General features: G+C 40.3%; 3 protein-coding genes and 1 non-coding gene across 4 annotated transcripts; 2 read left to right on the plus strand and 2 right to left on the minus strand.

The window, feature by feature from the left end:
• Positions 1-20,440: 20,440 nt before the first annotated feature.
• LOC141695699 (uncharacterized) lies at positions 20,441-22,213 on the minus strand. Its single transcript, XM_074499926.1, has one exon. The coding sequence runs from the start codon at positions 22,211-22,213 to the stop codon at positions 20,441-20,443; it is 1,773 nt and encodes a 590-aa protein (XP_074356027.1).
• An 8,956-nt stretch (positions 22,214-31,169) lies between these two features.
• LOC141695700 (uncharacterized) lies at positions 31,170-31,727 on the plus strand. The gene has a single exon (XM_074499927.1). It carries the CDS (start codon positions 31,170-31,172, stop codon positions 31,725-31,727), a length of 558 nt encoding a protein of 185 aa, XP_074356028.1.
• A 6,377-nt stretch (positions 31,728-38,104) lies between these two features.
• On the minus strand, positions 38,105-38,211 carry LOC141699093 (small nucleolar RNA R71). Its single transcript, XR_012565580.1, has one exon. It is a non-coding gene; the product is annotated as a small nucleolar RNA R71 (small nucleolar RNA).
• A 4,635-nt stretch (positions 38,212-42,846) lies between these two features.
• Positions 42,847-43,218, plus strand: LOC141695702 (uncharacterized). The gene has a single exon (XM_074499928.1). The coding sequence runs from the start codon at positions 42,847-42,849 to the stop codon at positions 43,216-43,218; it is 372 nt and encodes a 123-aa protein (XP_074356029.1).
• The last annotated feature ends 28,871 nt before the right edge of the window (positions 43,219-72,089 follow it).

Below are 72,089 nucleotides of genomic sequence, written 5' to 3' on the forward strand. Positions count from 1 at the left end.
CTTTACTTAGAAATAAGTCTAGTGTTGTAGCATAATTATGTCTCTGTATTTAAAATGTAATTCTTGGAAGTTGAGAGAAACTATGAGTCATGTTGACTACTAGATGATATGCAGATAGGAAGGCCAATTGTAAATACTTCATGCCTTGTAATTTTGTATAAGTGAAGTGGTATCAACGGATGACTTAAAGACCTTCAACGGATGAGAAGCTAAGCTTCAACGGATGTCTCTAAAGCTTCAACGGATAAAGTCATCAACGGATAACATCCTTCAACGGATGAGTGCATCAACGGATGAAAGCTTCAACGGATAACATCCTTCAACGGATGAGTGCATCAACGGATGAAAGCTTCAATGGATGTTCTGATGATTAGCCGTTGATAAGGGGTAGTTGTACCTACAGACAGAGGCACATGGGTTGATAGAGACAACTGAGATGTGGTAGCCGAATTTCAGGAACAACAGAAAAAGCAGTCGTTCTTCTCTAGTACAAAGATGCAATAGTCAACAAAGTACTGGAGTGAACAGGAAAAGAAGCAAGTGAAGATCTTATTTTATTACTGTATTTTATATTGTTCTTCACTTGTACACTTGGTAATATATAAACCAAGTAGAAGCTAGTAATTAGATGTGAGATTTTCCAGAGCTGTTTAGAAAAATATTGAGAGAAAATTCATCTAGTTTGTACTAGGATGCAGCTGTGATCAATATTGTTTAATCACAGATTTTCTAAAATACCATCTCTGGTGGAACAACAAATCCACCAGAAAAGTTTTTAAGGTCTGTTGTGTTCTTTACATTTGTGCTTGAATATATATCTGTCTGTATTAGCTTAAAGCAATTCACACACTTGTTCTTCTTGAACACACAACTTTCATAAACTGCTCAAAACTTGAAAAAGTTTTGAGATTTACATTCAACCCCCCTTCTGTAAATCTCATTGTTAGTTCACTAGGAATAACAAAGGTGTTTTAATTATTAATGAGAATAATAAAGGGTTAATAATAATATTTTATGGGAAAATTTTCAGCTAAAAATTTTGCCTATAAATATACTATTATAAACCCTATTTTTGCCTCAACCAAAAAGATTTACAAAACCCTAATTCTCTCCACCTCCTCCTCCTCCTTCATTACATCATTTTCTTGGTGGATATCGGTGGAGTGCTTCACACTTGAGGAGCAGCTGCTAAGGATCTCCGCTCGTTGTTCTTGGATCGCCATTAAAGACCTCCATCTTTCCATTAACGTAAAGGTTCTTAAGGTAAACATACTGAACTACGAATTAAATATTATTTTTCGCATGGATCCTGCAGAGGGTTTCGGTTTTTTTAAGATTTAAATTTACATTTTTGTTGCGTTTATGTGCTAAAAACCCTTCAATGGCATCAGAGCTACTTGCGAAAAGTTTTTAATTCATTTATGTGTTTAACTGTTTTCGATATATGAGCATGTACGTGATTCGCCATGATTTGATGTTGATATAATATGCTTATATATGTATGGTTTTGAATATATGATATTCATGTGAGTTGTATAATCATAAGATGATTATGTAATCTGTATATATACTGATATATACATGATTTATGTTTGTTCTAATTATGAGAATCATATCAGATATGGATTCTGAATTGGCTGCTGCAGATTTGCTGAAATCTGGGTCTGGTGTCCGATTTACGCAAACAACTACCCTATTCCATAGGTAAACGAGCGTCTGAACAAAATTGATAGTTAAAGCTATCAATGACTCGTCTGTAAGGCGTTTGACATCGTTTACTGCCAGTAAACAGTGATTCTTGTTATTCTGATTTGATTCTGATTTTTGTCATATTTTTTTTATGATTAGATCATGGATAATATGATATGTTAAGTTCAGATTATGTGTTTTAACATGCTTTTATATGTTGTATGAGCATGGTGGATGGTTATGGCCTTTCGACCTTAGTGTAATGGTTTTGGTTTTGGTTTTAAATATGACTTGCATTTCGTCAATCTTTGTAATCATAAATCTCGAATGTAACTAGAGTTATTCTTGTAAGTTTATTAGATTAGTTTTACTTTCAATCATGTAATGTAATTGAAGACTTAAGAAAGCTATCCAATGGAGGTGATACAAAGAAGAAGACGAGGCATACAAGAAGTCTAAACAAAGAAGAAGACTTATGTAATAAATAGTTGTATTTATTTCCATCACCATATTAGATTGACCTTGATCTTTAGCATGAGCTTGATAAAGATCACATGGGATGGGGCCATAACCAAACACATTTACTTTATTGCACTTTACATTTACTTGTTTATTTAATTTTATATATGAGATATATGCCTATGTTTACCATGCGATGATAGATTTAGGTGAACTTAAATCAATATAAGGCGTGCTCTAGAAAATCTAGAATATGAATCGTTTCTTGCCTTAACAATAATATTATAAATACAATCATGAGATTCTTGTGTTTATGAAACACGTAATTGAATATGAATTTTCAATATTGAGAGAAAGGATGATTCGGTCAACAACAGATTTCTATCTATAAGAAAGGGTTATTAAGTGACGCCTCTTGACAATGCTACACCCGATCTGGGAATCATCTGATTATCGATTATTGATTTGAAATATTTAATTTAAAAGGAAGAATCTCTTTATAATATGATTATGATTGTAACGTAATATAATCCCTCTAAAATTAAATAATATCAAGTAGTAATTGGCCAATGACACAACGGGCTTGTGTCGGTCAAAGCCTTCCAACATGGTAAAAAGTAGTTCTTATTTTTGAATCATTGTCGTTTCGTGCTACAGCCGAGGGCTTTGATTTTGAAATAAGAAATACTTGTCTATTACATAGAGATGTGTACATTGAATTAGAATCTAAAGGTCGGTACGTGCCACAGCCGTGGGCCGTTGGAGACTGATTCAATTGTACGAAATGTTGGGTTAGACTTGACTTAGAATATTGAGTTTGTCGTACCACAGTTGTGACTCAATTATTCAAGAGACTAAAGTTATATTAGGGAATAACATAAGATGTAATTGACAAGAGTTGCCTGCCTATTGAACATCACATGACGTTTCGTGCCACAGCCGAGGTTGTGTAATGGAATGTACGATCTCTATTCCCACTAGCATTATGAATGCTTAATTTTCACTTAGGGGGTTCAATAAATTAGATAAACTAGTGGGAGACACTTATGAATAAAGACCCGATTCATATAGTGTTTTGAAATGAAATTGAATATTTGCTAAGTGTTGTTATATGTTTATCATTTACAGATTTACTATATTCGTCATGTCTTCTACACTATCACTCCGGAGCATACTAGATGCTCACAAGTTGACTGGTCCTAATTTAGCTGTTTGTTGTCACTGTAACAAGTTGGGGCACTGGAAGAGGAACTACAAGGTTTACCTTGCAGAATTGAAGAAGAAGAAGGGTAGTAAGACTACCGCTTCTGATTCAGGCATGTTCATGATCGAAGTTAATATGTCACTAGGTCAAATTTCTACTTGGGTATTAGATACCGCCTGTGGTTCTCATATTTGCAATCCGTTGCAAGGACTAAAGGGAAGTAGGATTTTTGAAAAAGATGAGGTGATTCTACGTATGGGTAATGGAGCAAGGGTTGCGGCCATATCTGTAGGATCATTTAGTTTACATATGCCTACGGGCAAGACTATTATTTTGAATAATTGTTATTACGTTCCCTCTATTGTGAGGAATATTGTTTCTATTCCTATGTTGGATTTGGATGGTTTTTCATTTATTATTAAGAATAATGAATGTTCTATCCTTAGAGATAATGTTCTTTATGGACGTGGTATTTTAAATAATGGTCTGTATATATGTGATGTGGAGCATGATTTACTTCAGATTGAACAAACTAATAAAAGAAAACGAGATGATGAAAATCTGACCTATTTATGGCACTGTAGGTCATATTAGTGAAAATAGACTGCGGATATTGCATAAGGAAGGGTTACTTGACCCCTTTGATTTTGAATCATATCCTACATGCGAGTCTTGTCTATTGGGTAAAATGACCAAATCTCCATTTAGTGGACATGGAGAGAGGGCTGCAGATTTGCTAGGATTGGTCCACACAGATGTATGTGGACCAATATCTACGCAAGCCATGGGTGGATTTTTGTACTTCATTACTTTCATAGATGATAGATCTAGATTCGGATATGTGTATTTGATGAAACACAAGTCTGAAGCCTTTGAAAAGTTCAAAGAATATAAACATGAAGTGGATAAACAAACCAAACACAGTATTATAACTCTTCGATCAGATCGAGGTGGTGAATACTTGAATGGAGAGTTTCTAGATTATCTCAAAGAAAATGATATAGTCTCCTAGTGGACTCCTCTATATACTCCACAGTTAAATGGGGTATCTGAAAGGAGAAATCGAACTTTGTTAGACATGGTTCAAACCATGATGAGCTATGCGAATCTTCCAGTATTCCTATGGGGTTATGCATTGGAAACCTAAGCATATTTACTTAATAAGGTGCCTTCCAAATCTGTTCCTCAAACTCCTTATGAGATATGAAAAGAAAGGAAACCGAGTCTTAAACACGTTAAGATTTAGGGATGTCCAGCTTATGTCAAAAAGGTTGACCCAGATAAGCTGGAATCTCGATCCGTAAAATGTAATTTTGTGGGATATCTTAAAGAGACTTTGGGATATTACTTTTACACCGATCATCGGGTGTTTGTCTCCAGACATTCTACCTTCTTGGAAAAGGAGTTTATCCTTGAAGGAAATAGTTGGAGCAAAATTGAACTTGATGAAGTTCAAGAAGCACAAACTACTACGGATCAAATGGAAACACCTGGTCAGACTGAACAACTTTCTGTGGAACAGCCCATTCGTAGGACAAGGAGAGTGTCTCGCCAACCTGAGAGGTATTATGGCCTTGTCATTGAGAATGGCAATGTGTTGTCAATCATTGATGATGACGACCCTGTGACCTATGATGAGGCTATGAGTAGTGTTGACTCAGAGAAATGGCATAGTGCCATGAAATTCGAAATGGAATCTATGTATACCAAGTATGGACTCTGGTTGAGGCGCGACTGGAGGTGTTAAGCCTATTGGGTGCAAGTGGGTATATAAAGGAAAGATTGGAGTAGATGGCCAGGTGGAGACCTATAAGGCCAGGCTCATGGCAAAAGGATTGAAATAAAGGCAAGGGATTGACTTTGATGAAACTTTTTCACCTGTAGCCCTGTTAAAATCATTACGGATTTTGCTTGCGATTGTTGCTTACTACGACTATGAGATCTGGCAAATGGACGTGAAAACGGCCTTCCTCAATGGGAAACTTGAGGAGGAAGTGTATATGACAGAGCCATAGGGTTTTCTTTCCAAGGGAAATGAACACCTAGTGTGTAAACTGCTGCGAACCATATATGGTTTATGGCAAGCTTCTCGTAAATGGAACATCCGTTTTGATGAGACAATCAAAGAGTTTGGTTTTATCAAAAATATAGATAAACCATGTGTCTACAAGAAGGTTAGTGGGAGCGTGGTAACATTTCTTGTATTGTATGTAGATGACATACTTCTTATAGGAAATGATATACCGATGCTACAATCAGTCAAAGTATGGTTATCAAAGAACTTCACCATGAAGGACTTGGGAGAAGCATCCTACATTCTCGGTATGAAGATCTATAGAGATAGATCTAGAAGAATGATAGGTCTTACCCAGGGTACATACATCCAGAAAGTGCTTAAAAGGTTTAGCATGGAAAACTCCAAAAGAGGTCTCATACCGATGAGCCATGGAGTGTCCCTTTCCGAAAAAATGTCTCCTAAGACACCTAAGAAAAGAGAGCGTATGAGTAAGATTCCCTATGCATCAACAATAGGATCTATCATGTACGCGATGTTGTGTACAAGGCCTGATGTTGCTTATTCAATTAGTGTAACGAGAAGATATCAGTCCAATCAAGGTGAAGACCACTGGAAAGCAGTGAAAAACATCCTTAAGTACTTGCGAAGGACTCAGGACATTTTTCTTGTTTTTGGTGGTGAATCTGAGTTGAAAATAGAGGGTTATACTGACTCTAGTTTTCAATCAGAAAGTGATAGTAAATCCATGTCAGGGTACGTGTTTACTCTGAATAGTGGTGCGATTAGTTGGAAGAGTTCCAAACAGTCTACAACGGCTAACTCCACAGCAGAAGCAGAATATATAGCTGCAAGTGAGGCTGCAAAAGAAGCCGTTTGGATGAGGAAATTTGTTTCTGAGTAGGAAGTTGTTCCTAGCGTTGAAAAGCCTATTGTGTTGTATTGTGATAACAACGCAGCAATAGCACAAGCCAAGGAACCTAGGTCTCATAAAAATTCCAAACATGTCCTGCGGCGCTTTCATCTGATTAGGGAGATTGTTGAAAGAGGAGATGTCAACGTCGAGAGAGTTGACACACATAACAACATAGCAGACCCACTCACAAAGCCACTTTCTCAAAGTCACTTTGATCGTCATAAAGATAAGATGGATATTAGATACCAGAGTGATTGGCTTCAGTACAAGTGGGAGATTGAAAGAGATATGTCCTAAGTCCAATTATGTATGAGGATTTAAGAATAACTTTTATGTAATCTGTTTTGATTTCATTAATATTAATAAAAGACTTGTTTTATTTTTATTGCGGGCTCTATCTATTTAAATGTTTAAATAAGATATGCCATAGTTTAGAGTAAAGCTTTTTATGGATTGTGATGAGATCATAATAATGAGACCTAAAAGATGATAACTCTAAACTTAAATAGTTCCTGGTCGTAGGATTACTAACTGGTAATTAATAATCCGCAAAGATCGGTACATACTATGCTTGCTTCATTTTGAAGGATGTCTGTTCTCATAGATATTTGTGTGGTGACACTATAGCTAGTATGTAGGTGCTTATTATAGAATAAGTTCACTGAACATGACTCACACAGCTGAACAACTGATGGAGTTCACTCACGTGTCAGCAGTTGTTCACATAGTGATAGTTGTACAGATATCCTTAGACTTGAGGTCATCATAGTCATCTTGTGTACACTGAACTATGCTTTGGTTTAGTTCTTAGTCTCAAGGGACAATTATAAGGGCTCTACTGGGTATAGTAATTTGTACACGAAGATAGTGTATGATCAATAAAGGATCTACCCCTTCCAGTGAAGGAAGAAAATGTTTAATGCTGATCCACTTATGTTAGTTCAGGAATCTCTGGCCAGAGTGAATGAAATTAGAAAGGAGTTTCTAATTTACATTAAATAGAACTAAGCATAGTGAATGGGAAAGCAAGTGATTAAATAAGATAGGCTTGACACAAGTTCCATGCCTTGTATTTAATCGTGACATTGCAGGGTAGAAGGAATTAATTGTACGGTAACTATACACTGAATAGGTCCTTGGTATTCTAAGCAGTGAATACCTATTATCCGGATAGTCGCGATATGCTGAGAAGTATCCCTCACGATGTAGAATAAATATGATTAATTAATTAATCATATTTAATGAATTAGAGAATTTATATATATAATGATAAAATAGTTTTATTATTATTTATTTCTACTACCGGCTTAATATTGAACCTACAGGGTCACACCATAAAAGAGAATGATTTAATAGTGGAAGAATTAATTAATAATGGCTGATAATTATTTATTTATGAAATAAATAATTAATTGGCAAATTTAATAATTGATTAAATGAGATTTAATTGATTATAAATTAATTAAGAAAAGTTCTTAATGTTATTAATTAATAATTTAATTTTTGGAAATTAAATCAAGTGAGAGAATTATTTCTAAAGAGTTTAGAAAAAGGATTAATAATTAAAAGGTGTTTTAATTATTAATGAGAATAATAAAGGGTTTATAATAATAATATTTTATGGAAAAATTTTCAGCTAAAATTTTTGCCTATAAATATACTATTATAAAACCTAATTCTCTCCACCTCCTCCTCCTTCATTACATCGTTTTTCTTGGTGGATACCGGTGGAGTGCTTCACACTTGAGAAGCAGCTGTTAAGGATCTCCGCTCGTTGTTCTTGGATCGCCATTAAAGACCTCCATCTTTCCATTAACGTAAAACTTCTTAAGGTAAACATACTGAACTACGAATTAAATATTATTTTTCGCATGGATCCTGCGGAGGGTTTCGGTTTTTTTTAAGATTTAAATTTACGTTTTCGTTGCGTTTATGTGCTAAAAACCCTTCAATTGTTTCATGGTGGAAGCTATTTGCAAGAACTTTTATGGAACTGCACGTAGCAGTTTCTTAACCACGTAGGCTTCTTTCACATCCTCTTCAAGTACACGTATGTTTGTCACCAACCCATTGAGTTTCAAACAAAAATCATCCAGTGCCTTTGTATCTTTCATACTCAAAGCCTCAAATTCTGATTTTAAGGTTGGTACTTTGGCCGCCTTAACCCTGTCTGCACCCTGACTCATGATTCGCAGCGCTTTCCAGGCATCTTTTGCCTTCTTCTTCTCTGAAAGAGAGAGTAACATGTCCTCTAGGACACTCTGATAGATCATTGCAAGAGCCACCTTGTCTACCCGGTCTTCTACGGTTGTTGTCTTTGGATTGGCTTGTTCAATCGCCTCCTAGACTGCATGTGCCTGCATTAGCACTCTCATTTTCATTGCCCACACGGTGTATTCGGTTCAACATGGGATAACTCAGACCCATTGATCCTCCCTTGTTCTTTCCCATATCCATTGCTTGTGTCTTTGACATGTGTGCTTTAGTCGTTCCAGAAAGAATCCCTCGCTCTGATACCAAATGTTATATCTGTATATGAACTCAAGACTTGTAAAGACAATGCAAATTAGTGATATGTTTTGCAACTACTCTTCTGAATAATCAAACTGAAAGGAAATACGAGGTTTTAAAGAGAATAACTCCCACACGTTGTGGCTACAAATCAGGAGACTAATTAACCACACAATCTTCTCTAATGCTAATCTACTTTTATTTGAAGATACTCCTAAAATCACTGTAATAACCAAATCAATTATTAAAATATGACTGAAATAAATAGGTAAAACAAATATTCAAGATTAATCACAACAAGAAGAATTTCTGTTCTCCACGACTCGGCAAATGAAGCTGCTAGATATACGGCGGACTACGACCTATATCATATGCATGATTACGTGCTAGCTCCTGGCGTTTTTGGTAATCTTAAGCATTTTTTGGACTTGGACTCAGGGAGAAAATTGTCATTTGAAGTTCAGCCAAACTTCGGGCTCGGAGATGTTATAGATGCATCACCACCGGCTCCCCTGATGCAGCAGAATATATGGCTATTTCTGATGAAGAAGACATGGATATGTTTGATGAAGAACTGGAGGAAATTGGTGAGATGAAAGTTGTCCAGGGAGAATTTTTTCAGCTTGAACCCCCAGTACCAGCACTACCAGCCCAGCGTGTGGAGAAGTAACCCCCTGCCGTAATCCCGTATGTTGCTCCTATCCTTAACGAACCTGTGGTGGATAAGGGGAAAAAGAGAGGTTATGAGGATTTTGCTTTTGATGAAAGGGGGCTTCTTAGCCAATTAGCTATACGGATCCTTGAAGATGGTGGTTTGAAGAGCTTTAGAAAATCATTTCGCAGAACTTTTGTTAACCTAGAAGAAGAAGTGTTCGACTGAGTTTGTGTCAAGGACTTTCTACATCATGCAGTTATAGGCTCTCTTGATGAATTTCTCAGCTCAATTGCTATCCCTCTCCGATAGATCAAGCCGCATTGAGGAAGTTCGAGGTAGAAGGAACATGTGCTGGTGATGTGAAAGGAACATGAAGAAAAGGTATTGGTGGTGATTGCTAAAACTACATAATCTAATTATTAGTTTTTTGCTTTTGTTCCCTGTCCTTTAGGTATAGGTAGTCCCTATTATTGGGTTAAATATCAAAGTGGTCACTCAACTGAAGGTCATATATCAGTTTAATCATCAAACTTAACGGGATATCATTTGGATCACTAAAGTAATAATAAATATCAAACAGATACCTCAAAATATGTGCTCGAGAATTAAAATTTATTTTGTGAAGTTCTAAACATTTTTTTTAAATCTTATTAGAACCAAATGACAAGTTATGAATTAATAGTATTTTAGAAGATTTTTTGAGATTTTTAAAAATTTATCTACTAATTATTTTTATTTAAATAAAGAAAATGACTAAAAAATTAAAAATAAATAGTAGATAAATTTTAAAAAATCTTATTATATTATAGAAAATACTAAAATTCATACATTTTCATTTGGTTATAATAGGATTGAAGAAAAATATATAGAACTTTATAAAATAAATTTTAATTTTTGAGCACATATTTTGAGTTATCTGTATGATATTTATTAGGATTTTAGTGATTCAAATGATACCCCGTTAACTTTGATGATTAAACTGATATATGGCGTTCAGTTGAGTGACCACTTTGATATTTAACCCCCCTATTATTAGTAAGTTCTCAGTTTTGCTTAGTAATCTGCTCCTTTAAACATGTGGATGCGGTTTGATACAGTTGAGCGGTTCGTATGCACACTCCTAGTATTAAGTAAACTTGATGAAATGTGTTCATCATATCTTAAAAGTCTTGTAGTCCTGCATAAACCGGTTTATTAGTAATATTTTCGTTTGTTAAAAAAATCATCTTTCCCTATGAGCTTATATTATTCATGTTTCAAATTTATATTGAGTAAATAGTGCTTTTATTATACCTTCTGACATTTATATTATAATATTTCAAATTTATTGTAACATAGATACAAAAATAAAAAAAAATATGGAGTAAATATTTTATCAAAAAAAGTTAAAGCGACAGTTTTTAATATCTCTATATATGTACTAATTTATAATAATCAGAATGGGGTATAATTTGATATGTTTTTTTTAGTTGGTTTGGTTATCTAAGTCATCACCATCACCATCAAATTTTTTTAATCAAATGATTAGGATCGTTATATCCAAAATACTCAAAAATATACACTACTCAAGTTCTGAGTTTCGAATCCCGCTAACAACAAATATGTATATTATTATAACTCAAGTTGGTTCAAATCTCGGCAACAACAAATATTTATATTATTATTTATATACGACTCAAATTTTCAGTTTCAAATTTCGCTAACAACAAACTTTTATACTATTAATTATAAACATACTATTAAGGTTAATAATTCAAATCTCATCAATCATACACTATATAATCTTAACTCTAATATAATTTATTTTAATTTTAAATAATATAAATAATAAAATCTATAAAATATCACGGGTTAAAAAGCTAGTCAGATACTCCTCCGTCCCAGCAAATTATTGTCGATTATAAGAGAGTGTCCGACACGCATTTTAAGATGAATATAAAGTATAATTCTATATATTGTTTAAAATTTACTGAATAAAAATAGAATGTTTAAACTTTAATTCAGAAAAAAAAATTAAAAAAAAATTATAGAATTATACTTTATATTCATCTTAAAATGAGTGTCGAACACTCTCTTAATTGAGAGGAACAGAGGGAGTAAGAGATAAAAAGCTCTTCCATATTTTAAGAACTAGAAGTTTCTTGGAACTTTAACTTTATTTTTATCATTTTCTTTATTTAAAAGGTTATTTGAAGAGCTTCTTCTATATATTCTTACTTCTCTCTGTTCATGAAATATTTGCTTTCTAATGTTCTTATAATTCAAATCCATTCGAGATATATAATTTGGGCGATTTTGCATTTGTCTTGGACACCTACTCTATTAAATTGTATAGTGTGCATTTTCTTGTCATTTGAAAAGTAATAGAATACATATAAGTTTTTTTATACCTCGAACAAGTTTATTCCTTCACATCTAGCTCCTTAACAAGTTTGGGGAAAGTAATTCAAGAAAATTACAAACTCATTATCAATATTAATATACCATCTTGTAATATACTGGGCACCCCTTGATAATCCCAGATCACCCCGGGACCTTCTCCTTGTAAGGCCCGAACTCAAACTCCTTTTAGGCTGTGACGATGGCCGTGTGCGGTGTAGCTGTAGGGTGGGAACCTACAAAACAGAACCGGAGGGGGGTGGCGTCCCCGCGGCACCTCCGGCGTGAGGATGAGAAAGGGTTTTGAGGAGAAGAAGGGAAAAGTTGGGATTATGCAGATATGTTTGTGAGGAGTACGTGTGTGCATGTAAGTATATGTGAGAGAGAGAGAGTATATATGCTTGTAACCTGTAACCTTCCTTCTGTTCTACCTTTTATAGGCCTCCTACTAGGGTTTAGGGGTTTGTCCCTTTTCATCTGGACCGTAGGTTGGCCTTTTGGACTGTAGGGCATCTGGACGCCTGGGATGCGTCAGAGTACTATCAGATCTGGACCGTAAGAACGTCCTGGATTCCGGGTGCCTGGAAGGTGGTGATGTTGCCACGTGTCCTGGGCTCCCCAAGGTCAACGCTGAATCCGTCAGAGTACTATCAGATCCAGAGCGTAGGAACGTTCTGGATCCTGGGAACCTGGACGGTGGTGATGCCGCCACGTGTCCTGGGGTCTTATGTTTGGGCCCTGGGCCTCTTCAATTGGGCCTGACTTATTATGGGCTATCATTTGCCCCCCAATCCCTTATGCGGGTTTACCCGGATGGGGGAGTAGAGTAATTGCCCTTGTGCCGCGGCGCCTTTGTAAAATTTTGGGGGTTGTTTGATTTGCTGCCCCCAAACCCCGGGGTCAAATGGGGATGAGACTCCGGGGTTAGCTTGGTTAGTCATTTGATTTTAGTTCAAGGTGGGGTTCCTTGAAATACTTTGGAAAATTTTGGGGGTTTGATTTATTGCCCCCTAAGCCCGGGGTCACATGGGGATGAGACTCCGGGGTTGACTTGGTTAGTCATTTGACTTTAGTTCAAGGTGGGGTTCCTTGAAATACTTTGGAAAATTTTGGGGGTTTGATTTATTGCCCCCTAAGCCCGGGGTCACATGGGGATGAGACTCCGGGTTTGACTTGGTTAGTCATTTGACTTTAGTTCAAGGTGGGGTTCCTTGAAATACTTTGGAAAATTTTGGGGGTTTGATTTATTGCCCCCTAAGCCCGGGGTCTCATGGGGATGAGACTCCGGGGTTGACTTGGTTAGTCATTTGACTTTAGTTCAAGGTGGGGTTCCTTGAAATACTTTGGAAAATTTTGGGGGTTTGATTTATTGCCCCCTAAGCCCGGGGTCACATGGGGATGAGACTCCGGGGTTGACTTGGTTAGTCAATTGATTTTAGTTCAAGGTGGGGTTCCTTGAAATACTTTGGAAAATTTTGGGGGTTTGATTTATTGCCCCCTAAGCCCGGGGTCACATGGGGATGAGACTCCGGGGTTGACTTGGTTAGTCATTTGATTTTAGTTCAAGGTGGGGTTCCTTGAAATACTTTGGAAAATTTTGGGGGTTTGATTTATTGCCCCCTAAGCCCGGGGTCACATGGGGATGAGACTCCAGGGTTGACTTGGTTAGTCATTTGACTTGAGTTCAAGGTGAGAGTCCTTGAAATACTTTGGAAAATTTTGGGGGTTTGATTTATTGCCCCCTAAGCCCGGGGTCACATGGGGATGAGACTTCGGGGTTGACTTGGTTAGTCATTTGACTTTAGTTGAAGGTGGGGTTCCTTGAAATACTTTGGAAAATTTTGGGGGTTTGATTTATTGCCCCCTAAGCCCGGGGTCTCATGGGGATGAGACTCCGGGGTTGACTTGGTTAGTCATTTGACTTTAGTTCAAGGTGGGGTTCCTTGAAATACTTTGGAAAATTTTGGGGGTTTGATTTATTGCCCCCTAAGCCCGGGGTCACATGGGGATGAGACTCCGGGGTTGACTTGGTTAGTCATTTGATTTTAGTTCAAGGTGGGGTTCCTTGAAATACTTTGGAAAATTTTGGGGGTTTGATTTATTGCCCCCTAAGCCCGGGGTCACATGGGGATGAGACTCCGGGGTTGACTTGGTTAGTCATTTGATTTTAGTTCAAGGTGGGGTTCCTTGAAATACTTTGGAAAATTTTGGGGGTTTGATTTATTGCCCCCTAAGCCCGGGGTCACATGGGGATGAGACTCCGGGGTTGACTTGGTTAGTCATTTGACTTGAGTTCAAGGTGAGAGTCCTTGAAATACTTTGGAAAATTTTGGGGGTTTGATTTATTGCCCCCTAAGCCTGGGGTCACATGGGGATGAGACTCCGGGGTTGACTTGGTTATTTGATTTTAAGTTCAAATTTTGGGCACGGTTTGGTGGGCAAGTACACTCCTGACATTTGATTTAACTGGACTCTAAAAAGCTGTCGCTGCAAACCCGGGATGCCAGGCGGCTGTTGGGATTCCAGCCGGGGTCAGAGATATACACCTGTTATGCGTATCTTTTGAGTGTACAGTTTTTTGTTTCCCCCCCTTTTTGCCTAAAAAGACGCGTCGTGACATGATTGCAGTAGTGGTAATAACTGTTGCGGTTATTAATTTGTCGCCAATCAATTGGTGCCACGTGGCCCCGACGGTTTCTTTAACCCAAAAACCGCTTACATCTTCTTTCTTCCTTCTATAAATACCACCCTCTCCTTTTCTTTTTTCATTTAGCAAACACTTCTGCATAGAGAGATAAGAGCATTTTACAGAGATTTTTGGAGCATTCGCTGTTGAAGCCGCATTTCCTTCTCCTGCTACTTTGTAAGCATCTTGATTTCTCACCTCTCTCCTTTACTTCTTTTCCATTCGTTATCGCCATGCATGTAACCATTTTGTGAGAGTTTTGCTTCGCTCTTTCGTATTCCTTGTTCGAATTTCATGACTGTCTTGTTCATTCGACCTTTAATCTCTGTAGTTTGTAGATTTTGCATGGCCTTTGCAATGGTTTTGTGCTTGATTTGCGTATTTAACACGGATTTTGGTAGTATTGTATGCGAATAAGTGGGTTTTTGTAGTGTAAATAGTTGTAGAGCCCGGGGCTTGTTCTTGGTATATGCTTTCTGTTGTATATGTATGTATATGCTGCAGATCTTGTTTTTGGGGTAAGATACGTACATGATTTGTTTCTAAACTTGTTCTATTTTTTTTTTTTTGTTGTTGGGTTCGGGTTTGGCATTGACTCCGGGGTGCGTTTACATAGACACGTGTAGTATATGCCAGGTAGTCGTTTTAAGCGTATTGCTACTCTTAGGAATCGGTATCCCGAGCGTCCTGTCGGGTTAGGTGAACTTAACTCCTTCTACCCCTCTTCCTCTTCCAGCTGCAGTTCAGTAGAAATGCCTCCCCGGGTTGACCCGCCTCAACAAGTTTTAGCTCAGACCCTAGTATTAGGTCCCGGGGGTACCTTATCGAATCCGGATGGGTCGTGGGAGGATGTAGATGAATATTTTGTCCAGTGCCGAGTGAACCCCAAGCCCATGAGCTTTTATTACAGAGATTTATCCGAGGCATATGGGGGCCCGGATGGTTTGGGAGGCCGGGAGCCTTATAATGAGGATGAGATGGATAGGAAGTTCTTCACCGCCCCGGGTACTAGGTATGAGTGTGGGGCAGTTCATAGAGAGGTTCAGGAGAAATACACAGACGCCGAGGTAGATGGTGCCCTTAGGCTTGCCTTTAACCTTGATGACACATACCAGTGGAGATGGCCTGAGGAGCATGAAAGGGTATACCACCGACCGGAGGGGGGATGGGTTGGAATTCCACTTGAGCATCTCCGGGGCATGCGCCTCGGATTACATCAGTTCACCAAATCCCTATGCCGGGATGTTTATGGTATCCCTTTCACTCAGCTAGCCCCGAACTCGGTGAAATGGATCAGCTAGTTTTTAGCTTGCTGTCATGCCAAAAATTACCTCCCCACCTTCAAACTTTTTCATCATATTTTTAAAATTAAGAGATCCACCGCTCGGCCGATTTACGAGTTCATGTTTAGGATAGAGGATTGTGGGTATCCTTCTGATAAGATGGTGCTCCCGGTTAGTATGTTGACGTCGCTTAAGGGATGGCACCGGGAGTTCATTTTTGTCCGGGGTGGGGATCTGGAGTTCATGCCACTCCATAAACTTGAGATTAAAACAGATAGGTTTCCGGTCCAGCGGCTCGGGCAAGCAGCTCTCGCGATGGTTTATGCCTTCTGTGGGGCACTTGGGACGCAGTGGACCCGGGACTATTTTACTAGCAATGAGAACATGCATGCTGCCGGATGTAAGTCTATTGCCTTTGCTTTATTTTGATACTGTATCTTTTATTGATTGCTTGTATCCGGGATTGATTTCTTGTTGTTTTCCTTTTCAGGTATTCCGAAGTTGATTCCCTACCCTCCAAATATGTCTGCCCAACTTAAAGATCTGTCGGCCAAGCTGCGAAGGATTGGGGGAATGACTAGCGTGGATGTTGGGAAGAAAAAGGTTGGAGAGGGTGATGATGCGGCCCGGAAGGCGGCACCGTCTCGCCCGGGGAGGACAATAATCGTGATCGATGAGCCCTGGTCTGAAGACGTGCAGCAGGGGGATGTGATAAGAGTTCCAGTACCTCGAAAGAGGAAGGGTGCCCCTGCGAGTTCTGGGGATAAAAGTGGCGATGTTTCTGAGGGCCCGGTTTCAAAGAAGGCTGCTATTGATCTGGCTCCGGACACTCCGGAGACTCTGAAGGCCCTGCTTGCTAGTTTTACCCCGGAGGCTCGCCGGAGGGAGTTGTTTGAGAATTATGCCAGCACGGCGGAGAGGAAGAAATACAAGAAGGAGCCCCTCGACGACTTCCTGGTCGGGCTTCAGGAGGATATCACTGTTGTAAGCCTTTTTCTTATTTGCCTTCTTCTTTGCTCTTGTATTTGTGTTGCCTAATCACGATCTATAATATTTTCAGGCTAACTCCCGGGTTGCTGGACTAGTTTGTATAACCCGGAGCCTTCAGGCGAAGGCTGATGCTGCCGAAGTTTACCAAGTTGAATCCGAGCGGCTAACCCGGGAGATTAAGGAGTTGAAGGAGGCCAGTGCAAGGGAGGCTGCTGCTCATAAGAAGATTATAGATGAGATCCGGGAGAGGCAGGACCGGGCTGAGGCTTCTGTCCGGGAGATGAGGGCTGAAAATCAGAAGTTGAAAGATGATCTTGCCGCCCGGCCCACCCCCGAGGAGGTTCTGGCAGGGTTCCGGGGGACTCCCGTGTATTTCGAAGAGCTGAATGACAAAGCGCTGGAGAAGATCCAGATCTGCTGGAATGTTGCTTCGAAGTATCTCGGCGAGGAGCCTCAAGGTACAATAGACGTCTTCCTGGAGAAGTATATAGAAGAGGAGACCCGATTGGAGCAGGAAAAGGAAGCTGTCCGGGCAATGGAGTCTGGTGTTGGGACGTCCAGCAATGTTCCCTTCTTCTCCGGGTCGCCACTTGCTGAGCAGCCTCCCCTACCAGAGGGCAATCCGGAGCAGCCTCCTTCGCCTCCCGCCGACTCTGCCGCTGAAGCTTAAAGATTCTGCCATGTCTTGGCATGTAATTTTATTTCCTTATTTTTAGTTTGAGCAATTTCGAACTGAGCCTTTTGGCTTTGTTAACTTGTCTGTAATCTGAATGATTTCGGTTTGCCCCCCGGGGTGTGGTTCCCCGGGGTAGTTTAACATGATTGTGCTTTTCTTTCTTTCCTTATTGATTTGTTAGGAAATTCTTTGGAGTACACATGGGCTGTGTTTCTACGGACCCCGGGTTGGGGTAAAAATATTTGACTTTGAGAAATTATATAAGTACTCATGGGTTGAGTTTTTATAGGACCCCGGGCAGGGGTAAATCTCCATTTGATGAAAAAATTCAAAGTACACATGGGCTGTGTTTTTACAGACCCCGGGTTGGGGTAAAAATATTTAACTTTGAGAAATTGTATAAGTACTCATGGGTTGAGTTTTTATAGGACCCCGGGCAGGGTAGACCTCCATTTGATAGAAATTTTCCAAGTACACATAGGCTGTGTTTTTTTTTTTTGATGGTAAATAAATAAGCGACACAATGAAAGTGATTCAAACTATGGAACACTTAAAGTAGAGTTTTTCATTCATATTAAGAGCAAAAATTACATTCTGGGGTGAATGAGGACAGTGCTTACATCAAAATATCATAATATAGATGTAGATGTGTTTCCAGGGTGTGCACCTTTTCCTTATTGGTAGAATTTCCTTAGGCGGGTTCCATGCCAGGTGTTGGGGACCTCGGTTCTGCTGAGGTAGCTTAGCTTGTAAGTTCCTGGACGTATCACTTCTTTGACTATATAAGGGCCTTCCCAGTTTGGCTGTAGTTTTCCCTGGTTAGTTGGGTCCGAGGCTTCAGTGTCCCGGAGTACTAGATCTCCTGCCACATATTCCCGTATTCTGGCTTTCTTCGCAAAGTAAAGCTTTGTTTTTTCCTTGTAGCTTTCCATTTTTACTACGGCCCGATCTCTTACCTCATCCAGGAATTCGAGGTTGGTCCTGAGGCCTTCTATGTTGGAGACCTCGTCAAAGTTGGTCACTCTATGAGAAGGGGATCCGGTCTCTATCGTTAACCGGGCTTCAGTACCGTAGGCGAGCTTGAATGGAGTCTCCCCGGTTCCCGTCCGGGGGGTAGTTCTGTATGACCATAAAACCTTCGAGAGTTCATCCGGCCAGTTCTTTTTAGAGTCTTCCAGTCTCTTTTCCAGGCCTCGGAGTATAATTCTGTTTGTGACCTCAACTTGTCCATTCCCTTGTGGATGGGAAACAGATGCTTTTTTGTGTCTGATCCCGAGTTCTTTTAGATAGGTTTCAAAATCTGAACCTACGAACTGCAGACCATTATCCGAGATTAAGACCATCGGGATCCCGAACCTCATTACAATTGTGTCCACAAACTTGATGCAGTCTTGTTGGTTAATGGTTCTCATAGCCTTGGCCTCCGCCCACTTAGTCATATAATCTATTGCTACCAGGACATAACGGAGATCTCCTTTCGCTCGAGGGAAAGGACCCATGATGTCAATTCCCCAGACAGCGAATGGGATCGGTGAGAGAACGGATCCCAGGAGGCTTGACCCCTGTTTTGGTACGTTGCTGAACTTCTGGCACTTACTGCATTTTTTGACATAGGCGACTGAATCAGCGTGGATTGTTGGCCAGTAATAGCCTTGTCTGATGACTTTGTAGGCTAGAGCTTTAGCCGCTAGGTGATCCCCGCAGATCCCTTCATGAACCTCCCGGAGGCAGTAATCCGCTTCCTCCGGATCAACGCACTTTAGAGTTGGTGCAGAGAAAGTTCTCCGGTATAACTGATTGTTTTCTAGAAAGAAGCGTGCAGCCTTATACCTGAGGTACCGAGCTTTGTTCTGATCTTCCGGCAGGGTACCATCCTTGAGGTAGGCTATGTAGGGCGTCATCCAATTCTCCGGGTTGCTAACACAAAATACTTCTTGTCGATCGGTGCTGGGGGCTCCGAGTTCCTCGAAGTAAACCGAACTGTTTAAATCTGAAGTATTCTGGACGAGCTTGGACAGCTCGTCTGCTTTCGCATTTTCCTCTCTGTTTATCTGCAAGATGGTCGAGTCCGAGATGGTTTCCAGGATTGCTCTAACCATTTCCTGATATCGGGCCAATTTAGGATCTTTTGCGATATATTCACCATTGGTTTGTCTTACCACGATCTGAGAATCGCTGTAGATTGTTAAACTCCTTACTCCAAGGGATTTGGCTAGCCTAAGCCCGGAGAGTAGGGCTTCATATTCAGCCTGGTTGTTTGTTGCTTTGAAGGCGAAGGTGATGGCCTGCTGAATTACGAATCCATCCGGGCTGGAGAGGATCAGACCGGCTCCGCACCTTTCGACTGTGGCCGAGCCATCAACATGTAGCGTCCAAAGATCCCGGTTGTTAGACTCTTTTTTTCCTTTGGAACTGGTTTCAGGCGTTTCGGGGGTTTCTGGAAAAGTACATTCCATGACAAACTCGGCCAACGCCTGGGCTTTTATGGTTGTCCTCGGGATGAATTTGATGTTGAATTGGCTCAATTCAATTGCCCAATTGACTAATCTCCTGGAGGCGTCCGGTTTGTGGATGATTTTGCGAAGTGGTTGATTAGTGATTACTCTGATTTCCCTACCTTGGAAGTATTGTCTTAGCTTTCTGCTCGAGTGTATGAGGGCCAGTGCGAATTTTTCCAAGTTTGGGTACCGGGTTTCGGCATCTTTCAGGACTTGGCTCGCATAATATACCGGGGTCTGTGTCCCATTTTCCTCCCGAATGAGTGCGGAGGATACTGCTCTTTCCCCGGCTGTGATGTATAGGTAAAGGGGCTCCCCGGGCTTTGCTTTTGATAAAATAGGCGGGTTAATCAAATGTCGCTTTACTTCTTCGAACGTTGTTTGACAGTCCGGGGTCCACTCGATTAGCTTTTTGTTTTGGGCCCCTTTTAACAGTTCAAAGAATGGTAGGCATTTTTCTGCCAACTTTGGGATAAATCTTCAAAGTGCCGCTAGGCATCCTGAGAGCTTTTGGATGTCTTTTTGAGTTCGGGGAACTGTCATTTCCATTATAGCTTTGATCTTCTCCGGGTTGGCCTCTATTCCTCTTTCGCTGACCAGAAAACCCAAAAACTTCCCGGAAGGGACCCCGAACGTGCATTTCTCCGGGTTCAGCTTCATGTTGTACTTTCTCAAGTTTTCGAAACACTCCCGAAGGTCCTGGATGTGTTCTGAGATTGTGACCGACTTGGCGATCATGTCATCAACGTAAGACTCCATGTTCCTGCCCAGTTGCTCTTTAAAGATGGTATTCATCATTTTTTGGTATGTTGCTCCGGCGTTTATTAACCCAAACGGCATCATAACAAAAGCATAGACGGCCCGGTGTGTGATGAATGCCGTTTTTGCAATGTCTGTCGGATCCATCTTGACCTGGTTGTAACCCGAGAAGGCATCCATAAAACTTAACATGAGACGGCCCGAGGTCGCGTCTATCAGCTGGTCGATATTGGGCAGGGGGTAAGAGTCTTTAGGACATGCTGAATTGAGGTTTGTATAATCCACGCACATTCGCCACTTGCCGTTGGGTTTTTTGACCAGCACAATGTTTGCTAACCAGTCTGGATACTTAATTTCACAGATTATGTCTGCCTCTAACAACTTCTCGACTTCTTGGTCGATTGCCTGTTGCCTTTCCGGGGCGAAGTTCCTTCGCTTTTGTTTGATTGGCTTTTGCTTTGGATCTACATCCAGACTGTGCATGGCCACGGATTCATCAATCCCTGGCATGTCTCCCGGGGACCAGGCGAATACGTCAGCGTGTTCTTTTAGTAGGTCGATAAGCTCCTTTTGGAATGTGGTTTCCAAGCCTTTTCCGATTTTGATTTTTCGGGTGGGGTTCCCGGGTTCCAAATCTACCTCGATTGTCTGTTGGGCCGGTTCTACCTTCGTCTTCTCCTTACTCTCTACAAACTTTTGAATCCGGGCATCAGCGTTGGTTACGCTGTATCCGGAGTCTTCGATCATGTTCACATCCAAACGGGCCCTTTTACTAAGGTGTTCTCGATGCTTCTTTCTGCTTTGTCCCTTAGGCAGGGACATTATTCTCTTCCGGTTTTCCGGATCCGTTTCTGCCATGACGAGTGCTTGACCATAGCATTTACCAGCCATTTCCCTATCTCCTTTCAGTTCTCCAGTGCCTCCTGGGGTGGGGAACTTGAGTTTTAAGTGAATAGTTGAGGGGATCGCCCTGAGCTTGGTGATAGTGGGCCTAGCTAGGATCATATTGTATGAGGAGGTTGCGCTTATCACATAGAATTTCATCATATGGGAGACCTGTCGGGATGCGGTTCCAAATATGATGGGAAGATAGATGATACCCCGGATTGGAATCATGGTGTTCCCGAATCCGTACAAAGGGTCTTCAAGACAGGGATCCATTCTGAGGTGTCCGAGCGCCATCCTATTAAGCGTGTGCTCGAATACGATATTAGCAGATGAACCATTATCGACTAGAATTCTTTTTACCTCATTGTTTGCGACGTCGAGGGTCACCACTAATGCCAAGTTGTGATCCGGATCGAGGCCCTCATAATCAGAGTAAGAGAAGCAAATCGGTTCGTCCTCCTGAGTCTGGATCATCATCACATCATTCTCCCGATCCGGGCTCCGCGGTGGAGAGGCTGTGCCACCGAAAACAACATTCACCACATTTTTCCCTCTTCCCGGGGCTCTGTCTTTGTCATTCGAGCCCCTTTGAAGATACTGGTTCATGTTTCCTTTCTTGATTTGGTCTTCTATGAACATCTTGAGGGAGAAACAATTTTCAGTAGTATGGCCATGATCTTCGTGATAGCCACAATGCTTGTCCCGGGCCCTGTTTTCGGGCGGCGCTAGCAAGGGTTTTGGCGGATAATATAACGGTTTGCCCTTGATTTCGCGCAAAACGTCGGCCCGGGGCCTGTTGAGGGGTGTCCACTCTGGTTCCGGCTTGGGTTCCTTCTTGGCCTTTTGTTTCCTTTCATTTTTTCTTGATTCGGGGTACGTTTCCCGGGGTGGGGTTCCCCGGGACTGCTGAATGTAGTTGGCTTGCATGTCAAGCTTGTATCTCTTGTCTCTCCGGAATGACGAGCGTCGCTCCGGAGACTCGTCATCGTCATGTATTCTTCTGTTCATCTTCATTGATTTGAGGAAATCATTTTCATTTATGAACTTTGACGCCAACGCATATGCTGACGCTAGGCTTTGGGGCTCCCTGTGAATCAGGTCTTTGATATAACCTTCACAAGATATCGGGTGCAAGTTTCTTCGAAAGATGTTTACTGCCTCCTTTTCTTCTAAGTTGGAGAGTTGGTTGATTGCTTCCTGGAATCTTTTAATGAATTCCGGAAGGGGTTCCTTGCTTCTTTGTTGGATCATTTCTAGATGACACATCTGCAGCTCGTTCATTCGGTTGGCCCTGAATCTTTTCAAAAATATCTCTCGGAAGTCTTTCTAGGAGTCCACACTCCGGGATGGTATGCAGCTGAACCATTTATGAGCGCCCCCCTTCAGTGTTGATGCGAAGAATCGGCATCTAGTCAGGTCGCTGTAATCATAAATATTGGATATTTGCTCAAAATAGTTCAGATGCTCTTCAGGGTCAGCCAGCCCGTCAAAAGAGTCAAAATTGAAGTGCTTCAGCCCTGACTCTCTAGGGGTGGCTTCCAGACTCTTTGTGAATGGGGTCGCTGCTGCCCCTACTTCCATGTCGCCCTCCACTTTCCTTTTAAGGTCTCGAAGGGCCCGGGCCATTTGTTCTTGCTTGGACTCCTTCTCCGGCTCTGAGTCTGAGGAAACATAAATCCGGTGGGCCTTTCTCTTTAGCTTGGCCTCCTCCTCCCGGATCCTCCTTTATATAGATTCTTGGGCTTTAGCCTCTTCTTCTTTCCGGATTCTCTCCCTTAGGGCAGCTTTTCTTATTTCATCTATGGCGTCCTCTGGTGGTTTTTTTAAATTCTTCGCAATCCGGTCGAAGACGGATCACCGAGATTCTCCGGACTGCTCTTTAGACCGCTCTCGCTGATCCCCTGGGCGGGTCTCCGGCTCGGCGTTCTGCTTTTCCTTCCACAAGTCCATAGCCGCCTGTATCTGTTCTGGGGTCATGCTTCCCCATGGGTTTGTGGTGATCCCTGTGTGTTTGTGGGTAGCTTTTTCAATGACTATTCTCTGATCTCCTGGTTGGAGATTTTGAGAGGGAGTCCGGGTTATGGGGAGCCCTTCGTCCAGGTCTTCCATGTCTCCATCCCTGGGTTGGGGAGGAGGCGGTAGGAAAGAGGCGGAAACTGCTGCTTTGCTTTTTCTCGTAGTCATGGTTACTTGGAAATGCTATGAATTTACAATAATAAACCTTGTAGAAACGGGTCTGAGAGATGGGTATTAGCGTTCTTACTGGGAGATGGTGTTTCACGTTTCTGGGAGGTGGGTTGCCCTCCTTCTAGCGCCAATGATAATCCCAGATCACCCCGGGACCTTCTCCTTGTAGGGCCCGAACTCAAACTCCTTTTAGGCTGTGACGATGGCCGTGTGCGGTGTAGCTGTAGGGTGGGAACCTACAAAATAGAACCGGAGGGGGGTGGCGTCCCCGCGGCACCTCCGGCGTGAGGATGAGAAAGGGTTTTGAGGAGAAGAAGGGCAAAGTTGGGATTATGCAGATATGTTTGTGAGGAGTACGTGTGTGCATGTAAGTATATGTGAGAGAGAGAGAGAGAGTATATATGCTTGTAACCTGTAACCTTCCTTCTGTTCTACCTTTTATAGGCCTCCTACTAGGGTTTAGGGGTTTGTCCCTTTTCATCTGGACCGTAGGTTGGCCTTTTGGACTGTAGGGCATCTGGACGCCTGGGATGTGTCAGAGTACTATCAGATCTGGACCGTAAGAACGTCCTGGATTCCGGGTGCCTGGAAGGTGGTGATGTTGCCACGTGTCCTGGGCTCCCCAAGGTCAACGCTGAATCCGTCAGAGTACTATCAGATCCAGAGCGTAGGAACATTCTGGATCTCGGGAACCTGGACGGTGGTGATGCCGCCACGTGTCCTGGGGTCTTATGTTTGGGCCCTGGGCCTCTTCAATTAGGCCTGACTTATTATGGGCTATCACCCCTATTTCCTATTCTCCTAAAATGGACACGAATCTCCCGATATCATCATAGAACAGAAAGACCGGTGATGCACCATCCATATTTTGATTTAGTGCATTCACTAAAATATTCACGGCATCACTGTCTAGCACTACATTACCAAACCCCCATCCTAGGTGTTAATATTAACCCATTAAGAGCATATATATACTCTTTTTACCGTCGCTGCAAGAAGTCTTCCTCTATCATCCCTTATAGAACTACACTGAAACTAACATCATTCTCATAGTTTATGAGCATCCACATTTACCTTAATTCTTTCGGTGGTGGGGGCTGACAAACATGTAGCAGAAGGGACATTAAATTGAGCCTGAGATGATGTAATCTCATGTATATGCACCTATTGCCCCTCCATTTGGCTAGACGACTGGCACTTTCAAAAATCTCCTTGTTGCCGCACATACTGTTATTAATTATATTCATGTATATGTAAATACTGCATTAAGTGTATTTGTTACAATGTGTTATATCCAAAATTTGACATTAGATTGACTCGGGTCAAATGCGGATTAATTGCAGTCAAACTCGGTATTGTATTGTAGAAGGAGAGAACGCGTCCAGGCCCTCAGGACGCGCCCAACTTGAAAGGGAGTACCTTACAAGGGATGGCCTTACAATAGGAATGCTTGGAAGCGCATGGACGCGTCCAATGTGTTGGAAACATTTGACAATTATATTTGTCTGGCAGTGAAGATTAGATTAACCGCTCAGAGAGAAAGGACGCGTCCTGATATGCTGGGTTTCAGGGAAGGTAGTTGCTGGAAGAACAAATACAAGTTTCATGGGGGTTAGGGCGCGCCCAATGTCTTAGGACGCGTCCTATGAGTGGTAGATGCATTCTCGAGGGTGACTTCTAGATGAAGCTTGCATGGAAAGGAGCAGTGGAGATTATTTTTACTAACGTATTTGTTGCAGGTACTCTTTGAAGAATTCCCTCCTTGAGACGGTCAAGGAGGGGGATGTCCGTAAAAAGCTTGAAGGCCTCCATGGGTATGCCTGATGATTGAAGGTCTCCTCCTGTATTCAACCGGTGTCCTCGTTAGGGATGCGGGGTTAACATTGGTGTGTACTTTGGGAACTCTGTTCTTGTATTCAACGGGTGTCCTCGTTGGAGAACTTTGGAGTCATCCTGCACTTTGCACCCAAGAGCTTGGGATCACCTGTCCTGTTATCTAGTGGGTTATCCTCATTCGGGGGACAGGGATGCGTCTGGCACTTGGGGTGAACCGTGGCTATACCTGCGTCCGTAAATCAAGGGAGACAGCTGTAGCGGAGTGTTATCCTTGCGCAGGGAGATGCACTATCCGTGAAGTCCTGCGATTACGGATGAGCCTTGGGCCTTCGCGGTTGGGCCTCATAGTTGGAAATTCCTAAATGTAGTGGAAGATGGATTCAGGATGGGGTTCTACCGGGCCTAGGAATAAGAAGTCTAAGCCCATTAGATTTTTTGTTCCACAAGAACTACGTCAGGCTTAATCCCTATATAAAGGGTACGTAGGCACATTGAGAGGGTAATAAGTTGAGAGCTGATAAGGGAGCCACCACTTACTCTGATCAATCTCAACCTAAAACAACCACAAACCACCACACACCCCTTGATTTTCCGGCGAAGAACCGCCGTCATAGATCTTAATTCCGGCGAGAAACCTCAATCTTTGTTGTTACCAGATTCCTCCGTCAACAAATTCGCGCTAGAAGGAGGGGCTGTTGATTAAGATCATAATCTTGGGAGGAAAAGATGTCTTCCAATCATGATGGCAGTTCTTATAATGGAAGTGATAGCAGATCTGAAGGAGAAGGCGAGGGAGGCTACACTCGTCATGAACCGTACGTGCCCAGAAACATGGCGGATCCCCCGAGAGCTCCGGATATGGGAGGAACACCTCCGATTCTCATCAGAAATGCTGATATCTTGGAGCAGTAGTACCACATGGGGGATACTCTTAACAATTTTCACTCAAGGTTGAATACGGTGGAGCGTCGCAGGACGAGGAGGGGTCGTCATTTTCCCCGTCGCGGCCATGCCGTAGGGAAGGCGCCTGTAGTTGAAGGAGATGCTCAGGCCTACGGAGAAAACCCGTGAATCACTCCGCGGTGCTTGGAATATTCTGATGATGTAGAACCTATTGCGGAGCTTGTTAATGAGGACACGGACGGTAGAGAAAGGCCTCAGTCTTGTCAATCAGGTTGTGCCACACCCCCATAGGTCTGGGCGTAGGATGGACGAGCGTCGTCATGCGAAAAATACTCAGAATAAAGATGAGGAAGGAAGAGACTTTTCAACCTTGAAAAGAAGGCTTGGCATAAGGTTGGAGGATGACGATCTGAGAATGCTGCTGGTAGAATGGAAAAAGGAAGGAAAAGCTGGAGAAGCGAGGCCCCGTGACACAACGCGTGTGCCCCCTACATACCAAAGGGATGATAGGGTGCGGCATCGCGAGCACGAGCGTGCCCCTCCATGAGAAAGGTTCGGGAATTATTACCGAGGCTATCAAAGGAATGGACGAGGAAGGATGGGATACCAACATGGAAGGGCAACCTACAATGGTAGGAGAGATAGCGCACCCTCTACTGAAGAAGCTCCTGTTGTTGTCCCTGTAGCTTCCCACAGTGTTACGGGCAATGGGTCCAGGACGCGTCCTCATGACCGGGACGGCGTGCGAATTCAAGAAAGGTTGCAGAACAATGAGGAAATAACGTGACGCGGTCAGGAGAAACCTCGCCTGCGGGGGAATGTTCAAAATCGAGATGATAACATACCACAGCCGCAGCCTCAGGGCGAGGGGCGGCAAGATCCACCGGTACACCCGGGGGGTAATCAAGGGGAACAATAACAAATTGCGGAGCAACCCCAACAACCTAATGTTTAAACCATTCCTGGAGTAGGGACGTTTAATGTGAACGATCTTAAGAGGTTGCTCAACCATCTTGAGGGAGGTAGGATAACGGCGACCGCGCAAGCTCCTTCCCCTTTTGCTGCTATCGTGAGGGAAGCGCAATTGCCAGCAGGATACAGGAACACAACCAATGACTTGCGTTTTTATGGGAATTTTGACCCCGTGCTGGGGCGTTTCAACATTGAGATGGATGTATATCAGGTACCTGACTTGGCTCGATGCCATCTCCTAGCAGCCACCTTTAGAGAGGGCGCTCAACAATGGTTTCAAAAACTTGGTCCAGGGGTGATCACATCTTGGGAACAGATGAAAACCTTGTTTCTAACCCAGTTCCAAGTTACGGTGAATTATACACCGCTAGTTACCACACTGGCCAATGTGAAACATAAAGAGGGAGAAAGCTTGACCTCATACTTTAAAAGGTTCAATGCAGAGTCTACTTTAGTGAGGGGTGCAACTGATGAAACACTGAAAATACTTCTTATAGCTGGTCTGCGTGTGAAAACAGATTTTTGGAAGCACTTTCAAGGAAAGGACCCTGTTTTATTAGCTGATGTACTTGCACAGGCGGAATCATTCAAAGCGATTGAGCAGTCGCTTGCAGAAACAAAGAAGAATGATAACACCCACAACTCCAAGGGGCGAGCCAAGAGAAGAGATAGATCCGTGAGCCCGGATTATCGACGGAATGCCAAAAGCCCTAATAGGGTGAACACCGTGAACACGCGGAGATAATGGAGCCCGCCGTCGAACTATGAAAGGAGGGTAAGCAACTACACTCCACTGGCAGCGTCCATTGATCATATCTTCGAGGTAAATAAGGACAGAAGAATCTTCAAGAAACCAGACTGTCTGACTTCATGGAAAAGTAGGGACAAGAAGAAGTATTGTGATTACCATGAGTCCACCGGTCATGACACCCATGAATGTCGTCACCCGAAAGATGAAATTGAAGATTTGATCAAAGCGGGATACCTGGGGGAATGGATTGACAAGGTGAAACGACGCAGGGGGAATGATGACAATGGGAAAGATGAAAGGCAGCTCCCGAGGAAAGAGGACGCTGAAAAGACATCGGAGGTTAAATTCCAAAGAGCTGGTAGTATTAGGGCAATTTTTGGAGGACACCCCTTTGTCGGTGATAGTAATCGGGCGTTGAAAAGAAATACAAGAGAAGCACGATACCCGCCACTTACCAACATTCATAGCTTGAAAGATATACCTCCAAAAATATTCAAAGGGGAATTGGCTGATATTACGTTCAGGGAGAGAGAGTCAAGATGGTACATCATCCCCATAACGATGCACTGGTAATAACTATACTTATTGAGGCAATGAACGTGCATCAGGTCTTCTTGGACAACGAGAGCTCTACGAACATCCTGTATTACAGCACGTACAAAAAATTAGGTTTCCCGGATAACAACATGTATTTTGAAGATGCACACGTCTATGGCTATATTGTAGAAGCAGTGAGAGTTATGGGTTCGGTTAGGCTTCTTGTCACACTTGGGGAAGGAGCTCTATCTGTCACTCATATGATAGATTTCAAAGTACTAGATCAAGACTCCGCGCACAACGTGTTGGTGGGCAGACCTTGGTTGTGAGCGTTCAGGGTGATAACCTCGATATATCACTTGATGATAAAGTTCCCAGCACTTAACGGAGTGGGCAGTCTGTGGGGGTCACAATATGAGTCATGCGACTGCTATCACAAGGCTGTTAAGGAATTCCGCAGGGGAAAGTATGAGGGAAGGGGTCTTCCATTTGAAGATGCAGAGGACATTCATACAAAACCAAGTGAAGAGGTTCATACCCACTATTTTGTGGAAAATCTAGAGGAAGAAGAAACCCATGCTACCGAGACCCCTGTTTTGACATTGGGGAATGTTTTGAGGATCCGTAGTATGGAAGAAGTTGTGGGGGACCATATAGAAGAGATCATGCAAAAGGAGGTTAACGGAGAAAAGTTGGAAGGAAGAAGTGAGATTTTATAAAGTCTCGAAAGTTGCTTCAAGGTGGATGCTTCTCGAAAAAAGGATTCGCCCTTGAAGAGTGAAAATGTAATTGAGGTTGATGCTCCTCAAAATGAGGACGCGCCCTCCATGCCTGCGTTGCACAAGACCATACCTTGTCCTGAGGTAGATGCTCCCATGCATGGGAACATGCCCTCGGATGCAAGAATGGGCGTCGAGGACCCCCGGGACTTTGATTTTGATCTGGATCCCTATGCCCGCCGAAAAAAAGGGGCCGGCTGAAGAGACAATATCTGTTCTGGTCGACAAGTATGACCCAAGCAAGGTTTTGAAAGTAGGATCTCAACTAAATGATGAAATGAGAGAAAGACTTACTCATTTTCCGATTGAAAATCTCGATGTCTTCGCATTGAGTCATTCGGACATGGTGGGAGTCGACCCCGGGGTAATGTGTCATCGGTTAAATATTTTCCGTAATTGCACGGGCATACGACAAAAGCGTCACCCAGTGAGCGGGGAAAGGGCGATAGCATTAAAAGAAGAGGTGGACCGACTGTTGGAAGTTGGGTTGATCAAAGAATCTTACTACCCCGAGTGGCTTCTAAATCCAGTGCTCGTGAAAAAGCCGAACGGGAAGTGGAGGACGTGTGTAGATTTCATAGATCTCAACAAGGCCTATCCAAAGGATAGTTTCCCTTTCCCACGAATTGATCAGTTGGTTGACGCGATGACAGGGCATGTCTTGCTAAGTTTCATGGATGCATACTCTGGCTACAATCAAATTCCTATGTATGGTCCCGTTCAGGAGCATAAATCCTTCATCACTGATAGGGGGCTATACTGCTATATAGGAATGCCATTTAGATTGATTAACACGGGCACGACCTATCAACGGTTGGTGAATATGATGTTCAAAAACCAGATTGGGAGAACCATGGAAGTATATGTGAACGATATGTTGGTGAAATCCAAGGAGGCGAATGACCATATCGAGCACTTAATGGAAATGTTTAACATTTTAAGGAGGTTTCGCATGAAGTTGAATCCACAAAAGTGCATATTCGGCGTGGAGTCGGGCAAGTTTCTTGGATTCATTATCAACCATAGGGGAATTGAAGCTAACCCCGCAAAGATCAAGGCACTGCTGGATATGAAATCACCCACCAATATGAAACAAGTGCAAAGCTTAACTGGGAGGATCGCCGCGCTAAATCGATTTGTTTCCAAATCATCCGACAGATGCAAGGAATTATTTAAGGCGATTAAGTTGGCAGGTAAAGACTTCGTATGGACATCAGAATGTGAAAAGGCTTTTAGAAGGATCAAGGAACAACTGGGAAACCCTCCCATATTGTCAAAACTGTTAGATGGAGAATCTCTAATACTGTACCTTGTGGTGTCAGAATATTCAATCAGCGCTGTTCTCGTAAGAGAGGAAGATGGGCAACAGTCACCAGTGTATTATGTGAGCAAGTGATTACACGACGCTGAGACTCGCTACACAAGCAAAGAAAAACTGCTTTATGCCTTGATCCTTGCGTCAAGAAAGTTACGGTCATACTTCCAGGCCCATAGAATTGAGGTCCGCACAGCATATCTGCTAGTCCTTCACAAGCCAGAATCATCGGGGAGGATGTTGAAATGGGTCATAGAGTTGGGACAGTTTGGCTTAAAATACATGCCCCGTACAGCAATTAAAGGAGAAGCCTTAGCCGATTTTTTGCTGGAATTTGATTCTGCTGTTGATGATAAGGCTTTGGTAGTGCTCCAGCCCCCTCATAATGAAGAATCTTTAGAAGAGTTCCCACATCCCTGGTGGATCTTACATGTAGATGGGGCAGTTAATAATGGAGGAGCAGGTGCAGGCATAGTACTCATGTCTCCAGAAGGCCATCATCTGATGAGCGCAATTCATTTAAAATTTTATGCAACGAATAATGATGCGGAGTATGAAGAATTGATTAATGGCCTAAAGATCACTTTGGAAATGGGGGTGCGAAACCTAATTGCGAGGAATGACTCGGAGCTGGTGGTGAATCAGGTGAATAGGGGGTTTCAAGCGCGAGGCCCGCGAACGGAATTATACTTGAGATACATGCAGTGCCTGATCGGAAAGTTCAAAGAGGTTAGGTTGGAATGTGTACAGTGGGAAAAGAACAGCAATGCAGATGCTTTAGCAAAAATGGGGTCGCATCAGGAGGCTGTGTTGTTGGGATCCATACCTTTAGAGTTCTAGGAAATTCCTAGTATCCCGGAGATAGAGGCGATGCAAGTAGATGAGGCTCCCAAGGAAACATGGATGACACCCATTCTTACCTACATTCATAGAGGAACACTTACCGATGATAAGTTCAAGGCTGGTCAATTCCGCTACCAGGCTGCAAGGTATGTGGTCTATGACGAAGTTCTGTATAAGAGAGTCTTCAACCAACCGCTGCTCAGATGTGTCGATGAAGAAGAAGGAAATTATATTTTAAGGGAGGTTCATGAGGGAATTTGTGGTAATCACTCGGGGGGTAGCTCGTTGGCAATGGAAGTTTTACGCCAAGGGTAATATTGGCCTACGATGAAAGAAGATGCCGCGAATTTCGTCAGATCATGCGATCGCTGCCAGGGCTTTGCGAACTACCCATCTATGCCAGCGACGCTCTTGACATCAATGGTAAGCCTGAGGCCATTCACCATGTAGGGAATAGATCTTATTAGAGAACTACCTAAGGCTAAAGGGGATGTCAAGTACGCGGTAGTCGCGGTTGATTATTTTACTAAGTGGGCAGAGGCTATGCCGTTGGCTACTATCACCGCAAAGAAAATCAGAGACTTTGTTTTCAACTCCATCGTATGCAGGTTTGGAATCCCTTACAAGCTTGTATCTGACAACAGAAAGCAGTATGACAACAAGGAGTTGCGACAACTGTGTGAGCATTTGAAAATAAAGAAGGAGTTTGCAGCGGTCTATCATCCTCAAAGCAATGGGAAGACAAAAGCTGTGAATAAAATAATAAAGCATACCCTCAAAGCCAAGCTGGAAGAGCACAAAGGGAATTGGCCTGAAGAACTCCCAAAAGTGATGTGGTCCTACAACATTAATCCACGATCTACTACGGGGGAAACTTCATTTATGCTGACTTACGGCTATGAAGCTATGGTCCCCATGGAAGTTAGTTCGGGATCGCTTCGTAGAGATCGTTACATGGAAGAAGACGCGGAGGTCAATCAAAGGCTTCATTTGGATATCTTGGAAAAAATAAGGGAAAATTCTCTGCTGAGACTTGCGGCATATCAGCAACGTGCCGCAAGGTATTATAACAAGAAGGTAAAGGGACAGCTGCTGAAGGTAGGGGATTTGGTACTTAGGAAGGTGATTCCAAATACGAAGAATCCCCAACATGGAGTGTTTGGAGATAATTGGGAAGGACCATATAAGATAAAAGCAATCTTGTAGAAAGGGACTTATCACCTTAAGGATATAGAAGGAGAGTTGGTTCCGCGAGCGTGGAACGCAGAACATCTCCGAAAGTATTATCAGTAAGGCGCGACTTTGGCCCATACATATCTTTTTTATTATACACTTAGGGCTGTGCCCAGATTATAGATTAGAAGTAAAATAAATTCCTCCTAGCCTAGGGGGTAGTGCATGTACTACTTATCTTAGAACTGGTTGAAGGATCATTTTTTTGAATAAATCCCCCACAGAGCATAGTAGCCGTGGGACTGGTGTACTTTTGACACTAGAGCGCATTATTAATAAAAAAACTTTGAAATTTTCCAAAGGGCTGTTTATTTGTTGATTTTCTTGGCTTATGACGCGTTTTAATCACAGGACGCGCCCTAATAAATAGTCCTTTACTTACATTTACAAGAACGCGATTGGAAAAAGGGAAACTAAATAAAACTCGGGTAAAACTGGAAGTAAGACGCGTCTTAAGTCTAAGGACGCACCCAAGTGATCTTGGTTGATGCTCCTTTAGTTTTGTGTTTCTTTGATTTTAACATTCCCTAGCTAAAAAAAAAGACGTGTCCTGGCCAAGGACGCGTCCAACTTGATATGTTGAAAATATTATCTTAAAAAAACAAAGGGTAGAAGCGTCAAAACACTAGGACACGCCCCTTTTGTATTATGCTTCACCTAAATACAAAAGTACAGCATGCTATCATGTTTGAGAAAAATATACCATCCAGGAGGATGCGCCCAAGTAGCGGGACGCTTCCTATGGCGTATAACGCTGGAATAGAATTAACACATAACAAGCAAGATCTAAAAGGTGACGCGTCCTCAGGACGTCTGCTTAGCTTGTAATAATAAAGGAAATAACAGCAATATCTAAAAGTCGACGCATCCTCAGCTTAGGACGCGCCCCCTATAGGTAAACAAGATGATCAGGAAAACATTGCATGCAAGAAGATAATCAAGAAAGTAAAAATCTGCATGGTCAAGATAGAAAAGCTTTATAAAAATACAAGCAGATGAAATTCGGAAAGTAATAATCAAAGTTTACAATTTGTAAGGCTTAAAAGGGCCCGCATCCTTAAGATAGTTCTGATGAAAGTTGCATGAATAAACCTAAGACGCGTCCTACACATGGGGCACGTCCTGCGGCTTGTCCTGGTTGTCGGTTGCAGGAGGCTGAGTGTTAAGTGGAGAAGGCGCAGGAGACGCGTCATCCTCTTCCAGACCAAGGATGATCCTCTTGTTTTTAATGGTATCTACAACCCTGATTCTGAAATCACTTACCCATTTCTGGGTGTCTTCATCAAACTTAGAGACAGTGTATTCTAGGTTATTTGCTATGAATCCAGAACACCACTCTTCGAAACTGGCTGCAAGATCTTCTCCTCCTTCCATCCATGCAGTCTGTCATCGTTCAGAGTGTCAAGCTCCAGCTGTATTGTGGAATTCTGACATATTACATCCTCCATAGCCTTCTCCATAGAGGTGACATTGCCTTCCAGCACCGCTTTCTCACCCTCAAGACGCGTCATGTCCTCCTACAGGCGCTTGATCTCGGTATCTTTTTCTTGGGCGAGCAAATTGATGTACTTTTCTAAGGATTTGATCTTGTCTTCATCCTGGCTTTTAGCAGTATCAGTGACGGCAAGGCGCGCCCTGAGCCTAGCAGCCATGTTGGCACTTTGCCTAGCATGCAGGTGGAGCTCGGCTGTAGTCCTTACCATGGCTTGTTCTATTTGCTCCTCTGTCCTGAAAGTCCAGCCTCGAACTTCATCTTCTGTGAAGTCGCCACCTGAGGACGCGCCCAGATATCTGTGAATTAAGGATTGATCATCTGGTAGTGTCTTTTGGCGCTTGGAAGGCGCGTCCTCCTTCTCAGGGATGTCCAACACTGTAGTATCGATGATTTCTGGTGGAGGGGAATGAGTCACAGTAGGAGTAGGGTTCTTAACCTTTGGATCAGGCTTCACAGAAGCCTGCTTCCTGGCTCTCAACTTCTTGGAAGCCCCAATGGAAAATCCCTTGGGAAGAGAAGTCATATCCGTGACATAAAACATGGTAAGAAATATTAGGGATGGACGCGCCCATTTAATAAGTTGCGTCCTAGAGAATATGACGGCAATAATGAAATGATAAGGTGCGCACAATGATATTATATAAAAAGAAAGACCAGACGCCTCCTAATAGTTAGACGCGTCATGAGCAAAAGGTACGGAATTGTTAATACATGTGTGTATATCGTGTAAGGTGCATATAAAGGCAGAATATAAAGACATGAAGAACGTATATATAAATGTCAGGAAAAGTGACAATGGCGCGTCCAAAACATACGACGCGTCATACGTAGAGAACACAACAGCTATAGCATGGACTATGAGGATAGTATAAGTAACAAACTAACAATATAAGTTCTGAATATTAGAAGAAGACGCGCCCTAAGACTAAGACGCGTCCAAAGCCATAAGTAAGGATGTGGGAAAATCTACGAATCATATTGAGTTAAAGTTATCCATATAAAAGGAAGGGAAACGTATGTATAACGTGACATTTTCGTATGATGCGTCCTACTAAAATGAAGAAATGAGACGCTAATTATGTAGCTTTGGACGCGCGTAAAGATGTACGATGCGTCATCTCTCATATATATACTTACCTTGGTCTAAATCAAATTACTTACTGATATCAATCTCAATCACTTATACGATACTAAGACCCCTGGTTTTTTCTGAGGCTGTGAGAACAGGTTTGCCATTATGAAACTCGCGGAATTTGCAGATAGAACCAACCCGGGCGGACAACGCGCCCACTAGTTTGAGGTTGTCTTCAGTGATCATATCCTTGACATTGAAATGCTCCTCAGCATATTTTAAAACTTTCTCCGCTCTTTTCTTCTTTTTTCCTTTTAGTTCTTTTTGGGTTCTTTTGTCTAGAAGGAAAGAAAAGAAAGGTAAGTAATATAACGGTGTGGAAATAGAAGAGGACGCGTCATAAATATAGGACGCGTCCATAAAGTGAAACTTACTTGGCTCAAGATTGAAACGGACACGGGCTCGCTCTATATCAAAGATGTAGAAGTGATAAGTGGCATTTTATACCACTTAAAGTGTCTTATAACGGCTTGATTTATGTCTTGAACTCGAGTATTTTGTGTGTTTGATGTGCTTTTTTAGTGTTTTTACATTTCAGGGTATAACTTGCTTAGATAGGTGGTTTTCAGCAAATAAAGCTTAAGGAAGTGCTTGGAGTCAGTCTAGGGGAGATGAGCGAAGAAATCAGAAAAAACAGAAGCAAAATAAAATATTTTTCAGAAGGGTAGCAGCGTCCGCCTGGAGAGAGCAGGCGGCCGCGTGCTAGCAGGCGCCCGCCTGGAGGATGCAGGCGGCCGCCTGTGGGCGAAAATTCAGATCTTGGATTTTATTAATTCTATTTCAATTGGGCTTCTGTTAGCGCTGGTTCTCTTGGGTTATTATATAAACCTTATGGGAAGACATTTTATTCATAGAAGAGAAGAGTTAAACAAGAGAGAATGCAAGAAGATTGAGAAAACCATTTTAACATGCAACAATGAAAAAGAGGAAACTTACGTTTATCTTGTGATTCTTTTAATTCGTTGTAACTGTGGATGCTAGTTTTCTTTATGCTTTGAACATTAATACTCTTGTGACGTACTTCATTATTTATTAAGTATTTTTATTAAGTTTATATCATTTTGTTATTATCATACTTTGATATGAACCCATGGTGATGATGAGTTCTATTATGGGCTAATCGTGATCATGGGATCCTAGCGGATTTACTATGGATTTCTTTAGTTAATTATTTAATATATTGGTATGTGATAATTGTATGATATCTAGCATAGGTTGTGCTTATTCATCTTATGTGCGTCGCGAACATGTAAGATAGCCTGTTAATCTCTTGTGAAGCGACAGTGAATCTTGAGATTTAGAACTTGCCATGCTAGCATAAGTTCATGTATTGTATGCATGATTAGTGGGTAACTCTAACCGTTTACTTTTCCTGTGTAATCATCATGAATAACTTGCACCTAAATCGTTAAGTTATCAAATTCTGTAGACATATAGGGTCTCAACATAATTGATGACTATTCAACTTTTATCTTAATTATGGATGCTTGGTAGAATGCTATTCGTACAACGAAAGTTGGCGTTTATCAGTTTCGTGTTGTTCGATTCATATCATCACCATTACATGCTAAGGGTAATAACAATAACTATTGAATGAAGTAGTAATGAAGTCAGGATCTCATGCGTGTTTAATATTGTTAATTTAAGTGTTTAATTCTCGTAGTAATTATCAGTTAACCAACCTTAATTGTTATTGTCTTGACATTGAAGAATAATCATACATTGGTGAGTAAGTGTTAATTAAATATAATTAATCAGAGTCTCTGTGGGAATGAACTAGAAATCATTTTATATTACTTGCGAATGCGTATACTTGCGTGATTTATTTAGCGCATGCTTTATGCCTAACAAGTTTTTGGTGTCGCTGCCGGGGACTCGGTATTAATTTATTTAGTTTATGTACTTGCCATCAGTGGTCATTAGGATTCATTGATTAACACTTGTTACTTACTGCTTCAGGTTGTGTTTCAGGTACTCTAGCGAGCGTTTATGTAAACACATTCCCGTACTCGCAAGAGAAATCTGGATAAAGCTGAGGAGACAGATACAGCTCTTGACTTTCCGGAGAAGATAGTTTTTGAAGATTCAGATAAAGAGAGTGAAAAGGAAGAACCTGAAACAATGGGTGATCGTGTAGTTCAAACTGATCTAGCTCTTATGGACTTTTCTCGGCCTAAAATTGATGACATTCAGTCAATAATCATTCATCCGGCTATTCAAGCCAATACTTTTGAAATCAAGTCGGGCACTATTCAGATGGTATAGAATTCTGTTTCTTTCGGAGTTTCTGCGACTGAAGATCCCAATATGCATATCAGGAATTTTGTCGAGATCTGTAGTACTTTCAAGTATGATGGTGTTACTGATGAGGCTATCAAGGTGAGGTTTTTCCCATTCTCTCTGAGGGACAAAGCTAAGGACTAGCTACATTCTTTACCAGCTGGGTCCATCACTACTTGGGAAGATCTTGTGCAAAAGTTTCTGGTGAAGTTCTATCCAATGGCCAAAACTGCAGCTATGAGGAATGCTCTTACTCAGTTCGCGCAGCAACAAGGAGAATCTATGTGCGAGGCTTGGGAACGCTACAAGGAGATGTTGAGAAAATTTCCACATCATGGTATGCCTAACTGGATGGTGATCACTGGAGTCTACAATGGTTTGGGGGCCCAATCTCGGCCCATGCTCAATGCAGCTTCTGGAGGTGCCTTGTGGGCCAAAAGCTATACTGAGGCCTATAATCTTATTGAAACTATGGCTGCAAACGAGTATCAAAACCCAACTCAAAGGATGATGCCTAGGAAGGTAGCAGGTATTCTGGAAGTTGATGCAGCTACAGCTATTGCAGCGCAGCTTCATGCGCTGTCTATGAAGGTCGATTCTTTAGCCAACTATGGAGTAAATCAAATAGCTAGTGTCTGTGAGCTTTGTGCAGGATCTCATACTACGGATCAGTGTTCTCTTATTAATGAATCTGTTCAGTATGTGAATAATTTTCAGAGACCGCAGCATCCTGTGCACGCTACTTATCATCCTAATAACAGAAATCATCCCAATTTCAGCTGGAGCAATAATCAGAATGTTGTTCAGCAACCATATCAGCAAGCTGCAAGTAAACAGTTTAATCCACCTGGATTCCAGCAACCTCAGAAATTTTCTCAAAGGCAATCATATCCTCAATAAGGAGGTGTTGCTCCACCTTCTAGTGCTGATTTTGAGGAGTTAAAGTTGTTGTGAAAAAGTTAGGCTGTTTCTATCAAGACCTTGGAAAATCAAATTGGACAAATAGCCAATGCATTGCTCAATCGTCAACCTGGCATACTTCCCAGCGATAGTGAAGTGCCAGGCAGGAAGGAAGCTAAAGAGCAAGTCAAAGCGGTCACCTTAAGGTCTGGAAAAGTTGCTGATTCTGAAAAAGCAAAAGATGGAGAAGTTGAAGTTGTAGATGGAGAGGGAATGCAAAAGGAGAAAGAGGGGGAATCAAGGAAGACTACTATTGAACACACTCTTCCTGAGGGTAATACAAGGGAGAAACAGCTCTATCCTCCACCACCTTTTCCTAAGCGATTACAAAAACAAAAGCTGGACAAGCAATTTGGTAAGTTCCTGGAGGTGTTGAAGAAACTTCACATTAACATACCTTTCGCTGAGGCTCTAGAGCAAATGCCTAGTTATGCGAAATTCATGAAAGGTATTCTTTCAAGGAAGGTGAAACTGGATGATCTTGATATCATTTCTCTGACGGAAGAGTGCAGTGCCATGCTGCAATAAAAGCTACCTCCAAAGCTTAAGGATCCAGGTAGCTTCACCATTCCTTGCACCATTGGCAAGTTGTCATTTGACAAGTGCCTTTGCGATTTGGGAGCAAGCATCAATCTGATGCCGTTGTCTATCTTCAAAAAGCTGAATTTTCCTGATCATTCAATTACATACCCACGAGGCATTGTGGAGGACGTGCTAGTAAAGGTGGACAAGCTCATATTCCCTGCAGATTTTGTCATTTTGGATTTCGAGGAAGATAAGAAGACTCCCATAATCTTGGGAAGACCTTTCTTGGCTACAGGCCGTACCTTGATAGATGTGCAAAAAGGTGAACTCACTATGAGGGTGCAAGATCAAGATATGACATTTAATGTGTTCAATGTGATGAAATTCCCTACGGAAGATGAGGAGTCCTTCAAGGTGGATTTGGTCGATTCTGCAGTTATTTCAGAACTTGATCATGTGCTAAGGTCTAATGCCTTAGAAAAAGCCTTGTTGGGGGATTTTGATAGTGAAGATGACGAAGGCAATGAGCAGCTACAATATCTAAACACTTCTGCTTGAAAATGAAAGCTAGACATGCCATTTGAATCTCTGAGAAATACTGATCTCAAGAATGTTGAGGGAAAGCTCAAACCATCTATTGAGGAAGCACCTACTTTGGAGCTTAAACCATTGCCTGAACACTTGAGGTATGCTTTTTTAGGTGATGCATCTACTTTGCCTATTATTATTGCATCTGACCTTTCAGGTAATGATGAGGACAAGCTCTTGAGGATTTTGAGAGAATTCAAATCGGCCATCGGATGGACTATAGCAAATATAAAAGGGATCAGCCCTTCGTACTGTATGCATAAAATTCTACTAGAGGAAGGTAGCAAGCCAACTGTTCAGCAACAGCAAAGGATTAATCCTATCATGAAAGAAGTGGTGAAGAAAGAAATTCTAAAATGGCTGGATGCAGGAATCATATATCCTATTTCTGACAGTTCTTGGGTGAGCTCCGTGCAATGTGTACCTAAAAAAGGAGGTATTACTGTGGTAGCAAATGAGAAGAACGAGCTCATCCCCAATCGAATAGTCATATGATGGAGGGTATGCATGGACTACAGGAAGTTGAATAAAGCCACGAGGAAGGATCACTTCACTCGATCAGATGCTTGACAGGTTGGCTGGTCATGAGTATTATTATCTTCTGGATGGCTATTCGGGCTACAATCAGATTTGCATTGCACCAGTAGATCAAGAGAAGACCACCTTCACTTGTCCATTTGGCACGTTTGCTTTTCACAGAGTTTTTTTTGGCTTATGTGGCGCACCTGCCACTTTTCAGAGATGCATGATGGCTATATTCTCCAATATAATTGGAAATAATGTCGAAGTGTTCATGGACGACTTCTCTGTCTTTGGACATGCGTATGATGAATGCTTGAATAATCTTCATTTGGTACTCAAAAGGTGTGTTGAAACCAATCTGGATATCAAGGCACTGCTGGATATGAAATCACCCACCAATGTGAAACAAGTGCAAAACTTAACTGGGAGGATCGTCGCGCTAAATTGATTTATTTCCAAATTGTCCGACAGATGCAAGGAATTCTTTAAGGCGATTAAGTTGGCAGGGAAAGACTTTGTATGGACATCAGAATATGAAGAGGCTTTTAGAAGGATCAACAAACAACTGGGAAACCCTCCCATGTTGTCAAAACCGTTAGATGGAAGATCTCTAATACTATACCTTGCTGTGTCGGAGTATTCAATCAGCACTGTTCTAGTAAGAGAAGAAGATGGGCAACAGTCACCAGTGTATTATGTGAGCAAGCGATTACACGACGCTGAGACTCACTACACAAGCATGGAGAAACTAGTTTATGCCTTGATCCTTGCGTCAAGGAAGTTACGTCCGTGCTTCCAGGCCCATAGAATTGCGGTCCGCACAGCATATCCACTACGATAAGTCCTTCATAAGCCAGAATCATTGGGGAGGATATTGAAATGGGCCGTAGAGTTGGGACAATTTGACTTGGAATACATGCCCCATACAGCAATTAAAGGACAAGCCTTAGCCGATTTTTTATTGGAATTTGATTCTGCTGTTGATGATAAAGCTTTGGTAGTGCTCCAGCCCCCTCGTAATGAAGAATCTTTAGAAGAGTTCCCACATCCCTGGTGGATCTTACATGTAGATGGGGCAGTTAATAATGGAGGAGCAGGTGTAGGCATAGTACTCGTGTCTCCCGAAGGCCATCATCTGATGAGCGCAATTCATTTCAAATTTTATGCAACGAATAATGATGCGGAGTATGAAGCATTGATTAATGGCCTAAAGATCGCTTTGGAAATGGGGGTGCGGAACCTAATTACGAGAAGTGACTCGGAGCTAGTGGTGAATCAGGTGAATGGGGGGTTTTAAGCGGGAGGCCCATGAATGGAATTGTACTTGAAATGCACGCAGCGCCTGATCGGAAATTTCAAAGAGGTTAGGTTGGAATGTGTACCGCGGGAAAAGAACAGCAATTTGGATGCTTTAGTGAAAATGGGGTCGCAGCAGGAGGCTGTGTTGTTGGGATCCATACCTTTAGAGATCCAGGAAATTCTTAGTATCCCGGAGATAGAGGCGATGCAAGTAGATGAGGCTCCCAAGGAAACATGGATGACACCCATTCTTGCCTATATTCACAAAGGAACACTTTCTGATGATAAGTTCAAGGCTCGTCGACTCCGCTACCAGGCTGAAAGGTATGTGGTCTACGACGAAGTTCTGTATAAGAGAGGCTTCAACCAACCGCTGCTCAGATGTGTCAATGAAGAAGAAGGAAATTATATTTTAAGGGAATTCATGAGGGAATTTGTGGTAATCACTAGGGGGGTAGCTCGTTGGCAATGAAATTTTTACACCAAGGGTATTATTGGCCTACGATGAAAGAAGATGCCACGAATTTCGTTAGATCATGCGATCGCTGCTAGCGCTTTGCGAACTACTCATCTATGCCAGCGACGCTCATGACATCAATGGTAAGCCTTTGGCCATTCGCCATGTAGGGAATAGATCTTATTAGAGAACTGCCTAAGGCTAAAGGGGATGTCAAGTACGCGGTAGTCGCGGTTGATTATTTTACTAAGTGGGCAGAGGCTATGCCGTTGGCTACTATCACCGTAAAGAAAATCAGAGACTTTGTTTTCAACTCCATCGTGTGCAGGTTTGGAATCCCTTACAAGCTTGTATCTGACAACGGAAAGCTATTTGACAGCAAGGAGTTGCGACAAATGTGTGAGGATTTAAAAATAAAGAAGGAGTTTGCAGCGGTCTATCATCCTCAAAGCAATGGGCAGACAGAAGCTGTGAATAACATAATAAAGCATACCCTCAAAGCCAATATGGAAGAACGCAAAGGGAATTGGCCTGAAGAACTCCCAAAAGTGATGTGTCCTACAACACTACTCCTCGATCTACTACGGGGGAAACTCCATTTCTGCTGACTTACGGCTACGAAGTTATGGTCCCCGTGGAAGTTAGTTCGGGATCGCTTCGCAGAGATCGTTATATGGAAGAAGATGTGAAGGTCAATCAAAGGCTTCATTTGGATCTCTTGGAAGAAACAAGGGAAAATTCTCAGCTGAGGCTTGCGGCGTATCAACAACAAGCCATAAGGTATTATAACAAGAAGGTAAAGGGACAGCTGCTGAAGGTAGGGGATTTGGTGCTTAGAAAACTGATGCCAAATACAAAGAATCCCCAACATGGAGTGTTTGGAGCTAATTGGGAAGGACCATATAAGATAAAAGCAATCTTGTGGAATGGGACTTTTCACCTTGAGGATATGGAAGGGAAGTTGGTTCCGCGAGCGTGGAACGTGGAACATCTCTGAAAGTATTATCAGTAAGGCGCAGCTTTGGCCCTTTACATATCTTTTTTATTATACACTTAGGGCTGTGCCCAGATTATAGATTAGAAGTAAAATAAATTCCTCCTAGCCTAGGGGGGTAGTGCATGTACTACTTATCTTAGAACTGGTTGAAGGATCATTTTTTTGAATAAATTCCCCACAGAGCATAGTAGCCGTGGGACTGGTGCACTTTTGACACTAGAGCGCATTATTAATAAAAAACTTTGAAATTTTCCAAAAGGCTGTTTATTTGTTGATTTGTTTGGCTTTATGACGCGTTTTAATCACAGGATGCGCCCTAATAAATAGTCCTTTACTTACATTTACAAGAACGCGATAGGCGAAAGGGAAACTAAATAAAACTCGGGTAAAACTGGAAGCAAGACGCGTCATAAGTCTAAGAACGCGCCTAAGTGATCTTGGTTGATGCTCCTTTAGTTTTGTGTTTCTTTGATTTTAACATTCCCTAGCTAAAAACAAAGACATGTCCTGGCCAAGGACGCGTCCAGCTTGCTATGTTGAAAATATTATTTACAAAAAACAAAGGGTAGATGCGTCAAAACACTAGGACGCGCCCCTTTTGTATTGTGCTTCACCTAAATACAAAAGTACAGCATCATATCATGTTTGGAAAAAATATACCATCCAGGAGGACGCGCCCAAGTAGCGGGACGCGTCCTATGGCGTATGACGCTGGAATAGAATTAACACATAACAAGCAAGATCTAAAAGGCGATGCGTCCTCAGGACGTCTGCTTAGCTTGTAATAATAAAGAAAATAACAGCAATATCTAAAAGGCGATGCGTCCTCAGCTTAGGACGCGTCCACTATAAGTAAACAAGATGATCAAGAAAACATAGCATGCAAGACGATAATCAAGAAAGTAAATATCTGCATGGTCAAGACATAAAAGCTTTGTAAAAATACAAGCAAATGAAATTCAGAAAGTAATAATCAAAGTTTACAACTTGCAAGGCTTAAAAGGGCCCGCACCCTTAAGATAGTTTTGATGAAAGTTGCATGAATAAACCTAAGACGCGTCCTACACAGGGGGCACGTCTTGAGGATTGTCCTGGTTGTTTGTTGGAGGAGGCTGAGTGTTAAGTAGAGAAGGCGCAGGAGACGCGTCATCCTCTTCCAGACCAAGTATGATCCTCTTCTTTTTAATGGAATCTGCAGCCCTGATTTTGAAATCACTTACCCATTTCTGGGTGTCTTCATCAAACTTAGAGAAAGTGTATTCTGGGTCATTTCTATGAACCCAGAACACCACTCTTCGAAACCGGCTACAAAACCATTCTGATATACCAACTTCTTCTCCTCCTTCCATCCATGTAGTCTGTCATCATTCAGAGTGTCAAGCTCCAACTGCATTGTGGAATTCAGAGAGATTACATCCTCCATAGCCTTCTCCATAGAGGTGACATTGCCTTCCAGCACCGCTTTCTCACCCTCAAGACGCGTCATGTCCTCCTGGAGGTGCTTGATCTCGACATCTTTTTCTTGGGCGGGCAAATTGATGTACTTTTCTAAGGATTTGATCTTGTCTTCAGCCTGGCTTTTAGCAGTGTCAGTGACGGCAAGGCGCGCCCTGAGCCTAGCAGCCATGTTGGCACTTTGCCTAGCATGCAGGTGGAGCTCGGCTGCAGCCCTTACCATGGCTTGTTTTGTTTGCTCCTCTGTCCTGAAAGTCCAGCCTCGAACTTCATCTTCTGTGAAGTCGCCAGCCAAGGACGTGCCCAGATATCTGTAAATGAAGGATTGATCATCTGGCAGTGTCTTTTGGCGCTTAGAAGGCGCGTCCTCCTTTTCAGGGATGTCCAACACTGTAGTATCGATGATTTTTGGTGAAGGGGAAGGAGTCACAGTGGGAGTAGGGTTCTTAACCTTTGGATCAGGCTTCACAGAAGCCTGCTTCCTGGCTCTCAGCTTTTTCAAAGCCCCAATGGCAAATCCCTTGGGAAGAGAAGTCATATATATGACATAAAACATGGTAAGAAATATTAGAGATGGACGCGCCCATTTAATAAGACGCGTCCTAGAGAATATGACGGCAATAATGAAATGATAAGGTGCGCACAATGATATTATATAAAAAGAAAGACCAGACGCCTCCTAATAGTTAGACGCGTCATGAGCAAAAGGTACATAATTGTTAATACATGTGTGTATGTCGTGTAAGGTGCATATAAAGGCAGAATATAAAGACATGAAGAATGCATATATAAATGTCAGGCAAAGTGACAATGGCGCGTCCAAAACATACGATGCGTCATACGTAGAGAACACAACAACTATAGCATGGACTATGCGGATAGTATAAGTAACAAACTAACAATATAAGTTCTGAATATTATAAGAACACGCGCCCTTGGACTAAGACGCGTCCAAAGCCATAAGTAAGGATGTGGGAAAATCTACGAATCAGATTGTTAGTCCCTTAACAATATGACAAGAATTACAGAAGGGGGGTTGAATGGAATTCTTGAAACTTTTTCTTGAAATAAAATGTTCAAACTCGAATATAAATATAAGTGTATTGATTAGCACAATACGGAATAAAAACTTAAGTGAATCAAAACACAAGTAATTAAAAATAAGAGTCTTTAAAAACTTTCTGGTGGATTTGAATGATTTCACCAGAGATATATAATATATATCGAGAGAACTCTGTGTGCAAGAATGCTCACAACTGCTTACAAATATGAACTACTGAAAATACAGAGAAATATTAATAATTCTGCTTACAAATGTTTCTCACTTTTTGTATCTCAGATCTATGTTTCTATTTGCTACTTCTTGGTTTATATATTACCAAGATTACAAAGTAAAAAGACAGAATCATTATAAAAACTATCGGGTCTAATGCTTTGCTACTTTGTTCTCTATTACCCAGTTAATAGGCTTCCTCATTCCCTTTGCATACACTTCGATGCATGTGACTATGCTGTCACTGTCAACTGATATTTGAATTCTTTATTTGTTGAGTACATGATCATCCGTCGAGTTTATGATCATCCGTTGATGGCTTTATTGATCATCCATCGACTGCTATATTGAACATCCATTGATAGCCATTTGATCATCCGTCGATGGCTTTGTCAATCATCCGTCAGTAGCTATTTTGGCACTTGACTTCATTTCATTTGTGCCGAATTTCAAGACATCATTTATGTACAATTAATCAACCTATTCTGCATATCTAGTTAAAGTCAATCATGACTTATATGCTACTACAGAATCTATACAAAGGTGTATGCAGAAATGTGCTACAGACTCATTATTACATAAGCTACTCACTCGATGGATAATAAGTCATCATCCGTCGGGACTGTAATGAGTTATCCGTCGGGACTATAATTCTTATCCGTCGAGTGCTACATTATTTCACTAAGTAAAATCTACATAGGTGTTTTATTCATGTAATCATCAAGTACACAACATATGCACACCAATCTCCCCCAATTTATGTCTACTGGAATTGTAGCCATAAATTAAGAGATACTTGATGATAACAAAACACCCTAAACATACAGCTTTAAAGAAAGTAGATAATACTGAAAAGTGCTTCCATTAATCAAAATGTATAAAGTTTAGCTCACAGTCATTTTCAAGATGCTCCTCTAGCTTGAGCAGAATTTTCTTGTTTCTTAAAGGTCTGGATCTTCTTCCAAGCTTTCTGTTATTTTCATCAATCTGATTTTGGAGCTGCCTGTGAAATTCTAGTTCATCAGATTCTGAGAGATTTAGCTTTCCTTGCATTTCCAAGAGAGTCTCATTGCTGGAGATGCTCAATTGGTCTTCTAATCTTAAGAATCTTCTCACACCTTTGTCATCTATGAACTCCATTAGCCAGTAGGGTCTTAGATGCACTCTTCTCCCTGTGTATGGGATGATTAGAGTCTTTGGGAGTGCATCTTTAGCTCTAACACTCCTTAGTTCTTCAATCTTCTTCAATACTAGTCTTCTTGCAGTGATATTGAACCCAAAGTTCTTCTTGAAGGATGAATAAACTTTAATCAGTACAGCTTGGCTCTCTTGAAGAATCCTGTGAAGTGGCCACTGAATCTCCTTTCCTCCTTTGTACTTGAACACTAACCTTTCAGGTAGGTTTCTGTATGCATCATTTCCCCTCACTTCATCTAGTTCATCCAGATAGAGGTTTAGATCAGAAAATTCTTTGATGTTACACAAGTACAAGTAGTCTCCCTTATTGACTTTGGGCTGAGCTTTGACTATAGATTTGGATTTGAGAGGTGACAACTTCACTTTCTTGACTGCTCTTGACTTTGTCCTTTTTGGCTTGCTAAGGATTGGTAGATTGAAGTCTAGAATTGGTATGTTCTCCCATTCTATTGTCTCATCCTTGGGCACAATAGGTTCACCATGAATATTCCTGTAGGGATCCACCACCCTTATATCTTCAAATACCACAGAGGGTTTTGATGCTTGAGTTGTAGCTGGTGTGAATTCCTTAGGAAATTGATCTTCCAATTCCTTGTCAACAATATCCAGTTTCCTTTTAGTTCTTTTAGCCAATTACTTCTTTCTTGGAGATTTCTTTATTTCTTCAACTTGCTTCCTTGATTCAGTAGCTTCAGATGGTTGAGAGGGAATTTGTTGTGATGAATTTACAGCATGTAGCTTGGCCAAGATAACAATCTGCTCTCTCTTCTGTTTAGCCTTTTTAGCATCTAGAGCAGCCTGCTTCTTTTCCTGCTTCAATCTAGCTTTTTCTTCTCTCTTTGCTTGAGCAAATTGAGGGTGTCCAGCCACCACACAAATTTCTTTCCTATTTCTGAAGATCTTAGCAATCCTTCTTTTAGAAGCTGAATCAGCTGGATCTTTATAGAAGACAATTGATCTTGACAGAAGCTTCTTCTCATCAGGCTTGGGTGTCTCATACACAGTGTTCAAGGGGTTCTTCAAAGATGATTTTGAGTAGTTTGCCCTTAGTTTAAGAATCATTTCAGCCTTTGGAGACTTGATGTAGGAAGACTGACCTCTTTCCAGATAGTTCATGCTCATCTCATTCACACTAATTTGCTTGACTTGAGAGTGATGGATGGCTGACTTAACTGGCTCCTTGACAAGTTCAAACTGCTTCTGTATCTTCTCATCAATCTTCTCCCAGTTGACCAAACTCAACTTTTCCTTCTCAGCAACTTTCAAGTTGGCTGCTGCTGCTTGAATCAGATCTATACCATCTATAACTGGTGGCTTTGAGATAGTAATTGAAGGCACAATTACTTTACTGATTTGTATCTGAAGCTTCTCCCCTCACTTGGTCCTTTCTCCCCCTATTTGTTATCATCAAGTTGAGCTGTAGAGGGGGGTTGAGCTGCCACCAGTTTTTGAAGTAGATCAGTTTGTTGGGCTTGATGGAGATGAATGGCAGTCAAAGATGCTTCCATGGCTGACATTCTTGTGTCCAAGGCATCTATCTTGGTCGACAGATCAGAATTTTTCCTTAATTATCTCTTAATGTCAAGCATTGTAGCCTCTAGAAGTTTAGAATCTATCATGTCTGAAATAGCCTTCTCCATCTCCTCAATATCACCCTTCATAGAATTCATATCTCTAGCATGCTGGAAGCCTTGTATTTGCTGAAGTTGCAGGGAGGCTAGATGTGCTTGAATGAGCTTCTTGGTACTGGCATTGGAAGTGGTTTGAAGAGCAGTATGTGTCTGATTGATTAATTGGATCAGGGTTGTCTTGAAGTAATGCTCATCACAATTCTTTGAGAATGCCCATGATGGCAAACCTGGCCTTGAGCTTGAGCCCACTTCTCCCCCTATGTCCATTGCTTCATCTTCACTATCCCAACTCTCATCTCCAAAGAAATCAGCTGACCCCCCAGTCTCATAGTCCACATCACCAACTGTAGAAGGCAAAGCTGTGATGGCATCCTTAGCCCTTTGCATAGACTGGGTGGTATGCACCAGATTGAGCATCCTTTCTGCATTGTCATTGCCCTGTTCAGCTAGAATTTGATAAGCTTGAATAGGGTGAGTAAATGCCTCAGCATCAAGGGAAGTAGAATCTATAACAGCTTTAGGATGCTGAGATAGTCCTTCCCAGTATGCATCCTGGACATTCATTAACTTACTAGCAACAACATCCATCCTTATTGCTCCAGTACCTGCATTTCTCTCATGTTCTCTCTTTTGTTGCATCAGGGTCTCACCCTGACTCCCCACCCTCACACCCTCACCTTCACCTACTAAGGTGGGACTCCTCTCACTCCCTTTTGCCAATCCTGAAGAAATGGATTGCAGATTTTCACTCATTTCCTCTCCTTTTACCTGGGAGCAACCCAGACTCTAACTCAAAACACTCTTGTCTCTCAATCATAAGAGTGACTGTACAACCGCTAAATCTTCTGTACTTGAAATAATTGAAGTTTGAAATTTTGCAGAGATACTCGACGGATGAGTGATATCCATCGAGTGAGTGGTTTTGCTATCCGACGGATAACTGCTGTTAGGCTTATCCGTCGGGATACAATCACTACTCGACGGATGAGCAATATCCGTCGAGAGAGTAGAAATGAATGAGCTGGGAAGAGAAACTATTGTTGACTCTGTGCTGATTGAAGATATTTTAGGCACAGATGTCATAATAGTTCCTGAAAGAATTAGCAAGTGAGACAACAAATCATCTAAAAGATGATGCTCACTTGCGTTGAATTTTGGCTTCCCCAACAGAGTTAAAGAAGGGGAATCAGGAATTGATGTGTTTATCATATCCACATCCAGAGAATTTGTTGGTGAGTTTGGTGTTTGAGGTGCTTCTATAACTAGAGATTTTGGTTGTGACTCCACATTTATTGGAGCCACATCAAGCTGAATTTATGAAGGTGCAGTGACTGTGTCTGTTGCACCAGTTTGCACTGTGTGTGTACCCTGTGCATCCCCAAATGTTTTTGATTTCTTCTTTCTAGCATAAGTTTCGGGTGAGCTTGTGTCCCTAACCCTCTTGGCCTGTGCTCTTGGTTGAGAGCTTTGTTCAATAGCTACATCCTTTTGAGAGGATGCAACTAGAAATGAGCTTTTGTTCTTTTTAAGCACTGCAGTTTGTTGGGAAACTACAGTGTGGCTAGGCTGGGATTCACTCAACTCTCCAACCTTATTCTTGGGGTTTCTTTTATGTTCACCCCTTCCCTCACCTAACTTACCCTCCTTCACACTTCCCTCTTTGGCTTTAGTAGATTTTTCAACTGGCATCTTTTGGGAGATACCAGAGGGGGTTTTCTTTGATTTGAATTTGGAAATAATAGTAGGTTTGGCAGCTTTGGTAGGCAACTGTTTGGTCATTGGCACAGTTGCCATAGCTAGTCCTGAACTCAAAGAAATTGTGGAGGTTGGAATAGTTGTAGGGATGGATGAACTTACCTTACTTACCTGAGGTGTTTGCATTACAGGAAAGTAGAACATTGGCACATCCTTGTGATGATTAGCCCTGTTCAAATCTGCAATGAGCCTTCTCTCTTGAACCCAACAATCTAGTTTGTTGTTAGGGTTCTCAAGCACAATATCTTCACAGAGGTGGTTAGCTAATAACATAAGAAATCTAGCATAATACACATTTTTACCTCTTTTATTTAACTCCCCTAATTTAAAACCTAATTCAAACAAGACAAGGTCACTGAAATTATAAAATTTATCTGTAACTAGCATGTATAGCATGGAAATATTCACTGAATCAAAATTACTGATCTTTCCTGAGAAAGCCTTTGTAACTACATCACACAAGAAACTCCACTCCTTCCTAAGACCCATTCTCCGAATATCACTCAGTTTAGAAGTAGGAAGTGCATAGTGCATGGAATTAAGCATATTGATAATATCAGTGTCATTGTGTGGTGAAGTCACATTGTTATCAGGAATTTTGAAAAATGCCTTTATCACATCACTATTTATACAGAATTCTTTACCTTTAATGGTTAGAGTGATGGTCTTATCTGTAGAGTTGTAGGTAGCAGTGGTCCACATCTCTTCAACAACTTTACAGAAGATTGTGGGTGATTCCAGCATGGCATAATTTAGCTTGCAATTCTTCACAAAGTCTATCATCTTGTGATAGTCATCTGATTGCTGAATACCCTTGTTAACTAATGCAGTGAAATTGTTCTTCTCATAAATGAACCCAGTTTGAGATATAATCTTTACTACAGGTGCCATTGTTAGAGAATAAGAATTTGAAGAGAAGGAGAGTAGGTGCTTGAGAGAGAATGAAATTAGAGCAGTTGAATTTGAGAATGATAAAAGAAAAACAATTGCAATGAAATAAGCTTTTATACTATCTCAAAAATAACTGATAAAAATAATAAAGTAAAATAAAGTAACCAATAGAAATTGCCTGAAATAGCCGTTTAAAAATAAATTGTAAAAATTCCATCCATTATCCGTCGTGTAATGCTTACAAACTGTAAGTATACTCGATGGATAATGTACAGGGAATTAACGGATGAGATTAAGACAATTCGACGGATGAGGATAAACTGTTATCCGTCAAGACATAAAATATTCCAGAAAAGCAATTGATTTTTATTAGCAAATTGCATTTCGACGGATGACCAAACTCGATGGATAAGGGTCATCCGTCGAGATGTAAATTTTGACTTAGCCAAAATTTCATCCAAGACTGAAAAATCAATTAAATTTCTGGCTGCATCTCAACTTGCAAATTAACTCAGATAGATTTAAGAGTAATTAAGCATACCTAACTCACTTACTAACCTTGAAAAGGTGGATTCATCCAGTGGCTTGGTAAAGATATCTGCAAGTTGCTTCTCACTTGGAACAAAATGTAGCTCCACAGTACCATTCATTACATGTTCCCTTATGAAATGGTACTTGATATCTATGTGCTTTGTCCTTGAATGTTGTACTGGATTTTCAGTGATGGCAATTGCACTTGTGTTATCACAGAAAATAGGAATCCCTTCAACTTGCAAACCATAGTCTAGCAATTGATTTCTCATCCATAAAATCTGTGCACAGCAACTGCCAGCAGCAATATATTCAGCTTCAGCTGTGGAAGTCAAAACTGAATTTTGCTTTTTACTGAACCAGGACACAAGCTTGTTTCCTAGAAATTGACAGGTTCCTGTTGTACTCTTTCTATCAATTCTATAACCTGCATAATCTGCATCTGAATAACCAGTTAGATCAAAACCAGATTCTCTAGAGTACCAAATGCCAAGGTTTGGTGTTCCCTTAAGATATCTGAAAATTCTCTTAATAGATATTAAGTGAGATTCTCTAGGATCAGCCTGAAATCTAGCAGATAAACATGTAGCAAATATTATATCTGGCCTACTAGCTGTTAAGTACAGAAGTGAGCCAACCATGCCTCTATAACTTAAAATATCCACAGACTTTTCAGTAGTGTTTAATTCAAGCTTAGTTGCAGTGGTCATGGGAGTTTTTGCAGATGTGCAATCCATTAGATCAAACTTCTTTAAAAGATCAAAAATATATTTAGTTTGACTAATGAATATTCCATCACTAACTTTCTTAACTTGTAAACCAAGAAAGTAAGTTAGTTCTCCCATCATACTCATTTCATACTTACTTTGCATCAATTTGGCAAACTTTTTGCAAAGTTTCTCATCTGTAGAGCCAAAAATAATATCATCTACATAAAATTGAACAAGTATACTAGAGCCATTAACATTTCTGAAAAATAAAGTATTATCTACAGTACCTCTTGTGAAGTGATTTTCCAAAAGGAACTCTGATAAAGTGTCATACCAGGCTCTAGGTGCTTGCTTCAGTCCATAGAGTGCTTTCAAAAGATAATAGACATGTTCTGAAAAATTTGGATCTTCAAAACTAGGAGGTTGACTGACATAAACTTCTTCCTCCAAATCTCCATTCAGAAATGCACTTTTGACATCCATTTGATAGACCTTGAAATTGGCATGGGCTGCATAGGCTAAGAAGATTCTGATGGCTTCAAGTCTTACAACATGAGCAAATGTTTCATCAAAATCTATTCCTTCTTGCTGACAATAGCCCTTAGTAACCAATCTAGCTTTATTCCTGACAACTATGCCATTTTCATCCATCTTGTTTCTGAATACCCACTTGGTATCTATTGGATTCTTTCCTTTAGGCTTGGGCACCAGCTTCCACACATTATTCCTTTCAAATTGGTTTCGCTCCTCCTGCATAGCTAAAATCCAATTAGGATCCAACAAAGCTTCCTCTACCTTCTTTGGTTCTTCCTTGGAAAGAAAGCTGCTGTATAGACATTCTTCCCGAGTTGCTCTTCTTGTTTGAACTCTAGAAGAAACATCACCAATGATAAGCTCAAAGGGGTGATCTTTTGTCCATTTCCTTTGTTAGGTAGATTAGCTCTAGATGAAGAGACCTCATTGTTGTCTTGATGTGTGATTGAGTTTTGATTGTTAGAAACTCCCCCTGAGTTTGTGGATCTTTGATTTAAGAAAGGGGAACTTTCTATAGGTGATCTATCTTGATTTCCTGCTCCTTTTGATAACCCGACGGATGGTGAATTTTGAGTACCGACGGATGAAGCTGGTTGTCTCCCGAAGGATAACGCAGATTGCCTTCCGACGGATGAAACATTATGCAACTCAACAGATGTTGAGTTTTGAGCTTCATTGGTGGTAGATTATCTGCATTATCCTTAGATACATTCTCTTGATCACTTTCATCATCACTGTCATCACTAACCATCTCCACATTTTCGAATTTGAGGCTCTCATGGTAATCTCCATCTTTCAGTCCTTCAATCTTTTTATCATCAAACACAGCATGTATTGATTCCACAACAATGTTGGTTCTCGGATTGTAGACTCTATATGCTTTACCAACAACATATCCAACAAAAATTCCTTCATCTGCTTTAGCATCAAACTTCCCATTTTGATCAGTTTGATTTCTCAGAATATAGCATTTACAGCCAAAGACATGAAGAAAGTTTAGAGTTGGCTTCTTGTTCTTGAACAATTGATAGGGAGTCATGCATCTTGCTTGATTAACCAGAGAAATATTCTGAGTGTAACATGCAGTATTTACAGCTTTAGCCCAGAATTATGTTGGTAACTTAGATTCTTCAAGCATTGTCCTTGCAGCTTCAATAAGTGATCTATTCTTCCTTTCCACTACTCCATTTTATTGTGGAGTCCTTGCTACTGAAAACTCATGCAGAATCCCATTTTCCTCACAAAATGCTCTCATGATAGAGTTCTTGAACTCAGTTCCATTGTCACTCCTGATTCTTCTAACCTTGAAATCAGGATGATTATTGGCTTGCCTTATGTGATTGATGATGATTTCACTAGCCTCATCTTTAGACTTTAGGAAATATGTCCAAGAGAACTTTGAGAAATCATCTACAATTACTAGGAAAAATCTTTTCCTTGAGATTGAAAATACATTGACTGGTCCAAACAAATCCATGTGAAGCAGTTGCAAAGGCTCTTCAATTGTTGAATCAAGTTTCTTCCTGAATGATGCTTTAATCTGCTTACCTTTTTGGCAGGCATCACACAGTCCATCCTTAGAAAACTCCACTAGAGGAATGCCTCTGACCAGTTCTTTCTTTACTAGTTCATTCATGATCCTGAAGTTTAAATGGGATAGCTTCTTGTGCCATAGCCAACTTTCATCCTGACTTGCTTTACTGAGAAGACAAGTTACAGATTCTGCATTAGATGAGTTGAAATCAGCTAGGTACATATTCCCTTTTCTCACACCAGTGAGAACCACTTTGTTGCTTCTTTTATTTGTCACAACACAGACTTCTGAGTTGAAGGTTACTGAATTGCCTTTATCACAAAGCTGGCTGATACTCAACAGATTGTGTTTGAGACCATCCACTAAAGCAACCTCCTCAATGATGATATTGTCCTTTGAAATCAAGCCATATCCCACAGTATAACCCTTGCTATCATCTCCAAAAGTAATACTTGGGCCAACTCTCTCCTTGAACTCTGTAAGCAGGGTAGAATCACCAGTCATGTGTCTTGAACAACCACTATCCAAGTACAAAAGATTCTTTCTGTTTCCCTGCACACATCAAAATCAAATAAAGTTGATTTGGTTACCCAAGTTTCCTTGGGTCCTGCCTTGTTAGCTTTCTTTTTCTATTTCTTAGGCTTTATCTCATTTGACTTGGGAATTTCAGATTCATCCTTAGTCATTTGAGTTGGGTCTTTGAAACCATTCATTGCAACAGAATTATCATGTATATTATGACTAACAGGAAATGGCATGCTATGTGTAAACATGTTATTCCAGTAAGGCATGCTAAATGGCATTTATGGCATACTATATACAGTATAATAAGGATTAGGTGCAAATGGCATATTAGCAAACTGTGCATTCATGTTCTGTGTAGACATACTGTATATAGTATGCCATAAATGCTAAATAGCATTTATGGCATACTATATACAGTATAATAAGGATTGGGTGCAAATGGCATATTAGCAAACTATGCATTCATGTTCTGTGTAGACATAGCATTAACAGGCATGGGAGGCAGGACATTCATGATAGGAAATTGAGGTTGCACAGACATGAAAGTAGGCATGGCAAATTTGTAATTAACAGACAGATGATTTACACTACCACACTTGACACATATTTTTCTAGGAGCATATTTATCAGGTGTGTAGTTATTGTGTTTGTTAATCCCTACTTTACCATTCCTATTTTTTTCCTTTTAGTCTCTGTTTTTACCTCAATCTTTTCGAGTCTGTCACTTAACTGTTTGACAGTCATATGACCAACATTAGCCTTTTTTCCTTTCTTAACTTGACTCGACTCTCCTGAAACAAAGTTCTTGGAAACAGACCCATACTTCTCATTCAGCTTAACTAGTTTGGCTTTACTGATGGGCTTGCTCACAGCCGACAGATGATGAGTTTCATTAATCGACGAATAATACTTTTTGTTATCCGACGGATGATCCTCATCATCCGTTGAGTCTACATCTGTTAGCAGTTCATCTTCCAAATTAGGGTTTAGTTTCTCTTTGTTTTTTTCCAGGCTTCATCACAGAAGGACTCGATTCCTTGAACTTTGGTGATTTGAGCATGGACATCCCTGGATGTTTTCCATGCCTTAATTACCTCTTGTTCACGCTCGAGCTGCTTCTTCAAAATTTCTTCCTTTTTCAAGGACTCAGTTAATTCCTCCTTAGCAATCTTACACTCAATTCTTAATTTCTCAAAATCAATAAACTGAGACTCAAGCACATTATTCCTCTCACTCAAAAATAAATTGTTTTCTTTGATTTTAGCATTTTCTTTAGTAAGAGACTTAAGTGTAACACGCAAATGATATAACTCTGTAGACATGTCATTAATGGCATCATTACACTCAGCTTTAGATAAATGTGCAAGGTTTGTAGTAATTACCTGATTGTTTGAGGAACTTGTTTCTGTCTCATCAGACTTGACCATTAGGGCTAGATTGACATAACTGACATCTTCATCTTCATCCAGACCATCTGCTGCCCAGTCATTTTCTTGTATAATAAAAGCCCTTTCCTTTTGCTTGAGTAGATCAAAGTATTTTTGCTTATAATCCACAAACTCAACCTTTTCTTACTGGAATCTGACTTCCGACACTCATTGGCAAAATGCCCTGCCAAGCCACATTTGAAATATTTGAATTTTTATTTATCCACCATGTTTCTATTTGGCTTGGCTGCTCCAAAGTTCTTCTTGAACTTGAGCTTGGAAAATCTCCTGGAAAGAAATGCTAGGTGTTCATCAATGTCCTCCATGTCATCCTGGCTCAAAGAATCTTCACTCTCTACTGCAAGCCCCTTGCCCTTGTTCTCACAGACCCTTGAAGTTGATTCAACAGCTTCCATCTTCACTTCCTTCTCCTTTTCCAACTCAACAACTAGTGCAATGGATCCTCCTTTCTTCTTTCCTCTCTCCATCCTTTCATCCTGCTCTATTTCAAGCTCATAGGTTTTCAGGATGCCATACAGTCTCTCCAAAGTAAACTCCTTATAATCCTGTGAGTTTCTTAATGAGACTGTCATTGGTTTCCATTCCTTTGGAAGAGATCTAAGGAATTTCAGACTGGAGTCTTTTGTCTGATAGACCCTTCCATGCAACTTTAGAGCATTTAGTAGTTTCTGAAACCAACTAAAGATATCAGTGAGAGACTCACTTTCTTCATTATGAAAATGCTCATATTGCTGAATCAGAAGCTGCATCTTATTTTCTCTAACTTGCTCAGTGCCATCACAGATGATCTGTATTGTATCCCAGACTTCCTTGGCAGTTTTGCAGTTGATAATGTTATCAAACATATCTCCATCAACTCCATTAAGCATGATATTCATGGCCTTTTTATCCTTCCTGACTTGTTCAATGTCAGGATCAGATGATTCATGCCTTGGCTTGGGAACTGATGGCTCGTTTCCTGTTGCAGCTCTCATTGGAACATGAGGGCCTCTTTCTATGCAGTCCACATAGGCCTCATCTTGAGAAAGCATGTGAAGATGCATCTTTACCTTCCAATGATGGTAATTATCTTTATCCAGAAAAGGGATCTTGACTCCAACATCCTTCTTGTTCATCTTGCTATATTGTTTTGATCTTTAAACTCTTTGTAAGTTAAGAGCTGGCTCTGATACCTATTGTTAGTCCCTTAACAATATGACAAGAATTACAGAAGGGGGGTTGAATGGAATTCTTGAAACTTTTTCTTGAAATAAAATGTTCAAACTCGAATATAAATATAAGTGTATTGATTAGCATAATGCGGAATAAAAACTTAAGTGAATCAAAACACAAGTAATTAAAAACAAGAGTCTTTAAAAACTTTCTGGTAGATTTGAATGATTCCACCAGAGATATATAATATATATCGAGAGAACTCTGTGTGCAAGAATGCTCACAGCTGCTTACAAATATGAACTACTGAGAATACAGAGAAATGCTAATAATTCTGCTTACAAATGTTTCTCACTTTTTGTATCTCAGATCTATGTTTCTATTTGCTACTTCTTGGTTTATATATTACCAAGATTACAAAGTCAAAAGACAGAATCATTATAAAAAATATCGGGTCTAATGCTTTGCTACTTTGTTCTCTATTACCTAGTTAATAGGCTTCCTCATTCCATTTGTATACACTTCAACGCATGTGACTATGCTGTCACTGTCAACTGATATTTGAATTCTTTATCCGTTGAGTACATGATCATCCGTCGAGTTTATGATCATCCATTGATGGCTTTATTGATCATCCGTCGACTGCTATATTGAACATCCGTTGATAGCCATTTGATCATCCGTCGATGGCTTTGTCAATCATCCGTCGGTAGCTATTTTGGCACTTGACTTTATTTCATTTATGCAGAATTACAAAACATCATTTATGTACAATTAATCAACCTATTTTGCATATCTAGTTAAAGTCAATCATGACTTATATGATACTACAGAATCTATACAAAGGTATATGCAGAAATGTGCTACAGACTCATTATTACATAAGCTACTCACTCGATGGCTAATAAGTCATCATCCGTCGGGACTGTAATGAGTTATCCGTCGGGACTATAATTCTTATTCGTCGAGTGCTACATTATTTTACTAAGTAAAATCTACTTAGGTGTTTTGTTCATGTAATCATCAAGTACACAACATATGCACAACACAGATTGAGTTAAAGTTATGCATGTAAAAGGAAGGGCAAACGTATGTATAACGTGACATTTTCGTATGACGCGTCCTACTAAAATGAAGAAATGAGACGCTAATTCTGTAGCTTTGGACGCGCCCAAAGATGTACGACGCATCCTCTCTCATATATATACTTACCTTGCTCTAAATCAAATTGCTTACTGATATTAATCTCAATCACTTCTGCGGCACTAAGGCCCCTGGTTTTTTCCGAGGCTGTGAGAACAGGTTTGCCATTATGAAACTCGCGGAATTTGCAGATAGAATTAATTCGGGTGGACAACGCACCCACTATTTTGAGGTTGTCTTCTGTGATCATATCCTTGAGATTGAAATGCTCCTCAGCATATTTTAAAACTTTCTCCGCTCTTTTCTTCTTTTTTCCTTTTAGTTCTTTTTGGGTTCTTTTGTCTAGAAGGAAAGAGAAAAAAGGTAAGTAATATAACGGTGTGGAAACAGAAAAGGACGCGTCATAAATATAGGACGCGTCCACAGAGTGAAACTTACTTGGCTCAAGGTTGAAATGGACACGGGCTCGCTTTACATCAAAGATGTAGAAGAAGGGCTCCTTCCAGTCTCGTTCATGGCTGATCTTCCCCTCATTGAAACCTTTATTATTCATCCATTTGTTGACCACAAGGAAGTGATAGCCTGGAATGGATTTTCTGTTACTATAGAGAAAGCTGAACTCCATCATGGAGGGCGCGCCCAGCCCGAAATTATGATACATCATGTACAAAGCCCAAACAAGTTTGTAAGAGTTAGGAGATAGTTGTACATGGGCCACATCGTACCATCTTAAATATTTCTTGATGAATGGGTGTAAGGGCGTGCCCACGCCTAGGGAGATTAGTTTTAGTTTAAGCACCATTCTGGGAATCCTTTGATTTCCAATGTTAAAGATGAGTGGCCTCATTATTCGAAGAAGGGGCGCCCAGATGCCCTCCATGTCATAATACTTCATGCACCACTAGATCTCTAGGTCAGTCACAGTGGATTCAAGAGCTACACAAGCTAGCTTGTTTTCCTTTTTCCTCCGAGCATTTTTCTCTGCCTTTGTTAGGGGATTAAGTTCTGTCCAGTCACAATCCACTTCAACTTCTGAGGGTTCCCAGTGTTCTAGGGGAGGATCGGATTTTTGAGGAGACACAAGATACTTTTTAGGGTCAGGAATTCTCCTCTCAAATACACTTACGCTAAGAGGGGACGCGTCCTAAGAGTGTGACGCGCCATGAGCGGGAGACGCGTCCTCATCAGAAGTAGCTTTATGTTGTTGGGATTTTCTGGATGATGGATCGATTTCATCATCGGTCCAATCCTCCATGGCCGCTCTAGTATTGAGGATTGGGGTTCTCTTACGTTTTGTTCTTCTCTTTCCCATCCTAGAGCTCAAAGGAACATGATCTATAGGGTCGGGCTGAAATCTGACATTATAGAAATCTTTGATTTGAGAGATTCAAAGACGTGTGTTTCTGCTTCAAGAAAGGAACTCGTTCTGTGAAATTCAGGGAGTTCAGGTTTAAAAGAGATCGAATGTGGGGAGTAAATCCCAAGGCGTTTGTTGAGAACTTTGAATGGATGGAAAGGTGATGAGGATGACGCGACCTCCAGCTGAAATAAGAAGGAAGAAGATCTTGAGGACGCGGCCATGTTTATAATATATATATATTATGAAAATATGTAAAAGACAGCAAGGGCGAAGGAAAGATTGTGAGGACACGTCCTAAACGTCTATCGCAGGAAATATGTTGGGGTGACGCGTCCTAGGTGAACAAGTATGTCTATGTAGTTCTTGGTTGAAATAACTTAAATTGTAGTAAAATATAGGATGCGTCCACAACCGTGGGGATATAGCAGAATATGAAACGATTATAGTCAATTTGGGGAAATTCAATTAAAACCCTAGAAACATGTAATTTCAGAATTAAATAGGCAAAATATGATGCTTTGATAGATATATACACATATACATACAAAAGGAAATGAAGAACAATTAAAGTAAAAACGAAGCATATGAACGGTTTTTTGCTTATTGCGGTTGGATTACTCGACCAAATAAAGAAATAAAAGATGATTTATGTACCTCGTAAGTTGGGGGTTGGATTGAGCTAAAGAAATCGAGAAATGGCCGGCTGAATCGTCGGATTTTTGAACTTAAAGCTTAGGGACGGCGGCGATGGCGGTTTCCTGAGAGAGAAAAGAGGAAAGTGATAATGATGTGGTGTGTTAGGGTATTTATAGGAAAGTAGGAGGATGACGTGTGTGCCAGCTGTCATGCAACGGTCAGTTGTGAAAACTTTGGGCGCGTCCAGGGTGTTAGGACGCGTCCTGACGTTTAGCAATGGAGCAATCCAAATTTTGGCTTATGGTCTTAAGTAAAATTCCAATTTTATTTTCAACTACAAATGGAATTTGGGGGGTAGTTGTTATACCCAAAATTGGCATTGGATTGACTCGGGTCAAATACGGATTAATTACAGTCAAACTCGGTATTGTATTCTAGAAGGAGAGGACGCGTCCAGGCCCTCAGGACACGCCCAACTTGAAAGGGGTTTCCTTACAAGGGATGGCCTTATGATAGGAAAGCTTGGAAGTGCATGGACGCGCCCTGGAGCTTTGGACGCGTCCACTGTGTTGGAAATATTTGATAGTTATGTTTGTCTGGAAGTGAAGGTTGGATAAACCGCTCAGAGAGAAACGACGCATCCTGATATGCTGGATGTCAGGGAAGGTAGTTGCTGGAAGAACAAATACAAGTTTCATGGGGGTTAGGGCGTGCCCAATGTCTTAGGATGCGTCCTATGAGTGGTAGATGCATTCTCGAGGGTGACTTCAGAATGAAGCTTGCATGGAAATGAGCAGTGGAGATTATTTTTACTAACGTATTTGTTGCAGGTCCTCTTTAAAGAAATCCCTCCTTGAGACGGTCAAGGAGGGGGATGTCCGTGAAAAGCTTGAAGGCCTCCAGGGGTATGTCTGATGATTGAAGGCCTCCTCCTGTATTCAACAGGTGTCGTTGTTGGGGATGCGGGTTTAACATTGGTTTGTGCTTTGGGAATTTTGTTCTTGTATTCAACGGGTGTCCTCGTTGGAGAACTTTGGAGTCATTCTGCACTTTGCACCCAAGAGCTTGGGATCACCTGTCATGTTATCTGGTGGGCTATCCTCATTCGGGGGACAGGGATGCGTCCGGCACTTGGGGTGAACCGTGGCTATACTTGCGTCCGTAAATCAAGGGAGACAGCTGTAGTGGAGTGTTATCCTTGCGCAGGGAGATGCACTATCTGTGAAGTCCTGCGATTACGTACGAGCCTTGGGCCTTCGCGGTTGGGCCTCATAGTTGTACATTCCTAAAACTAGCGGAAGATGGATTCTGGATGGGCTTCTACCGGGCCTAGGAATAAGAAGTCTAAGCCCATTAGATTTCTTGTTCCACAAGAACTATGTCAGGCTTGATCCCTATATAAAGGGTACGTAGGCACATTGAGAGGGTAAGAAATTGAGAGCTGATAAGGGAGCCACCACTTACTCTGATCAATCTCAACCTAAAATAATCTCAAACCACCACACACCGCTTGATTTTCCGGCAAAGAACTGTCGTCATAGATCTTAATTCCGTCGAGAAACCTCAATCTTTGTTGTTATCAGATTCCTCCGTCAACACAATGTAAATACTGTTAAGTGCATTTTCAAAAAAAAAATATACTGTTAAGTGTTTTATTACTTGAAAATTCCTTTTTATTCTAAATTAAATTAAAAATGATGGTTACTTATTTGATCATAATAAATTTAAAGAACATGTCTGATATTTTTTGTTATGAAATAATTACTAAAATTATTATTATATATATAACAATTTTTATTGTATGTTTTTATAAATATATATGATTACTGAAAATAAAATAAGAATACTTATTTTGAATTCATTTTTAATCAGGAGCTTATAAATTTTAAAATATTGAATGCAGAATAAAATTATTACTAGTATATAACATTTGTAGTTATAATGTAACAAATAATATATCAGCAAGCATGTATGCATGTACTGCCCACTCTTGAGATAATCAAGGTGATCATAATCACCTAGATTTTGATTGTTTTAATTGATAATAATGGTATCCTCTTCCAATTAAAATGAAAGAAAGCTCTTTATTTTTAAGTTCTTCATGTAAATAAAAGCAAACAATACAGACCTTAGAAACAAAGTACCAGGTCATGACACAATGTACTATTGATGTTTATTAGATGGCATATCCTAAACAAATAACAACAGATGAATGTTCAACATTTAAGACACGCCACTACTTGTTTTTTGTTTCAAAAGAATTAACACAAGCCACATTAATGGATGATGCCATATATTAAGAAGACTACTGTGCACCAAACACCTGAATTCTCTGTTGAATTGGTACGCCGCAGAATGGACATCCAGCTTTTCCATTCTTTCCATAACTATCACTGCAACTGGAGCACAAAACTTGATGTGCACAAGGCAAAAAAACTATTGAAACTTCTTGTTTCTCACAAATTAATCAATTTCTATCACTGGTAATATCCTCCTCCAGCTGGTTTTCTAGCTCGCCGCCAAACATTCTTGATTCAATGAGTCCAGAAAGATCTAACTCAAGCCTTTGCAGTTCATCTTTGTGATTCTGTAACTCTGTCTCTATCTTTAAGTGCAAGGCCGCCGACTCTCTCCTATTAGTAGGCTCAGTTGTTTTCAATTGTCGCCTTTCTTCCTCTAATTGTTCCAAAGCTGATTCTTTGGCTTTCTGAGCCTCTCTTTGCTTTTCCTGTCGCCAGCATGAAAGGACAATATTAAAACACCAAAAATAAGAAATATTTAGTTGTCCAATCAAAATACTCAACTACGTACACGATCGAATGTTAAGGGATCAATGATTCAATGTTAAGGGATCAATGATTCCCTTAAGACTTAGTTTTGATGTACTGTAACTAATAAAGATTGAAGTTAAGAACAAAGAAAGAAAAGAGAAAGAGATGAGATGAGATAATAGAACACAGAGAGATGAGATAACAGAATTCTATTTCATATAAAATCTGAGAACTTGATCTTCTGAAATAATCACTATTAATGCATGTTAACAACGGTTCCCTCCAAATCACCTTTGAAATATTTAACCAACTCTCCCGCCTAATTCTTTTTAGAACTGAAAAATACAAATTAAAAGTAAAAACTAATATTTCCATATTAATATTGAGAAATATTAATCCTCCTGTAACATTACTTCCCCCCCATTAAAAGTCTTGTCCTCAAGTCGGTATAGCAGTAAGAGCCTCAGTGATAGGAAAATCGGGGAACTGCTGAACAAAGCTATCTGCTATCTCCCAAGTAGCATCATGAATTGGTTGATCTTTCCATTGAATTAGGTATTGAATTTGAGCAGAATTTTGAACTTTAAGAATCCTTTTTCTGGAGGATAGCTTGAGGACACAAGGTAGTAACCACATCAGGTAATTGCATCCAACCTGGAACAGAAATAGTAACTGGTGGCCTACCATGAAAAGCCTTAAGTAAAGAAACATGAAACACATTGTGAATTTTTGCCTCTGCGGGAAGCTTCAGTTTATAAGAAACTTTTCCAATTACTGCTTCAATTTGAAAAGGGCCAAAATACCTTTGTGAAAGTTTTTGATTACCCCTCCTAGATAAAGACAACTGCCTATAAGGTTGAAGTTTCGGCTAAACCCAATCTCCACACTGAAAAACTCTGTCAGACCTATGTTTATCAGCCTGATTTTTCATTCTACACTGAGCCCTGGCTAAATGAAATTTCAGAGTAGCAATCATATCTTCTCTCTTCTGTAAACTCCTGTCAACAGCAGCATTGGAAGACTCTCCAGTGATATAAGGCAAGTGAAGAGGAGGTTGTTGATTATAGACCACCTCATAAGGAGTTAAACCAGTAGCAGTATGAGAATTTGTGTTATACCACCATTCTGCTAATGGTAACCATAAACTCCAATACTTGACATTATCCCCACACATACATCTCAAATAGGTTTCCAAACACCTATTTACAACCTCAGTTTGGCCATCAGTAGCAGGATGATAAGCAGAAGAGATTAAAAAGTCAGTACCATGGATTAAAAATAAGTGTTTCCAAAAGTCACTTAAAAAGATAGCATCTCTGTCACTCACAATGCTCTTAGGCCAGCCATGCAACTTAAAAATGTTATCCAGATAGGCTTGTGCTACATGAACAGCTGTGAAAGGATGTGATAAGGCAACAAAATGCCCATATTTACTCAACCTATCAATGACGACAAAAATCACATCTTTACCATGAAATTTAGGTAAACCTGTGATGAAGTCCATAGAAACATCTACCCACACCTCTTCAGGAACTGGAAGTGGTTGTAATAAACCAGGGTATGCAGACGTGTCATATTTAGCAGCCTAACAAACCTGACAATTCTTGACAAAAATCTTAACATCTGTAGCCAATCCTTTTCAAGAAAATAGAGTTGTAATCTTTTTAAGGGTAGCATCTCTTCCAGAATGATCTCCCCCAGGAGTAGTATGGTGCCAATATAAAATCTTTTGTTTCAACAGAGGATCAGCCCCCACTAAAATCTTATTAGTCTTTTTAATCAAGCCTCCAACCAAACTATATGCCCCCACTGGACCTCGAGTTGTAGTTAACTTTTGCCACATATCAAATAACACCTCATGAGTCTGCTAGCTCTTAGTAATTAATGATTCTATATCAGAAGAGACAACAGATAAAGCTAGACACAATACTTCAGCATTTGTGACCCTAGAGAGAGCATCTGCAACCAAATTTTCTTTGCCTTGCTTATATTGTATCTCATAATCAAAGCCTAACAATTTAGACAACCAAAACTGCTGAAATGGGGTCGAAATCTTTTGCTGCAGTAACCACTTAAGAGATTTCTGATCAGTCTTAATAATAAAATGATTTCCAGTCAAATATTGTTCCCACTTCTGAACAGAAAACACAATAGCAAGAAGTTCCTTCTCATACACAGATAACCTTTGCCATTTTGGACCTAAAGACCTACTAATATAGGCTAAAGGATGGGCATCTTGCATTAAAACAACACCTATACCACTCTTAGAAGCATCAGTCTCCACAATAAATTGCTTAGAAAAATCAGGTATAGCTAAAACAGGTGCACTAACCAAGGCTTTCTTTAAAGTCTCAAAAGCAGTTTGAGCTTGTTCAGACCATTGGAAACTCCCTTTTTGAAGCAAATCAGTTAAAGATTTACTAATGACAACATAACCTTTCACAAATTTCCTGTAATATCCAGTTAAACCTAAAAAACTCCTTAATTCTTTAACTGATTTAGGCACAGGCCAGCTATCTACAACAACAACTTTTCCAGGATCAGTCTCAACACCTCTTGCAGAAATAAAATGGCCAAGATATTGAACTTTATTAACAGCAAAAATACATTTGCTTTGCTTAGCATACATCTGATTATCCTTAATCAATTTAAAAATTGCTTCTAAATGAACCCAATGATCAGATATATTTTGACTATAGACCAAATTGTCATCAAAGAAAACAAGTACACACTTTCTTAACAAAGGCCTAAAAACAGTATTCATCCAACTCTGGAATGACGCAAGTGCATTGGTCAACCCAAATGGCATAACCAAAAATTCATAATGCCCAGTATGAGTTTTAAAAGCAGTTTTAAATACCTCATCTGGATGCAGCCTAAGTTGGTGATATCCAGCTCTTAAATCCAGTTTGGTAAAATATTGAGCTCCAGCCAATTCATCAATAAGTTCTTCAATAACAGGTATTGGAAACTTATCTTTAATTGTTTTTCTGTTCAAATCTCTATAATCTATACAAAGCCTCCAAGTTCCATCTTTTTTGCCTACCAACACAACCGGAGATGCAAAAGGACTGCAACTATCTTGGATAATTCCCCTGTCTAGCATTTCATGTACTAACTGTTCAATTATATCCCTTTGTTTGAGTGGATATCTGTAAGGCCTGATATTAATAGGTCTAGCATTAGGTTCCAAAGGAATCCTATGATCATGTACTCCTCTGTGAGGAGGGAGATCAACAGGTTCTTCAAATATGACAGCATACTTTTTCTTCAAATCTTCTAGAGCAGGCCAAACTTGTGAGACCCCTGATGCAGATTGTGAAGATGCAGACAATAAAGACTTTTGATTTGAACACTCCCTGACTTGAATGAAGCACAGTTGATCTGCCTTAGTTAACACTCTCAAAGATGGTTGTTTTTCAATTACCTTCAATTTAAGCATTGGAGTCCCTTTTAATACAACTTTAACTCCTTGAGTGAAGAATTCCATTCTTAAATTGTTAAAATCCCAGTTGACAGACCCCAAAGTTCTCAACCCCTGAATACCTAAAACCATTTCAAACAAATGTTGACACCCTCCAAGAGGAATTAACAAAGCATCCGCAACAAATGTTGTTGTAGCCATTGTCCATTTCAAACTCTTGCAAACTTTATCACATGGAATGTGATTCCCATCTGCCACAGTGATAGCTTGAGGGCTAATTATTTCTATATCACATCCCAAAGACTCATCTAATTTCAGATCAAGAAAATTATGGGTACTCCCAGAATCTATTAGAATTGAAACTGATTTACCCTGAAGTATTCCTTAAACCCTCATTGTTTGGTAATTTTGGCTTCCTGATAATGCATTCACAGAAATGCAAGGGTCAATAAAATCCTCTTCTGAAAATAATTCTCCTTCCTCGATTGTTTGATCACCTTCTCCTGGAACTTCCACAGTGAACAATTGAGGCTCCTTGAACTTACATTTATGCCCTCTCTCATACTTATCATCACAAAAATAACAGAGCCCCTTTGCAATCTTTTCAGCCCTGACATCTACTGGCACAAACCTATTATTTCTTGACTGTTTTTGACCAATCCTTGGTATATAAGAAGTCTCACTTGCAATTTGAGGAGTAGGTAACAATGGTGGTTTATTGTTAGCCAACATTGGAACAGATGCTGAAGGTGATGGCTTAAAAGCATTAAAGGGCAATTTGGAAAACTTTTGAGTCACCAAACTGAGAGATTCTTCCTGCAACCTAGCATACTCTATAGCTTGAGAGATAGTAGTTGGTTTGAAAGCTCTTACAAATGGTTTCACAGATGGTTTAAGTCCTCCTATAAAGCTATCAAAAATATAGTTATCAGGAAGCACATGGTTGATCTGTATCATTACAGCCCTTAAATCCTCAAAAGCATCAATGTATTTTTCTAAACGATCATGCTGGATCAATTTGTTAAATTGCTCTACAATGTTTGACCCATTATCATCTCGAAATCTTGCTGATAAATCAGCTGTAAACACCCCCCATTCTACACTTTTCCTCACAGCTAAATAATTTGCAATCCAATTTTCAGCCTTATCAACCATATGTAAAGAAGCCAAGTCTACCCTCTGCTCATCTTGAATTTTACACAACTCAAAGTATTTACTAGCTTTCTTGATCCATACCTTAGGATCAGATCCATCAAACTTCGGAAATTCAAGTTTAGGCATGAAACTAAGCGATCGAGGGTGAACAATATGATTACCTTGTTCCAACAATGGCGGTGTTTCTTCTTAACTTCTTGACGAACCTTCATTGTTCTTGATCCGATCTTTCATTTCTGTGATCGCTTGCATCATCTTGATCATGTTTTCCTCTAAGCGCTTGATTTGGGATTCTTGTTTCTTTGAGTGGTTATCAATCAAGATCTTGAATTGATCCTCCATAGCTGTAATTTTTCTTGTAATTGCCAGAATGACAACTGTTTGATGAAATGTCGCAACGAAATTCCCAGATGAAAGGCTCTGATACCAATGTTAAGGGATCAATGATTCAATGTTAAGGGATCAATGATTCCCTTAAGACTTAGTTTTGATGTACTGTAACTAATAAAGATTGAAGTTAAGAACAAAGAAAGAAAAGAGAAAGAGATGAGATAATAGAACACAGAGAGATGAGATAACAGAATTCTATTTCATATAAAATCTGAGTACTTGATCTTCTGAAATGATCATTATTAATACATGTTAATAACTGTTCCCTCCAAATCACCTTTGAACTATTTAACCAACTCTCCCGCCTAATTCTTTTTAGAACTGAAAAATAGAAATTAAAAGTAAAAACTAATATTTTCAGATTAATATTGAGAAATATTAATCCTCCTGTAACATCGAATGTCACGCTACAGTAACCTATGATTAATGCACAATACAAACATAACTCATAAACTTGGCATGATTACCCATTACCCAATATATAGAATTCACCTACTTTAAGTAACAACCATGAAAGAACTAACTGAAGTTGTTACTATAAAATCACTTACTCATGAAGCAAATAGGTAAATTTATTTAGGAAAAACCTAATTCATGAGCATCTAACGTAGTAAAATGCGAATATTTATTAGTAACGGTGCTCAATAGAATCTTTTTATGAAACGAGATGGACATAAATCAGCAACGACAAGGCGGAGTGTACCTCAGCATCCTTTTGAGTTGCTTCTATCTGCACAAGCTTTGTTTCCAACTGTAAAATTTGCTGCTCCATAGCTGCAATGTCGTTGTTTAATTCAGTTTTCTGTTTCTCCCAGGCTAGAAGTCTTTTCAAGGACTTTTTCTCCCTCTTCGCAACATCCGCACAGTTCCTCATTGACTCGGATGCACTTAATCTTAAAGCTTCCAACTCTGCGCTCATCTCTACATATTCAAACTCAAGTTTGCTTTTAAGTGCAGTTGCCTTTGTAGAATTATTCTCCATGTCCGAGAGAGTACACTGCATGGACCGGAGCTTAGTCATACTAGAGTCTTCAACTGTCTGTTTCCCTTTTCTCAGTCGTTGCTTCTTTTCCCTTTTTAGCTGAATTAGCTCTATTACGTCATTCGTTACCTTTCTTGTAGCATGATCTACCTTCTTGTCTGACCAATCCTTCGTCTCCAGAAATTGTACTTCAAGATCCTTCAGTTCTTGAAGCAAACCTATAACCATTTCGTCTTTCTCATTAAGCGGCACATACTGGACACTCTCATCAAGGTTAAAATGATGGTAAATATCGGACAATGAACTAACCACAACTTGTTGTTGCTCATTCTGCTCTACCAGAGCTCTGGTTTCATCACTTGGAAGTTGAGCAGACAAATCACCATTTAACAAAGAGGACTCGCTGGAACGAGTTAGTAACTTTTCAGAGTTTGCACTAAATTCATCAGCAGATTCCTTAACATTCCTCCTCACCAAAGGGTTAATAGCAGTAAAACTTTCTGGATACCGAGGATAAGTCATCCTGCAAATACACAACAAAGCATCGCGTCTAGTGAAATGTGGGTTTTTCTTTAGCACCGCATGAAGCCTACCCTCAAGATACATATCCAATAATTGCTGCAAACTAGCAAAAGCAGGCCTCATTCCATCTGATTTACCAGTAATCAAATATTTCACACTATTATCTAATATATTGGATAAAACATCCTTTGCACCATAACCATGCCCATTATTTAGTATGGCCTTCAACACAACATTTTCCGGGAAACCCAACTCACAAAGCCGAACTATAGCTTCGTTATACACTAACTGCATATTCATCAACAAATATCTCTCTAACTCTTTCTCACTACAGTTATCGCAAAAAGTATTAGTAGTAGAACACTGATGACATGCCAGTTCCTGATCACCACCCACCTGCTGATTAACACAGATTTCAGCAGCATCAACACGATTATGAACATCAGCTCTTCCAGATGATCCCGTAGAACGTTTCTGCTTACTCTTACGGCCCATTAGATATTGGTGTACAAACCTATAAAAGAAATGTCAGTAAAATAAATGTAGACGTGTTTATAAGATGTTATTGGATGAATAAATTTATATAAAAATCTCAAGAAGTTTAGCCATTTGAATTTATTTATTTTTTTTACACCGACATTTGAAATGATTTAATTCTTTAATTTAAACAAATCTCTAAAATTTATTTATTTGAGTGTTCAATAATGAAAAATAAAATAGAATAGAATAAATTAAAAAATTAAATATTAGAAATTTCGGGCACAGAAACATAAGCTATTTTATGTAAACATATAAATCTAAGGAGATAACAAATCTTAACATATGAAATATAAACATACAATCACACACAAATTTTCAAAGATATCAGTTAGTTTATACAAAAATTATATATAAAAATTGAAGTTAAATCTATAATCTATATATATATTAATTAGTAACTTATGATTAACATAAAAATCACACACATGAAAACATTTATGTATAAAATTGATATAATTTAATCAAAAAATAAGGAACAAAAATATAGATACAACTCCTTCAAAGCTTAGAAAGAATTACTATGAAATGTAAATGTGTTCAAGTATACGTATCACCTTAAAATTAATGAGAAAAGCGTAGATCTCAATAAAAATTCATGTAAGTGATGGATATAAAATCAGATAGAAATGACTCACCGGATTGGAGTGAGATAGACTTGTGTTTTTGGAGCTTTCGAAATCGTTGTTAATATATATAAAAAAGAAAAAGAGAGACTCAAGTGTATCACTCATAATGTGTGTTTGAGAAGAGACTCGGTGTGTAGTGTATGATATTTTATGTGTTGTGAGAAAGAGGTGCAGTATGTAAATTATATTTTGTGTGTGAGAAAGAGGCAGTGTGTCGAAGAAATTGTCAAATAAAAGTATACTTTGTTGTTGAGAAAGAGCAGCAGGTATATGTAACAAAAAATATAAGAGCAGCAGTGGGTCAAAAAATATCAAACCATATTGAATAGACGTATCTAAATTTCATGGCCAAACTAAGACTCTTTTTTTTTGTGGGGCCTAATACACTATAATATAATATAAAAAATAATGATTATCTTGGGGAAAACACTACTATAAAGTGCTTAAGATCATTGACCTCCTAAAAACGGTATAATTTATCTCCAATTAGAATATATATTAGTGAATTTAATATCATCCATCCCTAATTTATTAATTAATTATAATTTTCAATATAAGTCATTTGATTCTATATTTATCAAGTATAAAAATAACTCTTAATTCAAATAAATTTTTATATCAAGTAAATCAATTAAATTGAGTTATTGTATGATCATTTCTCAATTTTATAAATATATTTTATAAAT

The sequence above is a fragment of the Apium graveolens genome, chromosome 11, assembly GCF_009905375.1.
Source record: "Apium graveolens cultivar Ventura chromosome 11, ASM990537v1, whole genome shotgun sequence".
Lineage (NCBI taxonomy): Eukaryota > Viridiplantae > Streptophyta > Magnoliopsida > Apiales > Apiaceae > Apium > Apium graveolens.

Coding starts and splice junctions, on each gene's coding strand:
- LOC141695699 (XM_074499926.1), bottom strand. CDS start 22,213: ATGAACCAGTATCTTCAAAGGGGCTCGAATGACAAAGACAGAGCCCCG.
- LOC141695700 (XM_074499927.1), top strand. CDS start 31,170: ATGCCCCGTACAGCAATTAAAGGAGAAGCCTTAGCCGATTTTTTGCTG.
- LOC141695702 (XM_074499928.1), top strand. CDS start 42,847: ATGGTCCCCGTGGAAGTTAGTTCGGGATCGCTTCGCAGAGATCGTTAT.